Source organism: Physeter macrocephalus, chromosome 10 (assembly GCF_002837175.3).
Source record: "Physeter macrocephalus isolate SW-GA chromosome 10, ASM283717v5, whole genome shotgun sequence".
NCBI lineage: Eukaryota > Metazoa > Chordata > Mammalia > Artiodactyla > Physeteridae > Physeter > Physeter macrocephalus.
In genome coordinates this window covers 86,904,039-86,976,127 of record NC_041223.1, presented here as the reverse complement: position 1 = coordinate 86,976,127, position 72,089 = coordinate 86,904,039, and the positions used below count along the sequence as shown (strand labels likewise).

The 72,089-nt window shown below is 39.0% G+C and overlaps 1 protein-coding gene and 1 pseudogene across 1 annotated transcript; one reads left to right on the top strand and one right to left on the bottom strand.

Annotated features, from left to right (window-relative positions):
- The first annotated feature begins 32,626 nt into the window (after positions 1-32,626).
- HTR1B (5-hydroxytryptamine receptor 1B) lies at positions 32,627-36,925 on the top strand. The gene has a single exon (XM_007127223.4). The coding sequence runs from the start codon at positions 32,757-32,759 to the stop codon at positions 33,927-33,929; it is 1,173 nt and encodes a 390-aa protein (XP_007127285.1). The 5' UTR covers positions 32,627-32,756; the 3' UTR covers positions 33,930-36,925.
- A 12,662-nt stretch (positions 36,926-49,587) lies between these two features.
- On the bottom strand, positions 49,588-56,429 carry LOC102986449 (p53 apoptosis effector related to PMP-22-like; annotated as a pseudogene).
- Positions 56,430-72,089: the final 15,660 nt, after the last annotated feature.

Below are 72,089 nucleotides of genomic sequence, written 5' to 3'. Positions count from 1 at the left end.
TGTTTCCAAGCCTCTTAACTGCATACTTCCTGACCTTTTAATAAAAAAGTGGATTGATACAGCCACTACGGAGAACAGTATGGAGGTTCCTTAAAAAACTACAAATAGAACTACCATACGACCCAGCAATCCCACTAGTGGGCATATACCCTGAGAAAACCATAATTCAAAAAGAGTCAGGTACCAAAATGTTCGTTGCAGCTCTCTTTACAATAGCCAGGGCATGGAAGCAACCTAAGTGTCCATCAACAGATGAAAGGATAAAGAAGATGTGGCACATACATACAATGGAATATTAGCCATAAAAAGAAACGAAACAGAGTTATTTGTAGTGAGGTGGATGGACCTGGAGTCTGTCATACAGAGTGAAGTAAGTCAGAAGGAGAAAAACAAATACCGTATGCTAACACATATATATGGAATCTAAGAAAAAAAAATGTCATGAAGGAGACTAGGGGTAGGACGGGAATAAAACACAGACCTAATAGAGCATGGCCTTGAGGATATGGGGAGGGGGAAGTGTAAGCTGTGACGAAGTGAGAGAGTGGCATGGACATATATACACTACCAAACGTAGGGTGGATAGCTAATGGGAAGCAGCCGCAGAGCACAGGGAGATCAGCTCGGTGCTTTGTGACCACCTAGAGGGGTGGGAGGGAGGGAGACGCAAGAGGGAAGAGATATGGGGACATATGTATATGTATAACTGATTCACTTTGTTATAAAGCAGAAACTAACACACCATTGTACAGCAATTATACTCCAATAAAGATGGTAAAAAAAAAAGTGGATTGAAAGCACATCTGATGTAAATAAATTAAAATTTCATTTGCCCAGAACTTTGTGTATTACATTAATAGGATTTACCCAAAACACTCTTGTTGGTTTAATAAATATTAAAGAGAAAAACAAACAACAAACACACACAACTATTTAGACATTTATAAGATCATTTTATTGGGACTGTTGCATAATTCTTAATTTTGTTTACGACCATATATTTTTCTCATTTTGACAGTGAGGTATTTCACAATATTTTCAAAATAATAATTTCTTTGGATCCCTGAATGTTAAAATTTGCTGGTGGACTAAGGAGATACTAAGTTAGATGTAACTCAAAATTCCATTGAAGACAAATTATCTTGTAGAATTACTTTTGAAGCTTTTATGTTTGAGGAAAAAGACATAGTTCAACCTGAAACATTTGTGTAGAAGAGTAAAAAGATGAGTGGAGACTTTGGAAGGATTCTTTTTTTTTTAAATTAATTAATTCATTTATTTATTTATTTTTGGCTGTGTTGGGTCTTCGTTGCTGCGCGTGGGCTTTCTCTAATTGCGGCGAGAGGGGGCTCGTCTTTATTGCAGTGCTCAGGCTTCTCATTACGATGGTTTCTCTTGTTGTGGAGCGTGGGCTCTAGGCGGGCAGACTTCAGTCGTTGTGGTGCTCGGGCTTAGTAGTTGTGGCTCGCGGGCTCTAGAGTGCAGTCTCAGTACTTGTGGCGCATGAGCTTAGTTGCTCTGTGGGATCTTCCCGGACCAGGGCTCGAACCCATGTCCTCTGTATTGGCAGGTAGATTCTTAACCACTGTGCCACCAGGGAAGCCCCCTATGGAAGGATTCTATGTTGTGTTTGGTAGAGAAGAATGATATAATACGTGGTACAAAGAAGGCAGACTTAGTTGGCTAGATTTTGAGATAAAACAATTTTTTAAAGATTTAACAACAATAAAAAGTAGCTTGGAAGTGCAGATAAACTCATTTGTTAGCAGCAGTAGGGAAAAGCCCCCAAGAAGGTGAGACCACATGCTATAGAAGAATACAAATAGTATTAATATAAAAAGTCATTATCTAGTGATTTTTCAGGAGTAGGGGAGGATATACTGTGTTGTACTTTTTGTTTGTTTGTTTTCTTTTTGTTTTGTGTTGTTTTGTTTTGCGGTACATGGGCCTCTCACTGTTGTGGCCTCTCCCGTTGCAGAGCACAGGCTCCGGACGCGCCGGCTCAGCGGCCATGGCTCACGGGCCCAGCCGCTCCACGGCACGTGGGACCCTCCCGGACCGGGGCACGAACCCGTGTCCCCTGCATCGGCAGGTGGACTCTCAACCACTGCGCCACCAGGGAAGCCCTGTGTTGTAGTTTTATATACAAAGAACCAGATATAAATTTGGAGTTAGGTTGATATTTCTGATTTTTATCAGAAAACAACACTTATAATTTTAGTAATTCTGTGTTAGATATGTAGTATATAATATAATATATAGTATTAGATACTGTATATAATGTTATATCTGTCTATAATTCATGATTGTCTATAAAAGACTGATTTTACAAAATAATTTTGACATCTTCAAAGATTTTGGAGATATTGCCTTCAGGTATTAGGAAACTTAAAATAGTATACTCTGAAAATGATGCCTATTTTTTCTTGATTTTGTGAAGTATATCAAAAACCCTAATAGTTGTCAGTTTGCGTACTTTATTGATGTGTCTTGAAATGTACCAGATGAAGACATTAGCTTGAGAAAAAGGAACAAAATCTTTTATAGGACTATAATTATGCTAGTAAGCTTTTTGCTAAATGTAATAGTTTAGCGTAGAGAAGCATGAGAAAAAGTGCAATTAAATAGGTGTAACTACAGTCTAGATTTAAGAAGTCCTTGTTTTCAGTGTCTTTCACTTAAATTGCCAGTTCCTGGGAGCCGTAACAACTGGCAGCTTTCCATTTTTAAGCTAAATTCAAAGAAAGATTAAATATTAGATCTAGCAGAGCCTCTCCTACCCAAGTCTCAAATATTCAATCTGTACATAAAAAAGGAAATAAAGAGCAAATCATGGGAGTGACTTGCATCACAGTTACTGACTCTTCTTTCTGATTAGAAGACTTGTTATCTTCTTTAGATGGAATTATTTTGTGCATCATCCTTTATACCAAATCTTAGTTCATCCAAAGAATTGATTAAAGCTTACTTCTGAATATCTAAAATTCCCATTACCTACCATACTCTTAGTCCTTTTACTTTAGATACAAAGGCCCTCCTCTCTTCCACAGATGGAGAGGAGCTGTAATATATTTACGTGGTAGATACAAAATCCTAGCTGCATGAGTACACTTGTGAAAGTTACACTGGCTTTACATTCTGAGTAGCTCATTTGGGGACTGCCAAGGGCAAGGGTTTGGTGTTGCAGGTCTGGGTGTGGTCCACCTCTTTTTCGCAGGTACCTGGTAGGTGTCTCTGCTCTGTTTGGATGTCAACATTTTGAATAATTAAATACGGAGATGTGTCCAAAGATATATCTGTTGCCTGTAAGAGAAAAGATTAAATTTGGTTGGCATCAAAATAAAAAAATATATATCTACAGTCATGATATTTATCTTTGCCTTTAACAGTCTGTTGGTATTAAAAAGTTAAATTTGCTCCAGCCTACTCCTAATTGAACCCCTAATAACTGATTCAAGTTAATTTCTATTTCAATAGGGCTGGATTTTTGTTGGTTTTGATTTGTAGTTGAGTCACAAATACCATTGTTGTCATTCTTGCCTCGAGCAGTTCCTCTCAGTTAAAACATTCTCCATTCTTTTTGCACTTAAGTTTTCAAAGCACTCACTTCTTCTGTGAGGCCCCCCGCTGAATACATTAGCCACCATTGACTTCTCTTCCCTCCCAAGTTTTATGGTGCACACCATGACATTTGGCTTTGGGTCACATTTACATATCTTCTTTTAGCTTCTGGTTGTCACTGACCATGCTTTCTCCCCTATGATTCTTGGCAACCCCTCAGAAGTGCTCTATAAATACAGCTGGTTAAGTGCTAGAAGTGCAAGGGCAGATGGCTTCCCCTCATTGATGAGCACAATAACACCGGAATCATTATCACCTCAATGTTCCAGGAAGATCAAAGAACGAAGAGGAGAACATCCTCAGATTCACTACCCAAAGAATCTACCCTTGTATCTCTAGAAAACAGAAGTACAGTATTCCACAGGTTTAATTAATTTTAGGTATAATTAATGTAAATATTTAAACCTTTGAAATAAATCAACATAAATATATTTTTTAATGACATCCAGTGCTAAAGTCATTGTTTCTTCTTTGATTCTTCTGTTCATGGCTTTAGCTCCCATTTTAAAATTATGTTTAGGACTTCCCTGGTGGCACAGTGGTTAAGAATCCACCTGCCAATGCAGGGCACACGGGTTTTTGCCCTGGTCTGGGAAGATCCCACATGCCGCAGAGCAACTAAGCCCATGTGCCACACTGAGCCTGAACTCTAGAGCCCGCGAGCCACAACTACTGAGCCCGTGTGCCTCAACTACTGAAGCCTGCGCACCTCGAGCCCATGCTCCACAACAAGAAAAGCCAGTGCAACGAGAAGCTCACGCACCGCAACAGAGTAGACCCCTCTTGCTGCAGCCCGCACGCAGCAATGCAGACCCAACGCAGCCAAAAGATAAATAAATTTATTTTTAAAAACCAAAACTATGTTTAGCATGTTGTTTTTATTAAGCCTGAAGTTATTGCTTTTTCCCTTTTGTTCAATGAATAGTCAAAAGAAAACATCAGAAAATTATAAAAATCTCACTATTTATGCAACACTTTTTTTTAGGTCTTGTTGTTTGATTAATTATTAGATAACTATTACCTCCTTCCTAAGAGTCCATACTTCCTACTCTATCAGAAATTCTGAGACTTTTGACACAAATTTATTTGCAGAGAAAAAAGTTGTCTTTATTTTGGGAACGTGCGTGCATATTTTTTTTTAGGATAGAATTTGATAGATGAGTTGAACTTTGGACTTGGGGAGCAGAGACTTAAAACCACCTATTACCTACTATTTATAATTGAACATACTTCCTTTTTTTTTTTTCTTTTTTTAAATCCTTAGCACATTTTTTGACTCTTTTGGGGTTTGTTTCCCCTGTTTTATTTAATAGAGCCGATTAGAATCACACTTTCTTTTTATAGTGGGGATATCAATTTTGAACCTTTAACTTGGGAATCCTGGTGACCCAGAATAGGCTACAGACCTTGTCACTGCACAAGGACAAGGACATAAAATAGGCCATGATGCTCACTTTCAAAAACCCCGGGATTAAAAATCTCAAACCTTGAGACAAAAGAAAACACTCTCATTACCACAGAGGTGAGGAATCTGGGTGGGTCGACAGCTTACCTTGAAGTTAGAGATGTTGCTATTTCTATTGATACGTTCTGCGACGGACCACTGGCTGATGTTTAATACAGAGGAAGACATTTGGTCTTATTTTTATTTGAATCAGCCCAAAGGAAACTTGTGTAATGTAGATGAGTTGGGGCTCAGTTCTGCACTATTTCCCCATTGTAGACTCTTCCTCCCAGCACTCTCACTTATACGCATAGTTTCATATAGAATCCACAAGCAGGGGTCTCATTCATTTATATTTCTAGCTCAGATTTCTTCCCTTAGCATCCATCCATTACACTGGCCCAGCTACTTAATACGTATCTTCTTGAATATCTCAAAGGCATTTCAAACTCAACATGTCAAAATCAACTTAGGATCTTACAATAAGATCTTCCTCTAGCATTCTCTCACTCAGAAAATGCCACTATCCAGTTGCATAAGTTTCATAAGAAACCCAAGGGCTACCTCTCCTTCAACCCAATATCCAAATTTTAAATCAAATTCATTAATTTTTATCTTATAAATATCTGTGAAGCCATATCCTTATCTCTGTCTCATCCTCACCACCCTATCCCAAACTACTATCATCCACAAACCTAAAATTATTTTGTAATATTCTATGTGGTCTTTTGGCCTCCACTTTGTATCTCTCCAACCCTTCCACTACAGAGCACACAGAGTGGTTTATTTTGTTTGGAAAAATCTGATCATAGTACCATCCACATTTAAAAATCATTTGTAACAGGATAATATTTTCATAGTCTGCATTCTACCCCTTGGTCCTTGGCCTTTTGATCATTTGGGACATTCATAACTTGATGTCTCTAGTCTGGGTACACAGGTGATGATGGCATGTGTGGGTTAATGATGAAAAACAGAGCAGGGTTCATTTCCCTGGATGCAGTTGACGAGAGAGGACCCCTGAGAAACAGATGCAGCTCTCAGGATGGGTTGTAAGAAAGTGTTATATTGACTGAGGAACCTTAAATTGATAAAATTTACCGTGAATGGATAGTGATTAACTATTTTCCCTCTGGGGGATCGAGATCAAGATGGTGGCGTAGGAGGATGCAGAACTCACCACCCCCCCACAAACACATAAAAATGCATCTACATGTGGAACAATCCTCACTAACTGGAAACTGGCAGAAAGACTCTAGTACAACCAACAAAGATCCACACGGAATCAAGTAGGAAGGGAAGAGGAGTGTGTATTTACTATCCGGTGGAATGGGCTTGAAACAGAAATTAAGGTGAAATGTTGAAAACTATGGTAATAACATGTTTCTTTACAACTCGGTTTTGCACCTGAATTCATGTTTGCTCTACCTTTTAGTGGTTCCCCATTGTTAGGGAAAAAAGAGGAAATTCCTAAGCAGGGCCAATGAAGAGCCCTTTCTGGATCTGGCTTCCCTCCAGCTTCACCTTCCCCCAGCATCCCATTACTTCTCTGCTCCAAACACATTGGACTTCTTTTAGTTAATCACCCTGGTCCAGCTTTCACCACCGAAGGACACATGCATTTGTCTTCTCTGCCCTAAATTAATCCTTATCCTTTTGGCACATCTTTGCTAAAGCTACCATTCCCCAGGGGCGCCTCCTCTGTCTTCTTTAACAAGATCAAATCCCCTGATGATATTATATTATAACAGAGAATGGCTCTTATGTTATGATGTACCTCTTATTGGCAGCAGTGGTTCCAGTGGTTGCATTTTACATTTTTGTTCACTTGAATTTTTAAATAATATCTGACCCCCACAAAGATTCAGAGCTCCATGGCTGCATGGATCATGTCCGTTTCCCTTGCACTTTTGCCTTCAGCTCAAGCATTGGCCTGGCTCCTAGGGGATCCTCACCAAACGTCTGTTGACTGGATTAGTGAAAGGGGTCATAGGAACTTATGAAAAGAAAACCATAGTCTTAAGGGCATAATGAAAGCTCTTCCACTAGTGGGGAGTGTCAGCTGCTGGACTGCAGTGGATCAAGCATGTAAAGGGAGGATGAACGCAACCCTGGTGTGTGAGTATGTGAGATACCTTTGTTCTTCAAAGGTAGCCCGGTCATTTATACCAGTTTTCCAGAAGATTCCAACTCTATCCTCACCTTCATGATACCTTGGCTCTTGGATTTTGCTTTCAAACTGCTCTGAGACTCTTATCCTGCTCAGATCTGGGTGACAGACATTGCACCTGGGATCTGGCTCTGGCTCTGTGGGCTTCCCAGGTTAAGCTTTGAAGGCCCCCTGTACTCTGGCTCTCCCTGGCTCTGGTTTCATCTTCCCACTTCCATCCCAGTGCTGCTGGCACTTCTTTCCTGAGATAAGTTAGGACCACAGATGTCTGTGAAGTCTTACGGCAATTTTTCTAGGGAGAAAGTAAGAATGGGTTTGAGTTCCATTGTAACACTTGTGGGACAAGGCAGCGATGGCGGTCAGCACTGTGTTTTCACATGGAGACTTTCCAGGTGAGGTTCATGCAAATTTCAAGTCAGACTGACAAGTGCAGAGAGCTTTGAAGTTTGTCCAAAATCCTCAACAGAAATAACCACACTAAAAGGAACTGTCCATATCAGATAGAATAAAATGGCTTATTATTGTAATATTCAATGGTTAATGATGTTTCTGATGCCTTTGTTATGAAATATTTTGAAATATTAAGCATAAACTGGAAATAAAGCGTAAGTAATAAGTCGATGACGGATGTCATTGGAGAGAAGAAGGGAAACGATTATGGGAAAAATGGACAAGGGCGATGATGTGAACACATGACTAATTAGTACATGGCCTCTAATTAGCAGGATATTGTGACAATTAAGACTTTCTAAATTTGATTTAAGCTCAAATTTCGAAAAATACTCTGGTAATTTGGAGAGAGACCTCTGAAGAAAAACCAAGTGGAGCAGGAAGTAGGACACTTCTGTTATCTAATTTCTTCTGATAAGGATCCTCTGAATGACAGCTGCAGTGTCATGGAATTCCCCAGCCCCCCCTCCCCTCAATACAACCTGAAGTTTCAGGTTTATTTCAAAGGCAAATGAAGAGATCCAGATCATCTTCGGTTGGTCAGAAACAATAGATGAGGGAAATACAGCCTCAAACAGGGAAGCAAATGAGACCAGCAGAGGCTCAATTGGATCTCATTTATCATTCACTGATGAGGTTCCAGAGGAAAGTGGAACCACTTGCTGCCACTTCTTTTCTGAGGGTACATTGTGCTTCTTTGCAAGAGTAGCTGTCACAAGAGTCCGGCAACTGGGCCAATACAAACCCTCTGTCAAAATTTTATTTTCACTCTCTTCAGCTAATCCCTCATTTCAGAAGTCCTGTTGTTTAGGAAGTAAGTGAGGTCTTGGGGATCAACAAAACCAATCCTGCAGTTACTGATGTCGTTAAAGTACTTTCCTATATATAAAATAGATAACTAATAAGGCCCTACTGTATAGCACAGGGAACTCTACTCGGTACTCTGTAATGGCCTATATAGGAAAAGAATCTAAAAAAGAGTGGATATATGTATAGGTATAACTGATTCACTTTGCTGTACACCAGAAACTAACACAACATTGTAAACCAACTATACTCCAATAAAAATTTTTTTTAAAAGTACTCTCCTGATAGTTCTAAGTACTTGAATTAAAAGCCCTATGCCTTTTAACACGTGCTCAGTATTGCAAATAATATAGTTTAGCTTGTTTTAGGCCAGTTTCTTGGCCTGGAAACCACCTAGGACTCTTCCTGCCTCCATTTTCTTTTCCTGCCCAAAATTTTCATTCTCTGTGTAGAGGCCGGTAGCTCAGCACACTGTCAGTGTACATCTCGTTGAATCTGGGCCTGATGGAGAGAAAGGCAGCCTCTACCAGAGTGTTATCTAAGAAAATTTCAAAGACTTTCTTACCTGTTTGGGGCCTTCAGAGTCATTGACTTTCTCCTCTTGGTCAGAGAAGAGGAGCTTTGTGGACAGGCGGCTAAAGAATGAGTGTGGGCAAGTCATAGCCCTACGTAGAGCTTTTCATACCACTACCACTGCTTTCTGCTAAATGGCCTCATACCCACATTTCTGCATCTCACTCTCATCATTGGTTTCCCTTTCTTAGCTTCCCTATTTCTTACACCCTCATTTCTCCATTTAACTTATACCAGATCTGTGATAGCAAAGAAAAGTTAGAAATAAAAAATGCGAATTATAAGAGAAATGTTGAAGGCAATATCAAGGACATGGGATTAAGAGAAATATGCTGTTGTCACCACTGCCATGACCTTGTGTTTGCAGGGTTTTTTCACTTTTAAAAAGACCTTAATAGATCTCATCACGTTAAACTTCCAGATCAGCTCTAAAAGCCTATAGCCCACTAAGAATTGTATTTTACTTACACTGTGCACTTTCTCTCTTAGTGGTCTTACTACTTTATTCCTTGCATATATGCAAGCACATCATAATCTAGCAGATTGCTTCGTAGTTTAAAAATTATGCAAATGAATGGGTCGTTTTTAAAAGAAGATTATAATCTCACGTCTCCCCAGAGGCTGTGGTCCAGAGCTGAGCACTAAGTTACTATCCATACGTATATGATGACCTTCACCAGAGCGCCAAGCTAGGGATGTGTGCATTAACTCACGCTAGTTATGACATAATGGGAACCAAATTCTCCACTGAGTGCAAACTACAGAAGCTATTTTGAGACATTTCATGGTGATGTTGATGAGTCTGCAAAGCCGTCTGTGAGAAAGCTATACACTTTGCAACATTTTCAGCCCCTAGGCACCCAGCAATAGGTTGAATCTGCTCGCTGAGATGGTCAAAGGCTTTGACTCTTTGTCTTAGCTCCTCCTCCCATCCACCTTGATTGATGGCATGCTCTTGTTCTTCTCATCCCCAAGGCACCTTGTATATCTCTTTTGTTTTACGAAGTTGTTCAAGCACAGGTGTGGTGTGGTGGCGAAAGCCTCCTGGAGATGTTTCCTCTATGGAAAATGCTGAAAAATATCTCCATGCACTGAGTTTTCTTGGCCCGCTTTATAGAACTGGGCAGACCAGGTACATCTGAAAGGACAATACTTTAGCTATTCCTCTTCTGCACACAGGATTACTTATTTTTCTTTATTTAAGCCATGATTTACATCATTTTGGTTGCAATAGTCATTTCCTATTTGTTAATCCCCCCAGACCACGTGCCTTGTTGTGGGTTTGTATATTTAATGCTTAGAATAGTTCCTGGACGATCAGTACCCAAGAACTATTTGTACACTTCCGGACTGAATCGGACTAAGCTGGAGGATTGATGGTGGCGTCGACAGGGGAAAGCAGATTGCGCTGGTGGTGAGAGAGAGAGTGTGTGGTGAAGTGGATTGGGACATGATCATTCTCATGCTCGTATAGGACATCCTTGTGGAAAGATTTAGCAGGCAGTTTGTGATGTGAGCCTAGAGCTTGAAAGGTCCGTGTCACTGACACAGGGACCATCGTCTGAGAGCCACACGGAAGTGTGTAAACCCACTCCGGGACGGGGAAGGATGTGGACCGCTGGCTCTTTTCAGGAGCTTTGCAGGGAGACCACACACCTGGCTCTAGAAACGGTTTCCAGAGTCTACAGTTACCACTGCAATCAAACAGGTGTGGAAGTAAGGAGAATTTTCCAGTGACGTGTGGGGTTTGAGCTGTTTTCCTGGTTAAAGCAATAACTAATTCTATCTGTAGTAGCTGTACGCTCATTTCCTGGTTCAAAGCCTAGATGAAAGGGCTTGAGGAAACCAGCAAGAAAAATATCGAGGAGGGAGAGGGACATTAAGTTCAGTGTCGAGAGTTTGGCCGGAAAATTCTGCGTCAGAATCTTAGCAATGTTGTTGACAAGATCTCTCCTGACAACCAAAAAAAAAAAAAAAAAAATACAAATTATAATATTAAAACTTCTTTGATTCGTAATAGAATGACTGCACCGAAAAGACTGATGTCAAAGAGTGGTTCTTAGTAGACTGCCACAGAGCTCTATTTTCAGCTATCCTGCTCAATGATTTCTATCCGGAATTCAAAGGAAGAAGTTGGACGCTTAACCCACTCATTGGTGACATCAACCTTAGTAGCAGAGATAGTACAGTGAATGACAAAATGAAAACTCAAAATTTTCTTTTTCCTTTTTAGAAACCAACATTATGTGTGTTGCATATTGAAAGCACTTAAGAAGTGGGTTGTTTTGGGTTTTTTTTTGAAGTATAGTTGGTTTACAATGTTGTGTTAGTTTCTGGTGTACAGCAAAGTGACTCAGTTATTAGAATTCTCCTCCATTATAGGTTATTACAAGGTACTGTGCAATACAATAGGACCTTTTTGTTTATCTATTTTATATATAGTAGTGTGCATCTGTTAATTCCAAACTCCTAATTTATCCCTCCCCCACTCCTCTTTTCCCTTTGGTAACCATAAGTTTGTTTTCTATGTCTGTGAGTCTGTTTCTGTTTTGTAAATAAGTTCATTTGTATCATTTCTTTTAGATTCCACATATAAGTGATATCATATGATATTTGTGTTTCTCTGTCTGACTGACTTCACTTAGTATGATCATCTCTAGGTCCATCCATGTTGCTGCAAATGGCATTATTTCATTATTTTAAATGGCTGAGTAATATTCCAGTGTGTGTGTGTGTGTGTGTGTGTGTGTGTGTGTGTATACACACACACACCACAACTTCTTTATCCATTCATCTGTTGATGTACAGTTAGGTTACTTCCATGTCTTGGCTATAGTAAATACTGCTGCTATGAATATTCGGGTGCATGTATCTTTTCGAATTAGGCTTTTCATCTTTTCTAGATATATGCCTAGAAGTGGGATTGCTGGATCATTTGGTAACTTTATTTTGTTTTCTAAGGATCCTCCACACTGCACCAATTTACATTCCCACCAACTGTGTAGGATGGTTGCCTTTTCTCCACACTCTCTCCAGCATTTGTTATTTGTAGACTTTTTGATTGTGGTCATTTTGACTGGTATGAGGTGATCCCTCATAGTAGTTTTGATTGGCGTTTCTCTAATTAATAGTTACGAAGGAAGAGTCAAATTAAGAAGAAAACCAAACATTACTCCCTTTTCACATTAACTGAAATCTTTTTTTTTTTCCCCAAAGAGCACAAATATTGCTTTTTATTCAATAATCACATCGATAATAACTCATGATCATTATTAAATAGACATACTAGATAAACACTTGAAGAGACACTGCTGAAATCTTTTTTAAATTTTTTAATTTATTTATTTTTTGCCATTTGTATATAAGCAGACCTGTATTTTGGTTTGTTTTATGTTTTACGTTAATGCAAGTCTTTGGATCCATATTAAGTTTTGGTTCCTCAAGCAACTTTACCAGTCCTAGAAAGCTTATTTCCAAACCCCTTGTTAAAAGAAAAATAAACTCTTTTTTTCAAACTCCTGTGATTAGATTTTATGTCATATGTGCCAATTCCTAATTGAGAGATAAGATCTAGGTCTTTTAATCTTTATAACAATCCAAAGAGGTAGGTTTTATTACAAATCTCATTTTTAAGCTAAGAAAATTAAATTTTAGAGGTTAAGTATGTAACATGCCTTAAGTCATATAGAAAGTAAGTGGAAAAAACTGCATTTCGACTCAGCTCTGCCTGTTTCCAGAGCTCATGCCTGCCCCTCACTGCCAGGGAGTGGTGTCTGCAGGAGCTGTGGAGTCAGGACATAACCAGCTCTACCACCGACTAGTTGTTTGACCTGTTCCCTCCATTCTACAGTGCAGCTCCTAATAATGCAGCTGCTAAACATGCATGAATCAGTCATTTAATGAGTGCCCACTGTGTATTCGGCACCAAGCTAGGCAAAGGGAAGACAGGAGCAAACAAAGTATTAGAGTTCTGCTTTCATAGAACTTCATAGAACATATATTCACTGGAAAGTGATGAGTAAACAGTATATCAGATAATGAGAAGCATCATGGAGAACATTGAAGCTGGGAAAGGTAGGAGAGTGCTAAGCAGTGCAGGTGTGATCTCCACTTTAAAATATCGTCGTCAGGAAATTCCTCTCCAAGAAAGAGACATTTGAGCAAAGACCAGATAGGGATTGGAGAGTGAGCCTGGCAGATATTTGAAGGAAGGGGTATCCAAGCAGAGACCTTAGAAAGGACAAAGCCTTAAGGCAGGCATGTCCCAAGAACAAGTAGGGTGCTATGGCTGCAGTGCTGTAGGCAAGAGAGAAAGAAGTAGGGAATGAGGCAGAGAGGGCATGAGAGACCTTATCAGTCTTGTAGACCATTTCCCAAACTCAGTTAGACTGTGAGTGAGGACACTGGAGTGTTCTGAGCAGAGGAGCTAGGTGATCTTTCCTATCTAAGAGAAGAACAGGCTACTCTGTTGGGATAAACTGTAGGGTTAACAAAGACAGAAAAAGGAACAAGGCTAAGAGGTCGTTGTAATCATCTAGTTGAGAGAAGGTAGCGGCATGGCCCAGCGTGGTGGCAACAGAGGTGGAAAGTGATAAATTCTGCATGTATTTCCAAGGTAGCATCAACAGGATACACTGATATATTGGATGAGGGGTATGAGAGAAAGAAAGGAGTCAGTGATGGCTCCAAGGTTCCTGGGCTTAAGCGTTTAAAAGGATGAGTTGCTATCAACTGAGTTGGGGGAGGCTAACGTTTGGGGGCATCATGGGCTCGGTTTTGGACAAGCTGAGATTGAGATGCTCATCAAGCATTTAGGAGAAAACATTAAGTGAGGGTTGGATATAGGAATCTGGAGGTCACAGTTGAGGTCTGTGCTGCAGGTATGAAAAATTGGGGGTCCTCAGTGTATGGATGGTGTTTACAGATAGGAGACTAGCTGAAATCACCAAAAGAGTGAGTGTAGACAGGAAAGAGAGAATGCTCTGGAACCAAGTGAGCTGAGTGTTTCAAGGAGGGAGGGATCCTCAGTATGAAGTGTTGGTAAGACAAGTGAGATGATCATTGAGAATCGACTGAAGGGTTTTGGCCACTAGAAGGCACTGGTGACTTGACAAGAGGGTTTGGGTGGAGTTGTAGAGGTGAAAGACTTTGTCAAATGTGTTACCCCTCCCCCCATCCCTCAGAGAAAGAGAGAACCAAAGTGCTGGAATCAACAAGTAGCTATAAATAATTTTCTAGAAATTTGATATCAGGGAAAGCTGAGACATAAAGCAGTAGCTAGAGGGATCTATGGTCAAAAGAGGTTCTTTTGTTTGTTTTTAAATAAGAGAAATTAAAGAATATTAGTATGCTGCTGAGAATAATTTAGAAGGGGGAAATGGGCTTCCCTGGTGGTGCAGTGGTTAAGAATCCCCCTGCCAATGCAGGGGACACGGGTTGGAGTCCTGGTCCGGGAAGATCCCACATGCCGCGGAGCAACTAAGCCCGTGCGCCACAACTACTGAGCCTGTGTGCTACGACTACTGAAGTCTGCGCGCCTAGAGCCTGTGCTCTGCAACAAGAGAAGCTACCACAATGAGAAGCCTGCGCACTGCAACTAGAGAAAGCCTGCACGCAGCAATGAAGACCCAACACAGCCAAAAATAAATAAATTAAATAAATAAATTTATATATAAAAAAAAGAAGTGGGGGGAAAATTTAAGATTTAGTTCTGAGAGTTCACTCTGTTAATATATGTAAATCACTTAACACAACACATAAAATACTCCATAGATACTAGGTATTAGTATTATTCTCTATTGTTATCTTTCCTAAACTGTTATAGCATAGTTGTTTATGGTGTTGCATTGAAACTATCTTTATGGATTCCTTTGCTTCTTATTTATTATAGACAATTTATTTTTCATTCAGTGTTCTTAAAATTGCTTATTAAAAATGCTTTATCTATTGCTTAACTTACTTTGCATTTTTTCATTTAGATCCATCCCTTCCACAAAATATAATAATTCCCAGTCCCCAACCCAGTCGTTTCATGGTATATACTATAGCTATACATCTGCAGGTGAATTATTTCAGATTGTTAAATCTCATGATTTTGATTAGCTGATGGTCACCTTGAAACTGTGTCAGCTGAAAGCCTGGGACCCACAGATTCAGATTGAAATGCTCTGTATGAGCTGGGGTGATATGGGGAGCGAAGGAAATATAGATCATTGGAACACTGTGCTAACACTATTTGTTATAGGGTAGAACTTTCTAGATTGGGGCTTGTATAAAGCAGATTCATTTTGTACTACAGGAAAGGTGTGTTAATTATTATAGTATCCCATGTACTTTCTTATTAGGAAGCTTCATCTGAAAGAATTTCACAGTATGTACCTTAGAAAATGGAATGTATTATGAATCTAATTTTGTTTGTCAGATATAAGAATGCGGCACAGTTGGGTATTCTCAAAGTAATAAAAACCAGTGAAGAACTAGTATTTCCAGATTCTTCCCTGATTTAGTTATTCATTGTTGCATTACAAATTTCCTCAAAACTTAGCAGCGTAAAAGAATAACAAGTATTGATTATCCCACACGGTTTCTGTGGGTCAGAATCCAGGAGTGGCTTTGCTCGGTGGTTCTGGTTTTGATCCCTCATGAAGTTGCAGTGGTCTGAAGGCTTGACTGGGCCTGGAGGGCTTTGTTTCCAAGCTGGCTCACTCATATTCCTGTCAACTGAGTGCTGGTTATTGGCCAGAGGCCTCAGTTCCTTGCCATGAGAATTTATCTATAGGGCTGCATGAACATCTCACCACATGGCATGTGACAGGCTATAGAGTAAGTAGTCTAAGGACGAGCAATGACTCAGCCTCAGAGGTCACACTCTGCCACTTCTATCTGTTAAACAGATCAGGCTGCTCAGTTAAGGAGGGGAGCATTAAATACCAGGGCACAAAAATCTTGGAGGCCTGTCTTGGAGGCTGGCTACCAAGTTGCTCCTCAGAGGGCTGTAAGGACCATGGCGATTCAAATCAGTTGAAGTTTAGTCATGGTTGAAGTTTCTTTGCTCATGAATATTTTATCTGCCTCTATTTTTATTATTACAGTTAATGCCCAGAAATTGACATAGCCTTACAGTTAATCCGTTTTTTTGAGTATGCAGACAGTATGCATATAGATGTTGGAAGTATCAAGCAAGGGTGGATGTATTATGATTATATGTCTTCCTTTTAAAGAAGAAATAACAAATAATGTAAGAGAGAGCACTACACACGGGTTTAAGTCTTTGCTCTGCAGACTGTTAGTTGTGTTGATTTAGGGCAAGCAGTCCTAATGTCTAAAACAGGAATGATGATAATGATAATAATAAAAATATCAATGCCATAGTATTATCGTGAGAATTAAATGTATGTGTTGGGCTGACCAAAAAGTTCATTCCAGTTTTCCATAAGATGTTATGGAAAAACTGAATGAACTTTTTGGCCAACCCAGTATATGTAAGAAAGCACTATAAAACCATAAGGCATGGTGAATATTGTCAAATCAGAGTCCTTTTTGATAAGTGTTGCTTTATATCACATCTCCTTAGCCCAAGTCTGCTTTTAGCTGCATGGACAACAATGGCAGCTATTAACTATTACTACTACTGCTACTGCTACTACAAATAATACATTTTTAAAAAGAGAAGAAAAAAAAAAAAGAAATGCATCAGATGAAGCAGAGGGTAGGAGTGAAACGGTGAGAGGAGTCTACCCAGGACGCAGGCGATCATGGGCTGCAGGACCTGCAGAGACTATAGAAACAGTGATAAGTCAGACGAAAAGTCAGTGTTTTTCAAGACTACTATGCACCAGCAAGTCTCAGTAACATCGATGGTAAAATGCTCTTCCCTACAGAGCAGGTTGATCCTACCACCCTCTTCTCCTTCCTGTGCTTCCAATTGTCAATGCTACTTTTCATATCCAATCACAATCTGCAAGCTGGATGTGTCGTGTTGGTAGTTTGAGCATTTAAATGTGGGTGGATGTTGGGCAGGCAGCTGTGTCAGGTCTCAGTTTCAATAGACAGGACGTAAGAGACATAAGTGACTTTGAGAAATAAATGATCACTCTTTACATCAAGCATGCTAGAGGTTCTCTGTGTACTCCCAAACAGAGCAGCTTTGAGAGGGAGAGAAGCAAATTCTTGGGGGCCACTAAGATCCTAAATATTCCTTTAAAGTTTTTAGGTATTTCAGAATCCTTGTGGTAAATAATGTGCAAGTCAATGCATTTATATCCAAGAGTGTAACTGACTTGCCCAAAAAGCAGAGCTGTAGTTGATACAAGGGAATCTCAGAGCAATTATCTGTGGTATGGAGTTTCACTGGGCATTATCAGTTTCTCATCTGACTAAAACTAGCTATAGCATTATATACGTTCTGTTGTCTTCTCTATTTTAGCCTAATTCATTGTGGTTTTGAGGGGAATCAATAGCTTTACTCACCTCTTTCACACAGCATTCTTTCCTGGATATTGAGTACTTTTAAAATGGACATTGATTCATATTCTTTTCAATATTCACTTTGATACAAACGAAAGCATTGAAGTGTTTGGCCATTTGTTCTCAAATGTAATTAATCATTGACCTCAGCATAAGTCTCCCAGGAAAGTATGGTAGTCCTAATTAGTGTTTTTCTCCTCTGTGCCAAGGAAAAAAGAAAGTACATATATGAACTGATTATATACAACGTGTCTTCACAACTCTTCCTGTCAAAGAAGGCATGACTAAGTCTGGTTGATTTTTCCCCCACTCTAGTCTATGTTGAAAGTGTCATCGCCAATAAATTTAGGTGTATTTATTATAATGTATTTCAAGCTCACAAAGCAGTTAATGTGCTGGATCTTTTTCCAAACATTAGTGCTTTTTTTTTTTTTGCTTTGTTACATATATATATATATATATATATATATATATATATATATATATATATATACGCACACACACACACACCTACATATATATATTTTTGTATGGCCTAGGCCTAATCTTATAATAATTTATTTGCCGTTGTTGAAGTCCCTTATTTTCTTTAAAGTACTTTTTTTTGTATTACTATACCAAATATGTAATTGACTTATTAAATTTGTGGTTATATATGCCATCTAAGAGAATCAGCCTCATTACCAATCGAGATAACCTTTTGCTTAATAAAATATTTGAAAATAAAGAGACTATAAAATTCATTTTAATAGAAGAATAATGTCTTCACAATAGTAATTTTCGTAGTTGTGTGTGTTGGGTTTGGATGGGTGGGTGAGAAGGATAAGGCCTAAAGAGGTCCACAGAGTGAGAAGAGTTATTCTTACAGGTTATTGGAAAACAATTTAGAGGTATAAACTTTGGGAGTATATCAGAATACATGCTAGGATGACAACTTATAACATGAAAATTAAAGTGTAATTGGTATCTGTCCTTGGGATGCAGAGAGAACTATGAAAAAACATTTCACCTGAGAATCTGAGATGTGAATGTGTTTTGAGATTATCAGGTCCTTTCAGACTTGTTGAATGTTTGCTGTAGGGTCACATTTGAAGGCCATACCCCATACCGTGTAAACAGTTCTCCACTCTAGGCCACATTTTCTAGTGACAGGCTTAGGCATAAACTCATAGACGCAGGTTGGAATGGCATTCTTTTAGGTCTGTTTAAAGGGAAAAACATTTCTGTGTTTCTCCTTTGCTCTCACACTATGCGAACAGCGTGATTTCACTTCTGGTCACTGAACGTGTGGGCTTTTTCCTACACCAAGTATTTCTGTGACACCAGCTCAGGGTTCCACGAGTTCATCTCAGTTTGGACACTGTCCACCTGGAGAGAGCGTGGGATCCCCCAGGGCAAGGGCTCAGTGCTACAAGACTACCTTCCTCCACTCAGATGCCAGTCACAGGTTCGGGTTGTTACCTGTGCTTCTGACTGAAAAGCTGTGGAGGTTCCCATGACTCCCTCCTTGGATTTAATTTGCTAGAGCACCTCATAAAGCTCAGAAAAACATTTTGCTTATTAGATAACTTGTAAAATTATCATTAACATTTACTTACTTTATCAAGGAAATGTAATGTGCCTGAACCATCCCGAAAATATCCCCAACCCTCTGGTCCATGGAAAAATTGTCTTCCACGAAACCGGTCCCTGGTGCCATAAAGGTTGGGGACCGCTGCTCTAAAGCCTCCAGAAGGAATACAGTCCTGCCCGCACCTGGATTTTAGTCCATGAGATCCATTTTGGACTTCTGACCTCCAACATCATAAAAGTATAAATTTGTAACGTTTAAAGCCACCAAGTGGCAGGAATTTAGCAGAGCAGTGACAGGAAACTAACACAAGTGCCCATTTTATAGGAAGTGCCCAACATGAGCAAAACTCTATCTTTCTTCTTACTAATCAGTTTAACTTCTGATCAAAGCTCCTAATCAGTCTGATAAAGAAAAGATAATCTAGTTATTTATTTTTGTAATGGTAGATGAGAAATATTAAATTTTAAAACACCTTCATAAAGATCTCCATACTAGCAACTATAAACTTTATGCCCCCGGCTCCATTTTGGAATAGCTATTATTGTTTCATGATACAAATATTTACTGAATTTCCTACTGCGATCCCAGCATCCTACTCGGTTCTGAATCCATGTGGACAATCATGACCCCTATCCTTACACAGCCATAGAGCATTAGAATTTCTGCTCTATTTTGTTAGTAAATATTAACATTTGACTATCAATGAAGTTTTGCTGATGTTTAAACTACTTTATAAAGACAGTAAATTGTCAAGAACCTATTAAGTGCTCCCTGGAGGAAAAGGCTGTATGTAAAAATGATCTGAGACTGAACAGATATAAAATATTTTTATTGAGATGTGGCATTCAAAGTCAGATAAAATGTTGTTATGAGTTTGAATACAGTATTTAGAAAATTAGAAATTCATGATAAGCTGACATCTTATTCCTGAGACTCATTCACCTTTAACGTGAGAAGTAAAACATTTTTCTCAAATTTGTAGTAATATGAACATGAAATTACAGGGAAATTTTGTAGTGCTTAAATCAGTCCATTCTTTCTGGAAACGTATTCTAGGCTGCAAATTTTCTAGCTTGTAATATATCGGTGATAGGTCACAATTACTAAATATAATTTTTAAAGGTATCACAAAGCAATAAATGCACATATGTTTACAAATCAGGTACTTGCACATAATCTATACATAAGCTCTCTTTACTTAAAAAGGGTTTTAGTTATGTTTCCTGCAGATTTTACCTTGGGTAGATTTTATTTTTAAGAGATAGCGTGTAATTTCAATACGTGTTAAAATTGAACTAATTTGTTTCACTTGTGTATAATATGCATATTACATAATATTAAATAAATTCTGAGGGTTAGGATGGTGTAGCAATATAATTTCTACATTGCTATGAGGTGCTTAATGAATATTTTCTAAAAATAAAATTAGTTTTATTTTTGGAAATAATAGCAATTCATACTTAATTTCGAATGCAAATAACAATTCAAAAGAGAATAAGGAAGTGAAAATCATTTGTAATCCTTCTACCTACCCAAAGAATATCAATGGTTAACATTTTGGTACATAACATTCCAAACTTTTCAGTTAAATATAGCTTTGATTTTTTTTAAGTATATAATTTCTTGCATATCTTAAGTCTGTCTTCATGTTCCTTTTGTTTTTTTTATTATTGGAGTATAGTTGCTTTACAATGTTGTGTTAGTTGCTGCTGTACAACAAAGTGAATCAGCTATACGTATACATGTATCCCCTTCCCTCTTGGACCTCCCTCCCACCCCACCCCCCACCCCACCCATCTAGGTCATCACAGAGCACTGAGCTGAACTCCCTGTGCTATACCGCAGTTCCCACTAGCTGTCTCTTTTACACATGGTAGTGTATTTATGTCAAGCCTAATCTCCCAATTCATCCCACCCTCCCCTCCCCCTCTGTGTCCACACATCCATTCTCTATGTCTGCATCTCTATTCCTGCCCTGCAAATAGGTTCATCTGTACCATTTTTCTAGATCCCACATATATGTGTTAATATACGATATTTGTTTTTCTCTTTCTGACTTACTTCACTCTGTGTGAGACTCTAGGTCCATCCACATCTCTACAAATGACCCAATTTTGTTCCTTTTTATGGCTGAGTAATATTTCATTGTATATATGTACTGCATCTTCTTTATCCATTCACCTGTCAGTATAGGAATATTGAAAAGCAATTTGGCTGGATATAGAGATCTGTTTTTGCAAAATTTATTCTCTCAGAACTCTGCAGACATTTCATCATCACCAGAAGGTGATGAAGTACTGATGAAAGAAACATCCCCTACTGATCCCCTTGTTGAAGGTAATCTGTTTTATTTTTCTCTGCATCAGTTCTTTCAGGATTTAAAAAAGTAGTATATCCTGGAAATAAAACAAACAAACAAACATGAGGGGCTATATTTATATGTATGTCTTTTCTCATTACTTGGCCTACAATTTCTAAGTGCTTTCAATAAGTAGACTTTTCAATGAGTAAACATTTTCTTCAGTGCAGTAAAGTTTTCTTCATTTGTATCATTGATTATTTCATGTCTTCTGGTTTCTTTCTCCAGAATCCCCATAGATCTCTCTCATCTTTCTTTCCTTTTCATCTCTTGCTTCTCTTTCTCTATATTCTAAGATATTCTTAATTCTGTGCTTTCTATTACTGATTCAGTATTCTGTGGCATTACTGCTTTTTCTTAATTCTAGAATGGACTTGCGTATTGATATTTTAAGGCTTTCTTGCATTCTTGTCCCATTTAAAAGTCTCTTGGAACTCTGGCTTCACATTAAACAATCACTTCCATCGATCTCCCTTAGTTTCATGCTCTTACACATCTTTTTGGATGTATCTAGCAATTCTCAAATTTCCTTTTCCTTTTAAAAAATCCTTCTCTGTGCTATTTTGTTAGTCTTTAGATGGACAGTATTTTTTTCTCATCATAGTTTTAAAAATTGTATTCAATTTGGATTTTTCCCAGTTTACTCATGAAAATTCAGATTACCAAAGTTAGACTCACAAAGTTAATTCACAAATTATACCTAACTTCTCTTGATTTGTAATATTCATTCTAGCTCTTGGCAGATAAACAATGAAATTTTTAATTTTTGTCAAACTTCTGAGTTGGACATAATATCACTTATAGGTTTTAAATATTTATAATTAGAATATGTGCTATTAATACTTGAGAAATATTTTGATTTTCTCACGCAAAACAGACTATGTAAATACCAATTATAATGAATATACAGGAAAGGCTGATAATCATCAGACCAGTATAGTCATGCAAGCTGTTAAACATATTGAATTTACTGTATTTTATCAAGTCTAAGAAGAACATTTTTTTCCATATTTGAGCATCTCTGAAATAGGTTGTATTGTATATTTACTGGGGAGAGTCGTGATGTGGTTGTCACTCACTACTTGTTTTTACACATCTTGAAAAAAAGCTAGCAGAATATTGCGTTGCAGAAAAATAGCAGAGTTAACAGTGTGGTACTCTCATAAAAATGTTGTATTACTTATGCTCTGGTTGACACAGATGATGATGTGTGAGAAAATATGAAAATTGATGGCATGTTGAAAGTGATTCAGAAGACTGACATTCTTAATATAAATTCATGAGTATGCCTCAACCAATTAATTTCATTTTTTTATGTATGCAAACAAGTGACATATAAGTTAAAAAATCTAAATTTCCACATGTCTAGAGATCTCTTTCAATGGGGTAACATAAAATTCTAAATAATAAGGAAGTTCTGTGAATTTAATTGGTGGCATTTTTCTTTTTTTTTTAGTGATACATAACATAATGGTTCTTTTTATCATTGATGACTTCTTAGATTGGATGAAATGTAGTATACTTCCACATTGGTTGGTAGTTCTCATCTAAGCCCACTTAGCGAGGTCTTCTTTCCTACCACAGCTACTCAGACCTCTCAGCTCAGATCTTTCCACAGTGCAGCAGTGGGCCCCCAAAACCCTGTTCTAGCATGATTGCCTTTTCTGACTAGTTGAAGCCATTTGCTCCTGTGAATGAACCTGAGACTTTTGACAAGGAACACTGAAATGTCTAACATCCGTGATGTTTGAAAAGTAACTACTAGGTGGGGATACAAAATCAGAGCTTTCCAAAAAGCGTGCTGTGAAAGGGTTTTAGCTGTATGAAGGAGTGATTCTTCAGCCTTCAGGTGGCTCTGTGGCAGCAGAGACCCTGAAACTTATTAAGCACTGAAACTAGGTACAAAAATAATAACACATTGTTCTCCCCCAAATATTTCAAATGAAATGAAAATTCATTTAGGTATTCTGTTTTAAACTCACTAGCTTAAACGTAACATAAGTTCAATGAAACATCCCTTCAAAAAGAAGTTTGCATAAGGGATTTGAGATACTAAGGAATTCTTAATCTGTAAGTCCTTATTCAGTGAAACAAAAAATTTAATACACACCTTTGCACACAAAGGCAAATACTACAACAACAATAACAAAAACACCCTGCAAAAACATCCAGGAAAAACATGTCCTTCCATTGGGACACAAAGAGACCGAGACATGATGAAAGTATAGTCTAATAAGAATAGGAAATTGAGTATAGAACACAAATTTGATAGGAAAGTAAAATTTTCCAGTAAGAGAAATCAACACTTTAATCTAGAATTTCCCATTCAAAATTGAGAAAAGGAACATTTCAGAGGGACTGATCCAATCAAATAATCTTTACTATGTAGGAAGTACTGATAAAAAAAAAATTGTTTAGCTGTTTCCATAACCCTGGTGTCAGAAATCAGCCTTTATAAATCCACAGAAGGAATCTGGAAAAGTTGTATGAAAAGCTGATAAAACCCAGCTTTATCCTCAGACTCGATGAGGAGAGCAAAGTTAATTTGGGCATTGGCAAATCCATGAAGCAAATCATGGCTGTAAGGTACCTGGCATTAAAGAAAATATGACTTAGCTTTTCTTATGACTATTGTGTTTTCCCTAAGCACATGGAGTAATTGCATAAAAAAGGAATACGTGTCCCAGTTCATTTTTTGGCATTGGCAGCCAAATTGATTTTAAATTCATGTAAATTGAGATATGAAGAATAATAACAAAGAATATAATATAAAGAAACCATTGCCTATTGGATGGCATGGCCATAGAGCAGCTGCCTCTTATCACAGAAGAGATACAGGAGCACAATCACGTTAGTATCTCTGTCAACAGCTAAACCTCACTAGCAAATATGGTCAGGGCTTCCCTGGTGGCACAGTGGTTGGGAGTCCGTCTGCCGATGCAGGGGACGCGGGTTCGTGCCCCTGTCCGGGAGGATCCCACAGGCCACGGAGCGGCTGGGCCCGTGAGCCATGGCCGCTGAGCCTGCGCGTCTGGAGCCTGTGCTCCGCAACGGGAGAGGCCACGACAGATATATGGTCAAATTTTAAAATCTGACCTTTAGGTACACAGTAGTGTGCAATTGGCATGCAGTGGCACATGCAAATAAGAGAAAATATTTAATTATTCTGTACAATTAAATAATTGCAAATCTGCAGACCCAAACCCTGTACCTACAATTGGATTCTCAGTTAAACATGGAAATACAATTTTAGGGAAAAAACACATGAAAAGGTTTTTATGATCATTATTCCCCTCTAATCAATTTTCTTTCTGTTCATTACTTCATGTACTCAAAGTATATTTCAGTCTACGGAGAGGCTGCCATAAAACCATGATCCATCCTGTTTCTTTTCTGCTGGCAAAGGCCATCTGAGGTCTGTAGAGGAGAGGTAGAGAAAAGCAACACTGAGTCATTCATTGAACATTTACTAGGAGTCTGATTAAGGCAAAGCATTTACATTTTCCCTAAATTATTGTTGGCAAAGCTGGTGATGTAATTTTGTACTTTATAAGCAATAGCAATGGAAACTTCATTTTGATATTAAATTAGAATATGAGATCCTAAGGACTGAATACTTTCTGCAATAAACTCTACATAAATCCTTTTAATTTATTTTACTTTATTCATGATATCTATCTATTTCTTCCTTCTAATAGTGTATATTATTGCATCATATGTCACATGAACAGCCTTGTATATACATCTTCAGACAAAATCTAAAGAGTAGCTAAAGAATAAATTCCTTAAAAAAATCTTTCCTCTAATTTGTATTTCTTTTAAAATATTAAATTTATTTCTTAATGGTTCATACTTACACATGGTTCAAAAATCATAATTACACAAAACGTATTCATTAAGAAGTCTCGTGCTTACCCCTGACTCATTATCCTAAATCTTTCAGCCCTCTCGTAGGTAAAAACTTAAAAAATTTTTGGAAATAATTTCAGAATTATAAAAGAGTTGTAAAAATATTACATTGAATACCTACATCCCCTCACCCAGTTTCCCTTATGTTAACATCTAACATAATCATGGAACATTTACCAAAACTGAGAAATTATGTGACATGTCTCATTTGTCTCCTACACTCTATGACACTTATTTTATTTTATTTTTAATTTATTTATTGAAGTATCCTTGATTTACAATGTTGTGTTAATTTCTGCTGAACAGAAAAGTAATTCAGTTATACATATATGTACATACCTTTCCATATTCTTTTCCACTATGGTTTATCACAGGATAATAAATATAGTTCTCTGTGCTATACAGTAGGACCTTGTTGTTTATCCATTCTATATATAATAGTTTGCATCTGCTAATCCCAAACTCCCAATCCATCTCTTGGAAGAGAGAGTCATTATTTTAGGTTTTTATTTTTTAAAGTTTACCCTGGATTCCCCCAACTATTTTGCAATAATGATAACAGCTGTGACATTGTAATGCATTCAATATGTTTACCTGACATAATTTCTCATCTGTTTCTAATGTGATGCTTCTAATCTTCAGGGGTCTTGGAAATCACATAGCCAAACATGTTAGAAGTGTATGTAAAGCAAGAAGATGTAAGATCTGATGTAGAAAACAAACTTATGGTTACCAGGGGGGAAGGCAGGGAGGGATAATTTGGGAGATTGGGATTGACATATACACACACTACTATATACAAAATAGATAACTAATAAGGACCTACTGTAGAGCACCGGGAACTCTACTCAATATTCTGTAATAACCTATATGGGAAGAGAATCTGGAAAAGAATGGATATATGTATAACTGATTCATTTTGCTGTACACATTGTATATTACTAACACAACATTGTAAATCAACTATATTCCAATAAAAATTTTTAAAATAAAAAAATTTAAAAAAAGAAATAAGATCTGAGTGGGGCTGAGAGGAACTCTTTCATGCATAAAGGGCAAAAATTTTAGTACATAGGAATCTAGATTCATTTTGTTTACATTCCTGGTTTTGGCAAGTTCTTAGTAGATGAACTTGCCACACTGCTGATATCTGGTTGATAAGATGTCCTTAAAAGAACTTTTACCTGAATAATTTTCTTTCAAGGAAAAGCCCTCTTTTTTTTTTTTTTTTTTTTTTGGTTAAGTCACTGACTGACCCACTGGTGGGAAAAAAGTCAATTACATTCAACAGACTTAGCAATTCAATTTTTTAAGTTTTTTTTTAACTGATATTAACATGGTTAAAAATGGAGAACAGGCAATGTCACTGTATTTAACCTATTTCTTCCAAACAAATTTTAAAAGCTTTAATTTATTGTTTTGTTTTTTATTTAATGCATATGTGTGTCAGGCTTAGGGGGAAGTGATTAAGGATGAGAAGACAGGGAAGGATAATGAAGAGGAGAAAAAAAAAAGGTAGATGAGATAGAAAAGAAAAAAAGTGAACCCTGAAGGTCACTGAATGGGACCAGGAAAGGAAGTCAAACTGTTTAGGCTGTGGACTTCAGAATATGTGGTATATGGTGTGTGATCACCTAACAGTGCTACTTAGGAAGTGATGATTAACTGGCTAAACATAATCATGGTGCCCAATTCTCTACCTGATTTTTACCGTTACCACCACCCCCCCAGAAAAAATGTATAGGCATCTAACCAAAGACTATTCTGGAGATTTACATAGCTATCAACATTGATGCCACTTCACAAGTGAGATGAAATAAAGCCACAGGAAGGATGGTTGAAAGGGCTGCCAGTGCTGAGTTGCCTGGCTGACTGGGTGTAGACTATTGGTAAAGAGGAGGACCTTGAAATCAGAGAGGCTAGTTCTATCATTCTCCAGCTGTCTGGCGTTGGCAGACTTACTTAAATTCTCTAAGCATCAGCTTCCTCATCCAGAAAATGAAGATGATAATGACAACTGCTAGTGCTGTTATAGGAATCAAGTGAGAGAATGTATGTGGAACATGCAGTATAAGGTTTAGTTAGCACACAGCCCTCAATAAAAGACAATGCTTATTATTCGTTATTTACAGATGAGGAAGCAATAAAATAACTTGGCTTGTTTTTTTGCAAAACTGGAAAGAATCACACAGTGATGCAATTTTTCCTCGTCTGAAAATAAGGCAAGACCCAATTTCGATTGCTTCTTTCCTTAAGCCAGTGGACAGTTTCACTATTAAATTCTTGGATTTCATTTTTTAGGAGAGACTTCATCCTGCACAGAACTGCCTACTGGTGGCAGCAAGCTGTTCTCAAATTTGGTGGATTCACTGGCATTGTTTTCCTATTCAATGATTTCTTATTATTGCCAAAACCTGCTCTTTGTCAAAAAAAAAAAATCAGCGCTCTTCTCCCCCATGCAACCTTGCTTATGTTACTATAAGCTTTAGGTTAGAAATTATCTTCTAAGACCTAGGTCTTCAGTCAGGTAATACGTGACTGAGATCTAAGTTGGGAGCTGACTCTTTTACTAGTTGGAACTGGGCTAGCTTTGAACCAGCAGTAACCTACCTGTTGTGGGTATCTGTTGGAAGTAGCAAAGTGGCTGTTACTACAGACACAGGCATTAGAACATGTCTAAGTTATATATACGTGCTCTAATTTTTGTCTGCATTCTTCTTTAAATGCAGATATAGCTTATACAATATTTGTATTCATACACAAACACATAGCAGAGTTACTAATTCTCAGGCATTAATTTCTGCCAGCCTGGCCTTTAGAGAATAAAGCACCCATTTTTATTATTTGGCTTAAAGACCCCTTAAGGAGCACACAACACATAAGTACAATGACACGGGTACCAAGTCGAAAGCCCAATGTTGGGTCAATAATATGGAGAGGGGTCTGAGCCTCAGAAGGTCTGGTAAACCCCAGAGGTTGTCTGCAAAAATTGTATGTATACATCTGTATGTGTGTAAGTGTTCATTTATCAGAACATCTCCATAGTTTCAAGCAAGACATAAGTAAGAGGTAACTTTCATTACTACCAGTATTTTTCTTAAGGAATCGTTACTGGAAGAAATATAAGAGAAACGTAGAAACAGGCTACCACCATGCATGAGGATGTACAGAGCTCATGGTCATCTCCTGCTGCCCATTTCCTGGGTGGAAGTTAAAAAAAAAAAAAGAAAAGAAAAGAAAGGCAAGCAAACAAAAAAGAACATGGCCATAGATAGAGGAAGCAGGATTTGCAAGAAGTAGCTTGCCAGGTCCTCACACTTTGTGATTAGGGACCGCTTGTGGATTTTTCAACTGGTGGGGATGGAGCGTGTGAAGTTGCACTTTGCTTTATCAAAGGAGCAGAGCGACGAGAGCGTGAGTGTTCCAGGTTTTGTTTTGTTTTGTTTTTTTTCTGCAAAGCAAAGATAAAATTCACAAGGAAGTTCTTTGCTCCTGTGCCCTGGAGTGAAAGTCCCTTTCTGGGAAATGCAGGAAAGAGTCTAGGGATGTTGCAAGCGCACAGACCAGAGGGCTGGCTGGCTTCCAGCCAAGCCGGAGTTGAGCTGCAGCAAGTTCTCCCGGGTGTCTGTTGGGGCTGCGTGGAGGTTGAGGGGGCTTGTCTTCACTGCGTCGGGTCTCGTTAGCGCGGCGCTGCAACCCCGGAGGACCGCGCCTCGTGTTTCGCGGCAGCAGCCGCAGCATTTCCTTCTAGCATAGACTCGGTCTCTTGGAGGGGCGATTCTTCTGTGGTCCCTCCGCAGCTCACCTTCTCAGGCTTCGTGTCTAATCACAGGCGTCGCTGCGGTTGCAGCGTTATCCTCCACCTCCCCAGCTTCTGCTGAAAGGCCACCCCGCTTGCTTGGAGTTGATGAGGGGAGCACATTAATTCGCAGTTTCAGTGCCCGGTAGTCAAGCAGAAGCTCAGTACCCCACCTCGGTTCCCTCTTTGCCCCTCCAGCTGAGTCTGTGTCGGCTGAATTTCCTGCAGACTTGAAGGGACGTTGCCCAGCGCGGCTGCGGACTACAGAGGGCCAAGGGACCCTCCTCCGCAGGGGCGACCCTGGCAGAAGCAACTTAAAAGATTTCCTGGTCTCTGGAGTGTTTCACAAACATGCACTCATGTGCATATATCTATACTTTATATGCTTTTAAGTGCAAAAATAAAAATAAGTGAGTGAAACAAGGGAGCCAAGTTAATGAAGGACGGTGCTCCACTAAATTCTGCCAAAATCCCATCCGTGTGATGGCTGGGTGTGTTCACGCAAATTCTTAACCAAGGGAGGAAAAATCAAACTCCTCCCAGTGGTGGCAGATTGCACTCAGGGTCCGGGGCTCGCGAAGCAGCGAAGGCGTGGCTGGAGAAAGCCACAGGTCCCCCCACTTCGCTAAAGCCAAGCCCGAGGAGGAGCAATAAAATTGCAAAAGGAAAGGCTGCTTGCAGCCTCTAACGTTCCTCTTTGCCTTCCTCCTCCCCGAATCCCTTAAGCAGTTCTCTCTAACCTTGCCCCGCTCCCCTAAGGTAGCAGGAAAACAGTTTCCTGCCCGTCCCCCTCACGCCGCCTGCCCCCAGCAACCACACACACTTTTGCTCCGTCCTGACCGACGCCTCCACCTAGTGGTTTAGGTTCGCCTGCTTCGCTTTCCTTTGCTGCGGTTTCTAAGAGAGCTCAGCAGTTTGCAAAATAAGTAACTCGCTAGGGGGCTGATGTAGGTGGGTGGGGTGGAAGGATGGGCAGGACCCCTTAAAATGCGGTGCAGATGACGCTTAAATTTACCCGAGCGATGCTGGGCGCTAGGGAAGGCAGGAGAGGCCAGAGAAGGTGGTGCCTTTATACCCAGCTTGGCTGCTGCAGCCCAGACTGCAGCCAGAGGACGTCTTTGGAGAGTTTCCACCTAAAGAAGTACCCTCACTCTCAAGACATGAATGTGTTTTATTTTCTTCATAACACTTAACGCTATATGAAAGTATGCTAATTATTTACTTGTTCATGTTATTATTGCATGCCTGCCTCTTCTAGAATGTAAACTGCTTGAAAACTGGGTCTGGGTCTACCCCATTGGCCTTTACAACCCAGATGCCTAGAAGAATTCCCAGCATAGAGCAGGCACTAGATTTTTTTGCCCGTCTGGTTGGCTTAGAGACGCGGGAATCAAGGCAACTGGGGTTAGGGTTATGTCCCCTTGGGTAAAAAGCTCTTCTTTCAAAGGATCTCAATGACTCTTCTAAACTGAACGGGCCAGATAGTCTCCGGCCCCAAACTGAATAATTCTCTTTAAAATGTGCTTACACTTATGCTGATAAGTGCAATTACAAGGTCGTTTTTATTGAAGGCACTCTAGCTGCCAAACACGGAGCTAGACGCTTGGAACTCGCAGTTGGGATCGCTTAGCTCTCACGGCTGGAAATACGGTGTCCTTTCCTGGTACTTTTCTTTAAATGTTCTCTGACTTGTACTTCTCCTCTACATGTGTTTCCGTTAGGGATGGAGGAGGAACGGCGGGGCGTACAGAGCACCTGCCCCGGGGTCTTGGGACCTAGGTACTGGTATTGCTTGGAGCCGCGTATGGGTGACACCCCGACGTATTGGTTGAAGCCGAAGGAGACGCACGGATGGTGCTGGTGGTCGTGGTCCCAGAGGCCGTTTGTTTCTTGAATTCTGATGACCTCCTTTCCAGACGGGCTGTAGGAGCGAGCGTGCTCACTGCGAACTGTTTTCCTGAGACACTGAACTGCTGAGCGGCTGGAGTGGGAGGGTGGAGCGGACGGTTTAATTTCACAGTGTGCTTGTGTTTGTGATACTTGTACATGTTTGCAGTTTTTTTCTTCTCTTCTTTCCTGTTGACTCGAGGGATTAAATGGAGAGCACAGATTCCTAAAATCAGATATGAAAAATTAGTTTGTATCGTACCGAGAGTTTATGACTTGAATCCCGAAGTATAAAATGCAGTAGTGGCCATTTCCTTCTAAGGCGATATTACTGGCGCCTCCTTCTAACTTGGGTGTGGCCCGCAGGGCTGGATAACATTCCAGAGTGGAGAGGTCAGAGACTGCGGCTGGCTCCACCTAGCGCTGGCCGGGCCTGCTGGGGTCGGGGCGCGGCGGGGCGGGTGGGGGGGGCGGTATTTAGGAGCCTAGTAAGGCTGTGCGCGTGCCCGCGGCTGAGGGTGCGAGTCTAACTGGAGGGGCGTGCAGCAAGCTCGGAAGAAGACGGAAGCATGGACACGACGCCCTCGTCCCCATTCCGGCCAGAACCGCGGCTCCCGGGGCTTCGGATTGGGAGAGGGGCCAGGGCATGGGACCTGGAGGAGACGGCGATAGGACCCGGCGGGAGCTTCCCTGGCGGGGAAGGGAGCCGGGCGGGAGGACAGGAGGGAGGGAGAGGGAAAAAGGGAAGGTGATGGGGAGCGGGCGTTGGCCCTCGCCGCGCGGCAGGAGTTGCACGGCTCCGGCGGACGGGACGCGGACACTATAAAAGCAGCCCGACCGCCCCGCCACTCACACGCTCCTGCCGGACCGGCGTGTGCCGCGTGCCTCCAGCTCCCCCAGACACCTGCCCCTTCCCCGCCCGCCGCGCCAGGTCCCCCAGACCCGTGCGCCCAGCGGCATGGCTCCGAGCGGCGCCCGTGGGAGCGAGGTGGCGGCGGCGGCGCGGCGCGAGCAGCCGCAGCCCCAGCCCCCGAGTCCCACCTCTCGCGGCCCCTGCTCCGCGGGGCAGCTCGCCGGAGTGGCCAGCGCGTGAAGAGAAGGGCGGGCAGAGCGGCGGCGCCCAGGTCTCACCCCGCCCGGCGGCTCTGGCGACCGCGGCCGCCGCAGGAAAACTGCCCCAGCCTGGGGAGGAGGGCGGGAATGCAAGATCAGGACCCCTCGCTGGCCTGCAGGATTTGGTCTCGACAGCTAGGAAAGTCGTGCGGGCCGAGTCTGCAGATCCCGGAGCGCCCGGGTGAGGAGACGCTTAGCCCCGAGCAACTGGGGTAGGACCTCGCACCTGGCCGGTGCACCCTCCGCAAACAGAACCACAGCCTCCTCCTCTAGACGGCCCGGTGGGAGCCGGAGCGCAGCGGGGCTCTGTGGAGCGGCCCTCTGCAAGCCGGGGCCAAGACGGGGCGTAGAGACGGGCAGCCAGAGACGCGGCGGCAGCGACGGGCGCACCGAGGTGCAGGGGACGCGCCCGCCGGCCTCGTCTGCCTCGCCCTTGACCTCTAGGTTCACCTGGGAACCTGGGCGGAGGAGTCGTTGCGGAACCCAGGGAACCGACTAGCCACCGGGGGACAAGACTCTGGCCCCTGGAGCGGTCCTTTGCTCCTCCTCGTCCGCTCCGTGCCCGAGAGCTGCGCCCGGAGCGACATGGAGGAGGCGGGCGCTCGGTGTGCCCCGCCGCTGCCCGCGAGCTCCCAGACAGGGCTTGCTGCAGCCAACCTCTCCGCCGCTCCCCCGCGCAACTGCAGCGCCGAGGGCTACATTTACCAGGACTCCATAGGCCTGCCCTGGAAAGTCGTCCTGGCCGCGCTGCTGGCGCTCTTCACCTTGGCCACCGCGCTCTCCAACGCGTTTGTGATCGCCACAGTGTACCGGGCGCGGAAGCTGCACACCCCCGCCAACTACCTGATCGCCTCCCTGGCGGTCACCGACCTGCTGGTGTCCCTCCTGGTGATGCCCGTTAGCACCGTGTACACGGTCACGGGCCGCTGGACGCTGGGCCAGGTGGTGTGCGACTTCTGGCTGTCTTCGGACATCACCTGTTGCACCGCTTCCATCTTGCACCTCTGTGTCATCGCCCTGGACCGCTACTGGGCGATCACGGACGCCGTGGAGTACTCGGCCAAGAGGACTCCCACGAGGGCGGCGCTCATGATCGCGCTCGTGTGGGTCTTCTCCATCTCCATCTCGCTGCCGCCCTTCTTCTGGCGTCAGGCCAAGGCCGAGGAGGAGGTGTCGGACTGCGTGGTGAACACGGATCACATCCTCTACACGGTCTACTCCACGGTGGGCGCTTTCTACTTCCCCACCCTGCTCCTTATCGCCCTCTATGGCCGCATCTACGTGGAAGCCCGCTCCCGGATTCTGAAACAGACGCCCAGCAGGTCCGGCAAGCGTCTGACCCGAGCCCAGCTGGTTACTGACTCCCCCGGGTCCACGTCTTCGGTCACCTCCGTTAATTCGCGCGCTCCAGACTTAGCCAGCGAATCGGGGTCTCCTGTGTACGTGAACCAGGTCAAAGTGCGAGTCTCCGACGCCCTGCTGGAGAAGAAGAAGCTCATGGCCGCCAGGGAGCGCAAAGCCACCAAGACCCTGGGCATCATTTTGGGAGCGTTCATTGTGTGTTGGCTGCCCTTCTTCATCATCTCCCTGGTGATACCTATCTGCAAGGGCGCCTGCTGGTTCCACCTGGCCATCTTTGACTTCTTCACGTGGCTGGGCTACCTCAACTCCCTCATCAACCCCATCGTCTACACCATGTCCAACGAGGACTTCAAACAAGCCTTCCATAAACTGATACGCCTTAAGTGCACAAGTTGACTTGCCAACTGCAGTGGGGTCGCCTAAGCGGCCTCTGGGGGACCATGTTGTGTCTGGTTCCACAGGTAGGTCGACTCTTTGACTGTTTCTGGGTCGGAGTGAGGCTCTGAGGCTCTCTCTTCTGAGCGAGGGTCATGGATCCTGAGAAGCCGGGACAGCCCTGCGAGAGCTCTAAAGGAGAACTGTTCAAACAGCTGAGGAGGGCGCTCACTTTCTCCCCTCAAACCCCGGTTTCAGCACCGACCCTGCCGCGGCCCATCGCAAGGAGGGGTTGCAACTTTCAGAAAACCGATGGTAGAAGAAGGATCCCTGCCCTGCTTTCGTATCGTGGATGATGCCCTCCAGAACCAGAAGTACTTGTAGTTCTTGTCTGGAGCCTGTCTGAGACACGATCTACATACAGCCTGGTAGTACTTGAACTAGACGCTAATACCCTGTGTTTGGGGGAGAACTTTGTGTTACAGCTTCGTTTAAGAACAGTTACTTTGGCACCCTTCGGTCTTCATTCAGTTTTTGTTCATTTAAACTTGGTTGGAGAAACTTGTGGATTTGGTGCTTCAAACCCTGTGTGTGGCTTGAAGAGTTAACAGCAAAATTCTGATGTTAAGATCTCTATTTTTATTATAATTGAAACTATATGGGGTGGGGGGGTGGATGGGGAGCATTAAGCTGAAAACCAACGCCTACGATTGTTTGTCTTCTGCAGATCTGTAATTTTTTAATTCCTATGTAGTGATTGTCAGACCTCATTCCTTAACAACTCAAACAAAATGTTACGTGTGCTAGTGCCAAAGTCTGCAGATTGCTCTTCCCCCCTAACTTCATGTACCTGTCATTTTACACAATTAAATCCCCAGAAGTGGGGGATATGATGGGTGACTCAACCCAAGCTGCTGCTGTATTTCTTATTCACGCCACTGATGAAACTGATGGGTAGAAGATATATAAGTTCCTTTGCAAGACAAGTATTTTTAATCCCAATTGAGTGAGCTGTGAAGGAGACAGATGAGATAGGGACGGTTCTTATACAATTAAGGAATGGGTGGCAATAGGAGAATGTATATTTTGACTTGTAAAAAATCTTAAATGCATGAGACTTTTTTCTGACAGTCATTTGCACTCTCCTTCCCATCTGTAATTCCTTTGTGTGCTAACATATAACGTAACCAAGAGAACGAGCTCCTTTCTCCAAAAATCTTCAAAATAGTAAAACCCCTAAAAACCAAGTTAAAGGATAAAAACCTGTTTCTTTTCCCTTGCTATTGAAGTTTGAGTAGGAGCAAAGATTATTAGAAAATGACATGCAAGGACTTTCAAAAAGCTTAGAGAAGCTAAAATTGAGCCTGTTCTCCTGTAACTCATGGAACCAACCCTCAGACTTACTGGGCAACCAGGGAACTAACAAAGCTTTTGAACCTTGGAAATTTGTCATTGACCTGGCACTTCAATGAATATACATACTATCAGTAATACTTCAAATTTATCTCTTTTTTTTTTTCAAATTCCAAAAATACTTAGTTGTTATCTCAAATTCACTCTGAGGACTCCCCGACACAGGGCAAGATCACACACTAATAGATGAAATATGCATGATCTAAATAAAATGGAGTAGCCCCTAAGGATTACCTGCATGGAAAATGAATGTGTCTGTGGAACATTTATTATGCCAAAGAAGATTCACACTCCGTTCTTTAGAGAGCTTTCTGCAGGTGATACCTTTTGTCTGCAGAAACAAGTTGTCTTTGTAAAATGGATTCACTCCCTGCTTGAAGCTCCCCAGTCCAGACTGTCAGACAATAGATGTATTGAGCTGAAGTACACTGCTTCCCTGCTGTGCAGCCCTTTACTCTGGCATAATGACTCTTGAAAATATCCTATTCAAGGAGTCACACGTAAACTGAGTACAAAAGAAAATTTTGATCAACATTGACACCTGTCACTGGAGTAAGAGAAAATTGTAGGCATTAGATAATCCTATATTTCTGCTGTATTCCCCGCGTCTCTCTGTTCATTTTTTTGGTGACATCTCTCCTATGGAGAGACCTAGCTAACTACCGAGAGGACTGTGCACAGAGCATGATATTTATTTTTATGTTATTAATATGTTTGTCTTTTGGTTAAGGCTTTTTCTTGGCCCTGAGAAGCAATTAAGGCAACTTCTAGGAGCCTAAGAGGGCAAAATTCATTGAAACCAATAGCCATTTACAAGTGATTTCTTTATAGGGCACCTGCAATGATTGTGTCCTCATATTAACAAGACATGGTCAATTTAGTCAAACGGGTTGTTTGCCACTTATGTAGATGACCTACCTGAATTTTTGCTTGACTGTTTGGCTGAATTGACTGGATTGGGGGCCTACTGTATGAAGTAGAAGCTTGTAAACCCTTGTAGTTATAAGAGATCCAGACTTCTCATCCACCACTGCACATGATTATGCAAAGTGTATTTTTCATGCTAGGGGTATGTAGTTAAGACTGTTAAGCGCCTTTTCAGTTACTGCTGCCTATAGCATAGTATGGCTTTTTTGCAGAACATTATATGGGAGACGGAAATATTTCACCGGCATAGAAATGAAGATATATTTTCATTGGCTGTGGTAACAAATAACATTTTCCATACTGTTGAACTGCACAAAATTTCACACAAATATATGAATGTATATTCATCCCCAAATACCAATATTGTCTGGTGTTTCTAGGAATTTTAGAGTTTCCTTTTTAAGAATGGACACTGCACCTATGAATGAACAGTTATTGACTTCAACAAATTTTCTACTGACCAACCTTCTTCATTCTTCCTCTCTGTTATCTTAGTATTATCTTCTTGCGTCAGGAGACCCTGAGTAGACTGTAATTCACTCCAGCAGCAAAAGCTCAGATTATGTGTATTTGATGGAGTTAATGTGACTGCAAATTGCCTTTTCCACCTTTCAAAAAATGTGTAATTGAAAATGAAGTTTAGGAAAATAATGAAATAAAAGCCCTTTTTTGTGTTCTAAAAAGCATTGGGTGGTAATTCTCTTATTATGGAAAGACTGGTTCACTGGATTCTGGGTTGCAGTTAGGAGTTTGAGCCTTCAAGAGAGAAAAGTTGATGGTAAATGTTACCGTGGTACAAGTACTGCCACAATTGGGGGGATTTAGTTTATATCCGGAGGAAGAATTTAAAAGGAATTAGACACAGTCTGCAAAGAGGGCAAGTCAGTTCCACTATCCCAGGGGTTTTCCAGATCAGCATTCTTAGAAGGAATGTCTAGTCTCTAGGCTGGGGAATACGATTCCAAGGCACTACATGGTGCTTGAAATACAGAAAAAGGAAAAGGAGGAGCGGAGTTAGAAGCAGGCCTGGGGGAGACCAAAGAGGAGGAGACCAACCTCTCTGAACACTGGAGGAGGAGACAGAAAAAATAGCTTTTGGAATCGGAAAGTTCTAGGTTTGAACTGCACATAGAGCTTGTTTTCGCTGTGTGGTTCGCGATTTGTTGCAAAGGCTTAGAGCCTCTACACGTAAAGCGCTTATCAAGATTCCTAACACTTTTTGATCTCTCAGCAGATGATACTTCCTCTTTAGCCATGATTTTGTCACGGCCTTCTTTGTGGATGCAGGGCACCCGTAGCCGAGAAAACCTTGAGGGCTATTTGAGAAAGGTTGCACTGGGGAAGACCAGACTAGCCCACATGGGAGAAACACGGCTAAGCTAGAAGCAACTGAGGCTTGGAGCCTTTCAGACTTACCCCCTGGGCCGGCGACACACAGCCAAGAGGCCAAAAGGGAGCAGGAGAGACGGTTTGCTGTGGCTCTGGGGGCCCAGAGGAAACTGCCGAAGATTCCATTTCCTGTAGCATCCTCTCAGTCACTTTGAAACTCTCTTTCCTCTTTATTGTCTAGAGATTTCCAGTTGTTTCCCAGACTCCAAAGGCCCTCACCACTTCCACGTCTATCCTCAGTGTCTCATTTTCCACTTCTCTGCTTTTTTCTTACCTATGGAAAGCCATGATAATCAACGATAACGTGTTGATCTCATATGGTTCTTATTTTAGCCGTGCAAGGCTGATTAGGTAGCCGAGGGTTTTTATATTATATCAAAGGAAATTTTTGACCCAAACGAATGGGCAAAAGCTTTCAACTTGGGGCTTCTACTGGAGTTTTCAGATGAGGAGAGGCCAGTAGGAGAAGGGGGCGGGAAATGAGGCTTCCAAGCCCTTTCTCAAAGCCTATGCTTGAACAGTCCACCAGGGGGCAGAGCGCCTCTGAATTGCGCAGAGGACGCAGGTCCTCACCGCTCACAATCTGACTCTTCTCTTCCCGGACCCTGCAAATGGTATCAACTTCTCTGGACTCAGTGAACATGAAACTCCATGAGCCAAGGGATAAGGGGTTTATCATTTATTTAAAATAGCAGCTTTTTCAGAACTGCAAATTCAGGCAGAGGATCCCTAAAATAAAACTAAAGTTTTTCTTCATATTTGCAAACTTAGTTATTTTCTTATTCTTCTCTTATCCTGAAGTAATGCTAAAATCTTAGTGCTTTAAAACATTGTGAGCTTTGATTAATGTGACATTGGGTGAAGTCAAAGATTAGAATACACAGAATTTATCTGCAAAATAGAGAGAACAAATTATTTACTTAAACTCTTTCATCATTATGATTTTTCTCATCACTGTGTTTTCTTTTCAGAATTTCATTGGCTTGAAGTTAATATATCCATAGTTCAAAGGTAGAACACTGCCATCTACCATTTAAAGAGAGGGTTGCTTTTTTTTTTTTCTTCCCCACAGAAGTAATGTGTGTTATATATCAGTTTTTCCCAGAAGGCAGACTTTCCAATCTGTGTAATTTTGGCATTTACTTTAAAAACAGGTGTTTATAAATGTGAGTGCAATCTTATGTATCACAAAAATAAATTTCTGTGTTAGAAAAGGATCATATATAATGAGAAAATAAGTGAGCTCATATCATTACCATTCTTCTTAACTGTTACTCCCTAGCATTTTTACTGTCCCCAGTGGGGAGTCTTCTGTGTGCCATTTCAGTTAAATTAGACTTTCAAAGTCAACATCCACATCTTAGGATTATACTAGGATTTCCAGTGGTCCCTGAGACAGACCCAGTCCCTGGAGTTGGGCCAGCTGACAGAGAGATTGTCTGAACACCATTGCAAGTATAGTTTGTAAGAGAAAATGCCCATTTCTTCTTACTTATTTGCACATTTTTCAAAAGGTAGGAGAAACGCTTTTCAAAACTGCAAACTGGAAATCTATATAACAAGAATGATCTTATAATATTTCTTGTACCTAAAGTGAACAGATGGTGATATAAGGAGCCATTTATGGCAGATGCTTAAAAGAATCTACACATGGCTTGTTTAAATGATGCATGAAGTCATGACTCACATCCTCCCTGACTCTGTAGGAACAGTCCACACATTAGCCTCTGACTGGTCATCCCATGTTGGTATAATCAGTTGGAATTTCAGGCTATCTTTTGCTCACAAGTGTGGTGATGGGACTGCAGTGATAGAGCAGCCCACAAAGGGTAGGTTACTTGGTCCGGAGGCTGTGCCCAGGGTACTTTTTTTTTAAACATCTTTATTGGAGTATAACTGTTTTACAATGGTGTGTTAGTCTCTGCTTTACAACAAAGTGAATCAGCTATACATATACATATGTTCCCATATCTCTTCCCTCTTGCGTCTCCCTCCCCCCCCCACCCTCCCTATCCCACCCCTCTAGGTGGTCACAAAGCACCTAGCTGATCTCCCTGTGCCATGTGGCTGCTTCCCACTAGCTATCCACCCTACATTTGGTAGTGTATATATGTCCATGCCACTCTCTCACTTCGTCACAGCTTACCCTTCCCCCTCCCCATACCCTCAAGTCCATGCTCTAGTAGGTCTCCGTCTTTATTCCTTTATAAAAAAAGGTTCTTCGTGACCATTTTTTTTTTTAGATACCATATATATGTGTTAGCAAGCGGTATTTGTTTTTCTCTTTCTGACTTACTTCACTCGGTATGACAGACTCTAGGTCCATCCACCTCACTACAAATAACTCAGTTTTGTTTCCTTTTATGGCTGAGTAATATCCCATTGTATATATGTGCCACATCTTCTTTATCCATTCATCCGATGATGGACACTTAGGTTGCTTCCATGTCCTGGCTATTGTAAATAGAGCTGCGATGAACATTGTGGCACATGACTCTTTTTGAATTATGGTTTTCTCAGGGTATATGCCCAGTAGTGGGATTGCTGGGTCGTATGGTAGTTCTATTTTTAGTTTTTTTAAGGAACCTCCATACTGTTCTCCATAGTGGCTGTATCAGTGTACATTCCCACCAACAGTGCAAGAGGGTTCCCTTTTCTCCACACCCTCTCCAGCATTTATTGTTTCTAGATTTTTTGATGATGGCCATTCTGACGGGTGTGAGATGATATCTCATTGTAGTTTTGATTTGCATTTCTCTAATGATTAATGATGTTGAGCATTCTTTCATGTGTTTGCCAGGGTACTTTTGTAAACACACCTGGTTGTCTCTTGTAAACTCATGTGCTAATCGAATTTGGGATAGTGTGTGTAGATCCACACCTCCCCACTGTGATTCACCAGCCCATCCTTGGTTTGTTGAATGCTCTCAATGGGTTCAGCACTGGGCTGGTCTGTTTTTGTGGAGGAGCAGTTGTGTGGTTCTTCATCTTTCTATCCTAGTCTTGCCCAACCTTAAGGCCCCAGAGTCCACTCTTTTCCCCTTTCTCTCAGAGGCTTTCCAACAGAGCATAGCATGTTGGGATAATCACACATGGGGAGCTTGGAATCGGATGGCATGAAGGTCCCCAACACTTTGGTAGGTTTAAAATGCAAGAGTGAGTGTTCGAAATCATAAAGACGAGTTTAAATGCATGTTTTGCAACCACGAGCGAGCTCCTCTGCAAATGTAATCATACGCACCTTTATGTTTGCAGGTAAAAATTAAATGGGATAATGCAATTGGTTTCAACCTTGACTGCATATTTGATTTATCAGGAGAGCTTTAAAAAGGCCTTTGCTCAGACCCTGTCTCAGACTAATTAAATTATGTTATCTGGAGTAGGGCCTGATAATCTTGTTTCAAAAATTCTCTCTGGGTAATTCTAATGTGTGACCAGGGTGAGATACACTGAGAATAATTATACAAAACTCTTAGAACAATGCTTGGCACATGTAGGATCCCTGGGTGTGAAAGGGGTCCCTGAATGATATAGAAAGTCAAGTGCAGGGCTTCCCTGGTGGCGCAGTGGTTGAGAGTCCGCCCGCCGATGCAGGGGACACGGGTTCGTGCCCCGGTCCGGGAAGATCCCACATGCCGCGGAGCGGCTGGGCCCGTGGGCCATGGCCGCTGAGCCTGCGCGTCCGGAGCCTGTGCTCCGCGACGGGAGAGGCCACCGCGGTGAGAGGCCGGCGTACCGCAAAAAAAAAAAAAAAAAAGCAAAAAGGAAAGTCAAGTGGAATTGGTTTTTCACAGTTGCGCTTCTTGAAATTTAATGATCATGAGTCACCTGGGTTAAAATGCAGATTCTGATTCAGTAGGTCTATGGTGGGGCCTGAGATTATGCATTTCTGACAGGCTCTCAGGAAACAACAATGATGCTGATCCGTGGACCACACTTGGAGTATAACAGCTTAGTTATAGAGTATCTGTCATTTCCTAAGGAGATAGATAGATATATATATATATCTATATATCTCCAAAACAAAAGCAACATAAAGCTTGCAGATGAGAAAATGTGCTTTTTAATGTTCAATGCATTGTTTTCCTGACTTGTTTACATGGTATTCATGTCTCAGCTTCAGAAGTTGTTGAATGCTTCCCCTTACATGCTCTCCCCCGGGTGCTTCAAATCCTGTCTACCCTAAAACAAACAGCTTACTTCTGGATCTTGATCAGCAAAGCATGACTCTCAGATTCAGTCCTTTGTTTTTACATCACTTCCAAATAAGGGCTTTGTCTTCTGTTAAAAAAAAAAAAAATGAATTAATTAAAAATACAAAACAAATGATAAAACAACAAATAAAGGAAAGAAATAACAATTATGAGCATATGGCAAACGGCATGATTTCCTTGTAATCTGTTTCACTTAGTAAGCCCAGTTGGATTCCGTCTGTTAACACACAGAGACACGTACACACTTACATATTATATAGAGTTCATCTTTTGTAAACACAAGTAACTATATAGTCAAAGGTGAAAGCTCTGTGCTTTCCATCTATTATATTTTATTCTTATTATAGTTTAGAGACAATATCCTAGAGCAGTGATCTAGCAGCCTTTTGATTCCAGGGAAAACCCTTCCCCATTTTTTATTTCCAAAATATTTTGTGATTTTTTTGTTTTTTTCAGTGACAGTAATTTAAACTATTTGTGAGAAATGTTTGTCAATTTCTTAGTACCCACCCATTCAACTGGAGACACTGTTGAGTTTCCTAAGCCTAGGCTGGGAACAAGAATCAAAGGATACTCCACAAAGGATCCTGTCTTCTATTTATTTATTTATTTATTTATTTATTTATTGCTTGAGTGTTTAAAATGAAACGAGTAGTGTCAGTATCCAACTAGGTTTTCATTCTACATTACAAGACATAGTTCAAAGTCTTCCATCTCTTCCATGTGTAACCCTGATGCTTAGAGTTGGATTCCAGACATGTTGCTGGGAATTTAACTGCTTCACTTGAAAAGAGATTGGGGAGGAAGTAGCATTATTGAGGCCTTACTCTGTGCCACATACTTTAAATAACCACCCTCCCCCATTAGACCTTATAACACTATCGTGAATTGGGTATTATTTTTTTATGTTCTCATCATCACAATCATTATCATGAACAAGGTATTACAACAATTTCATCCAGTTCTGTGATTTAGAGAATTATGGCAGCAGCCCCAGTTGAATAATTTGTATCAGTATACTTGGAAAGGAGATGTATTATCAGGTCTGTTTCAGTTAGTCTTTGAGAAGAGCATTTTCTAAATGCTAATCTGAAACAGTAAAGTAGAATAGAACTTTAAGGGTTTATTTGTAAGTTGAGTGTTGTGTCTAGGGAACCCAGGTTTCCTTCTTGGTCTCCTCCCAAACTCTTGTCTCTCCCTGTCTGACTACAACCTTGACCAGCCAGGGAACACATCCTGGCCCCTGACCTCTTCCAAGGGAGCTGGTATGGATAAAAAGGTACATTTAAACTGCTGGATTTGGCAGTATTAAATATAAATGCTTTGGCTGTGATGAGTAATGCATGGCAGGAGGTATTTCCCTTTTATGGAAAGTTACTGAGCTATATACATATGTCAAAAACTTGGGTACTTGAGACATATGCCTATTTTTACATGGAGTCAAATTTCTGAGTGAAAAGTAAATTCAGGCAAGTAACAGGATATTTTCAGGTATTAGGGTTGTTTTCTCATTATATAGATAAAACTTTTAAATTAATGCTATTTTTTCTCTGTTTTTAAATTGTGTGTGTTATTATCACAGCCCCTCTTTGCCAAGAGCTTTACCTTTCATTGTTTTCCTCTCCCCTCTGTATCTGTCCCCAGAATTCTAAAACACTACCGCTAACAACAAAAGCAGTAAATCCTGGAGACAAAAACTTATCAGTATTCACAAAACTGACATAAAACCAAAACACTTAGACTAGACTTAAAAGAAAAAATTTGCTTCCTTGAGACCAGACATAAAAGAAAAAATTTGCTTCCATCAAGGAGCAAACATTACAATAGTGAGTATGGGCTGTGGAATCTCCTCTGTTTTGGATAAAAAAGATATGTAAATTGGAGAAAATTCTGCCCCAAATACTTTTTGCCCTATGTCTTTGAGTATCATCCCCCATTTTTGGTTGAAACAAAAAATACACAGCATAGAAACTTTGGTAAATTTGGAATTAGAATCTAGACCCAGGGTGACCTTGGCTCAAATTCCAGATTTACCACTTGCCAGTTCTGTGACCTTTAGCACACTGAGCATTCATTTCTTCATGTGTTAATGTGGGCCAAATAGTGTCTTGTCCACAGATTCGTGATGAGGATTAAACAAGCTGCCATGTGGCAGTGCTCAGTCCAGAGAGTGCTTAAAACATGGTAGTTGTTGACTGGATTCCCTCTGTTCAGACAGAATAAGCGAGGTGTCTATCCAGAGACCATGGAATTTTGAGTCAGAAAAACTGTTTAAACTTCTGCTTTTTTCTCCTTATTAGTATGCAATTTGGAACATGCTATTTAATCTCTGTAAATGTCAGTTTTCCTATACCTAAAATAGGGCTAATATGTCCCTCTTGAAAAGATTTTAAGATTGCATTATATAATAAGTGCAGACATCTGAGACAGTTCTTGGAGCAATGTGATAGCTCAGTAGAACTTAGTATTCTATTCTGTCAGCTTCCTTTCCTGTCTTTAGGAGCGAGGGTCTGATATTATATGCTATGCTTCCGTGTTGGTAAAATCCCTTTTGTTGTTTTTCTTTTTCCTGAGGAGGAAAAAATATTTTACTGCAAGTTCTTCAAATGGAAGACTCTTTAAGCCTGATGCAATCAGTCTAATAGACACTAGGCATACAACAGCACGTATAAGTTACATGTAAGATCTCGGGTCACTCAGACATCCAAGGAAGGAAGTTGCCAACATCTGTAGTTCTGCTGGAAACCGTGAATGTTTTGGACCATTCATTATTGTGATCCCTTTTATTGTTGAAAGTGAGAACTGTACAGACTTATGATTTGGAACCAGTTTTATTGTTGCTATCGCAAATCAATTTTATGCTGGGATTTAAGAGATTCTAGAAAACTTACCCTGTTTCCTGCCTGATGTTTATTAATTAAGGAGTCATTTCCTTTGTTTTAAAATATAAATACTTCTTGAAGTTTTATCACATTCCATTAGCCATCAGTCCTTTACACCTTAATGTAAATGAGTTTCTGAGTGCTGTAGATTGTTGGAGCCCAGAACATTAAAATAATCTGATTTTTGAATATTAGGGGATAAGAAAGGACTAGTTTTGAGCTATAACTCAAATACTTCTCGATAGACAAAAAAGAATAGCAGCATGTCACAAGCAGTCATGTGAGGGCCCCAGGGGAAGAGTGAAATTTAAGAGATTATTGAAAACAAAACTTACCTTCTTCATAGTTTTAGTTAACAGTATGGTTGCATTTTGTACTGTGTATTTCTGTAAGATTTTTGATTATTTTAGATACCATGAACATTCAAGTTTGCCGGAAGAAAAAATAATTTGGGATGGTAAATATATCACTGTATTCAGCTAGAAAAATAGAACTGAGCACATATAAGCTGTCTTGCTGTGCTTCTTAATGCTCACTGTGGGTTTCTCCATATTAAAGGTGGCTAGCTGGTGTGTATTTCTAAGAGGAAAGACTCTGGCAGACACATGGAGGGGGCTTTCCTGGCCTCATGTAGATGCAGCCTTAAGTACCACAAGTATCTACTGAGTAGCTATTTGTCCACAATAACCCAAACCACTGTCCAGAAGCAATGAAATAATTTTAAAGGTCACTTAGTCTGCATGTAATCAAGTCTGTTTTCATCTTTGATTCCTTGTGTTACTTGGTGATATTCATTAAACACAGATATTTGCTATAGCAACTGCCGCAGTCTAACGCAGCAGGGAGGATGGACTGGCCAGATTGTTTTCATTCACGAAGGAGTTCCCTCCCCTACCTTTAAGAAATGATACCTATGACCTATTTTAGATCAAAAGAAGGAACCGAAACAAGACAGGTAAGAGGGGCAAAGACAAGGTATAACCAAGATTCACACTTCCACAAACAAGAGGATAATCACAATTGCAGAGATTCTCCCCAAAGAGTGAGGGGTATGAGCCCCACATCAGGGTCCCCAGCCCAGGGGTCCTGCACCAGGAAGACAAAACCCCAGAATGTCTGGCTTTGAAAGCCAGCAGGGCTTGCATATAGGAGACCCAGAAGTCTGTAGGACACAGAGACTCCACTTTTAAAGGGCAAACACAAAATCTCACATGTTCTGAGTTCCAGTGCAGAGGCAGCAATTTGAAAGAAGCCTGGGTCAGATACATCTGTTGATCTTGGAGAGGAAGGAAGCCACTGGGATACCCCCTGGAGACAAAGATACTGACAGCAGCATTTTTTAGGGTGTTCATTCTACCACAAGGACACTCCATTTCAGTGTCCTTTCTCGATCTGGTTAGTACCAGGGGGTTACCTTCCTACCAGCAAGCCAGCAACAGTCCTGGGACCCCTGGGCCAAGAAGCCAGTCATGCCAGAACCTGGACCCATCCTCTGGCAGGCTGGCACCAGCTCCAGGACCCACCAGTCCCTCAGGAAGCTGCCTCAGGACACAGTCCTGCCTGCCAGTGGGCTGACAGCAGCCCCAGCCCTTGCCCTCCACCCCCAGGCCCTTTACCAGCCATGCCAGGACACAGACCCACCTACTAGTGGGTCAGCAGCCACTGAATGAGGCGGGGCCTGGCAGCCAACTAGCCAAGGGCCAGCCCCACCTACCAGCACATGCATAGTAGTTGGCTCTTCCACTATAGAAAGGTGCATACAGCCCACATAGAGGGCACCCCTAGAGCATATATCTCTAGTGGCCAGAAGGAAGTGAGCTGCTGGGCCCATAGGACATCTCCTACATAAGGTCACTTCTCCAAGATTAGGAAATGTAACCTATCTACCAAATACATAGAAACAAACACAGAGAATTACACAAAATGAGGTGGGAGAAGAATATGTTCCAAACAAAAGAACAAGACAAAACTTCAGAAGAACTAAGCAAAGTGGAGATAAGCAATCTATCCAATAAAGAGTTCAAGGTAATGATCATAAAGATGCACAATGAACTCAAGGAAGAATTGATGAACACAGTGAAAAGTTTAACAAAGATTTAGAAACTATAAAGAATAACTATACAGAGCTGAGGACTACATTAACTGAAATAAAAAATACACTAGAAGGCATCAACAGTAAATTAGATGATGCAGAGGAATGGATCAGTAAACTAGAAGACAGAGTAGTGGAAACCACCCAAGCAGAAAAGAAAAAAGACTTTTTAAAAAATGAAGATAATTTTAGAGACTTTTGGGACAATATCAAGTGTACTAACATTCACATTCTAGAGGTCCCAGTAGAAGAGAGAGAGAAAGAGGTGGAGAACTTATTGGAAGAAATAATAGTTGAAAACATCCATAATCTGAGAAAAGAAACAGACATCCAGGTCTGAGAAAAACAGAGAGTTCAAAGCAAGATGAACCCAAAGAGTCCACACCAAGATACATTATAATTAAAACGGCAAAAATTAAAGATAAAGGGAGAATCTTAAAGACAAAGGGAGAATTCTCAAAGGGTTGAGAGAAAAGCAGCTAGTTAAGTACAAGGGAATTCCCATAAGACAATCAGCCAACTCTTAAGGAGAAATTCTGCATGCCAGAATGGTGTGGCACAAAATATTCAAAGTGGTAAAAGAAAAAAAAAACCCTACAAACAAGAATATTCTATCCAGCAAGGCTGTCATTCAGATTGGAAATACAGATAAATAATTTTACACATAAGCAAAATATACAAGAGCTCAGCACCACTAAGCTGGCATTATAAGAAATGTTCAAAGAATTTCTCTAAGCTGAAAAGAAAAGACCACAACTAGAAATACAAAAATTACAAAAACAAAATCTCATAGGTAAAGACAAGCACACAGTAAATGTAGTAGATCAACAACTCATAAAGCTAATAGGGAGGTTATAAGACAAAAATAGTAAAATCATCTCTATCCACAATAAGTAAAGGGATACACCAAACAAAAAATGTAAAATATGTTGAAAACATTGAACATGGGGAGAGTAAGTATGAAGGGTAGTTAGAATGTTTTTGAACTTAAGGGACCATTAACTTAAAATAATCACATATATACACAGGTTATTATATATGAACCTCATGGTAATCACCAACCAAAGCTATATAACAAAACTATATAACAACAACACAACAAAAGGAAAGGAATCCAAACGTAAGACTAACTATAGTCATCAAATCACAAGGGGAGCGAGCAGGGGAGAGAGCAGAAGAAGAAGAAGGGAACAAAAAATAACTACAAAATCAAGCAGAAAACAGTGAGCAAAATGGCAATAAGTACATGCCTATCAATAATTACCTTAAATGTAAATGAACTAATGCTCCAATCAAAAGACATGGAGTGGCTGAGTGGATAAAAAATCAAGACTGATATATATGCTGCCTACAAGATGCTCACTGCAGATCTAAAGACACACACAGACTGAAAGTGAGAGGATGGAAAAGGTATTCCATGCAAATAGAAAGGAAAAGAAATCTGGGGTAATGATACTTATATCAGATAAAATAGACTTTATTTATTTATGTTCAAGATTAGAACACTTGTTTTATTGGGGAAAGTTCATATTGAAAACTACAACTGCTCACTCTTACAACTTATAAAATAATAATTTGATATATAAAATGAATTGTTTTCATTATGTAAGTACAAACGGTAAAAAAAATCCATATGGTGTATCATATATTTGCCATTCAGATAAATCTCACATCCCTGAATTCTCCTGTTGTATGTTTTGCATCAGATTTTAAAAATCTCTTTGTCAAGGAAAACCAGGTTTTTAACTAGATTAAGTTTTTGCTTATAGTTGCAATCTATTAGAAGCTGTGTCTATACGATTAGAGCCCAGTCAAAACTAAGATAAAAAATTCAAGCCATTTCTTCTCTTTAGCCTTTTTTAATGTTACTTTTGTTATAGGAACCGACCCCTGATGCTTTACTGAACAGCCTAATCCTATCCATCAGTCATGACCAGTCCATCTTTCAATCTCATCTATTCTTGTACTAAATACACACACACACACACACACACACACACACACACAAAACAGTACAGATTTATTGGTATAGCATTTTCCCACACTCCAACCCTATAAACCACTTTAAATGAGAAAGTTTTATCTTAAAATTTTACTACTGAAGGAGGCCTTGCTACTGCAACAGGCTATGGCCATGAAAAAAATACTTTCCTCAATGCAATATCAAGTTAACATGAAGCTTAGAAAGAAGTCAATTGTTAAGGTTATTAATTAGAAATTCTCACAAATAATACACATTTAAGAAATATTTTTGCTTCTTTAAATAGCTGGAGGCTTGAAAAATATTTATTTATTGTACTTCTTTTAGAATATTGGGTCACTAACAATTTTTACTAATATCTCCCTCTTTTCCTTAGTGCTTAATAGACCTAGTCCATTCCATCCGGGAAAAACAAAAACTTGATTAGTTTACTCAAATTTCTGAAGCCTTCTTATTTTTACCTTATAAATTGGTATGTTTAATATTCACATTCTTTTACAAATGCAGTATAAATGGTATAGATAGTTATAAGAAAATATTGGCATATTATAGATAATTAGTTAAAAGAGTAAGTCTTGTTTAACTCTACAAGACACATGTAAAATATGAATATAAAACTATAACACCATTTAAGAAACATTTTCTCCCAAATTATTTTAGCACTTTGCCTAGTTTAACTCTATGAGCATTGCCATAAAAATAAGTTCAAATTATTCTGAGGAAAACAGTTTCTTTGTAGTCCATCTCAGTAGCAGTGATTTTCTTCTGCTCATTTCCCAACTTAGGTGGATGTGTACAAATACCTGGGCTTGGCATTTCCCTGGAGGCCACCTTCATAATTGGGAAGGAAACAGAAGAAAGCACAGCCATCAGGATAATTGTGGCTGCCCATCTGAAGACTTAGGCCCAGTTATAGATGTAGTGACAGGAGGGTTGGTATGAGGTTGAAAGTCTAGGTGTACGTCACATGGTAAATTACAAGGGAGATGATCTGGAATACAGCAGCCAGGGCCAGGAGGCCACTATTCAGTCTCAGACGGACAAAGCATTTGGGATCCACAGAGGGCAAAGAAGGAGAGGATGAAACAGATGACCAGGATGATAAAGCTGCAGAAAGGCTTGGTGGCAGCTCCCCTTCCCCACACGTACATCATGACGATCTGGCAGCCATCCTTGTAAGACCTGCTGTAGCCACCCTTGTGAAAATATCACCATCACAGTGAGAACATGCGGATATTGTCACCCGACGTAAGCCAGCTGTGGCTGGCCATCACGATAGTGTCAAAGGCAATGGTGCTGAGCAGAAGCAGGTGCAGGCCAGGCTGCAGGACAGCATCATGTCAGTGGCAGTGTGGGGGAGAGGAGTACATGGGGATCAGACACCACTGGAGAGTGGCCCATGACTGTGGGCAGCACAACTAAAAGGCCAGAATAGACTTTAAAACAAAGTCTGGGGCTTCCCTGGTGGCGCAGTGGTTGGGGGTCTGCCTGCTGATGCAGGGGACGTGGGTTTGTGCCCCGGTCCGGGAGGATCCCACATGCCGCAGAGCGGCTGGGCCCGTGAGCCATGGCCGCTGAGCCTGCGCGTCTGGAGCCTGTGCTCTGCAATGGGAGAGGCCACAGCAGTGAGAGGCCCATGTACCGCAAAAAAAAAAAAAAAAAAAAAAAAGTCTGTAACAAGAGACAAAGAAGGACATCACATGATGATAAAGGGATCAATCCAACAAGAAAATATAACATTGTAAATATATATGTATCCAACGTAGAAGCACATAAATACATAAAGCAAATATTAACAAACATAAAGGGAGAAATTGAAAGTAACAGAATAATTGGAAGAGACTTTAACGCTCACATATATCAATGGACAGATCATCCACATAAAAATACAATAAGGAAATACTGGCCTTAAATGACACATTAGATCAGATGGAATATATATATATAAAAAATTCCATTCCAAAGCAGAATACACATTCTTTTCAAATGTACATAGGGCATTCTCTGGGATAGATCACATGTTAGGCCACAAAACATGTCTCAGTAAATTTAAGAAGACTGAAATCATAGCAAGCATCCTTTCTGACTGCAAGTGCATAAGACCAGATATCAACTACAAAAAAAAGTGGAAAAAACAAACATGTGGAATCAAAACAATCTGCCACTAAGCAACCAGTGGGGTCATTGAAAAGTCAAAGAGAAAATAAAGAAATACCTTGAGTTAAATAAAAATGGAAATACAACATTCCAAAATGTATGGGATTTAGCAAAAGCAGTTCAAAGAGGAAAATTAGAGCAAAACAAGCCTACCTCAGGAAATAAGAAAAATCTTAAATAAGTGACTTAACCTTACACATAAAAAAACAAGAAAAGGAAGAACAAAAAAAAACCCCAAAGTTAGTAGAAGGAAGGAAATTATATTGATCGGAATAGAAATAAAGAGACTAAATTAACAGGAGAAAGGATCAATGAAACTAAGAGGTGGTTCTTTGAAAAGATGAACAAAGTTAAAAAAGCTTTAGACCAACTAATAAAAAAAAAAGAGAGGACTCAAATAAATAAAGTCAGAAATGAGAGAGAAGTTACAACTGACACCACAGAAATGCAAAGGATCAAAGATACTACTACAAACAATTCTATGCCTACAAATTGGAACAACTAGAAAAATGGATGAATTCCTGGAAACATACAATCTCCCAAGACTGAATTAAGAAGAAATAAAGAATATGAATAGAATGATTACCAGTAGTGACATTGAATCAGTAATCAAAAAACTCCTAACAAACAAAAGTCCAGGAACAGAGGGCTTCACAGGTAAATTCTACCAAACATTTAAAGAAGAGTTAACACTTATCCTTATCAAACTTTTCCAGAAAATTGAAGAGGAAAATCACCTCCAAACTCATTCTATAAGACCAGCATCACCCTGATAATGAAACCAGATAAAGACACCACAATAAAAAAAAATACAGGCCAATATCACTGATGAATATAAATGCAAAAATCCTCAACAAAATATTAGCAAACCAAATTTAACAACACATGAAAAAGCTCATACACCATGATCAAGTGGGATTTATCTCAGAGATCCAAGGATAATTCAATATCCACAAATCAATCAGTTCAGTACACCACATTAACAAACGGAAGGATAAAAATCACATGATCATCTCAATAGATGCAGAAAAAGCTTTTGGCAGAATTCAACATCCATTTATAATAAAAATCTCAAAAAAGTGGGTAATAAGGGAACATACCTCAATATAGTAAAGGCCACATATGACTAACCCACAGCCAACATCATGCTCAATAGTGAAAATCTGAAAGCATTTTCTCTAAGATCAGGAATAAGAAAAGGCTGCCCATTCTCACCACTTGTTTTCAACATAGTACTGGATATTCTAGCCACAGTAATCAAACAAGAAAAAAAATTGTAAGAAATACAAATTGGAAAGGAATACATAAAATGTCACTGTTTGCAGATGACATGATACTATATATAGAAGATCTTAGACACCAACAAAAAACTATTAGAAACAATAAATATTTCAGTAAAGTTTCAGGATACAAAATTAATATACAGAAATTGGTTATATTTCTTTCTTTCTTTTTTTTTTTTTTGGTTATATTTCTTTACACTAACAATGAATTAGCAGAAAGAGAAATTAAGAAAACAATCCCATTTATAATTGCATCAAAAGAATAAAATACCTAAGAGTAAATTTAACCAAGGAGGTGAGAGACCTGTGCTTTGCAAACCATAAGATATTATCAAAACAAATTGAAATTAACACAAACATATGGAAACATATACCATGCTCATGAATTGGAAGAATTAATATTATTAAATGGAGCATAGGCAATCTACAGATTCAATACAATCCCTATCATAACACCAATGACTTTTTTCAAAGAACTAGAACAAATAATTCTAAAATTTGTATGGGAACACAAAAGATCCTGAATGGCCAAAACAATATTGAGAAAGAAGAACAAAGCTAGAGGTATACCCTGCCCCCTGATTTCAAACAATTCTCCGAAGCTACAGTAATTAAAACAGTATGGTGCTGGCACAAAAGAAACACATAAATCAATGGAACATATTAAAGAGACCAGAAATGAACCCACACATATATGGACAGTTAATCTATGGCAAAGAATGCAAGAATACACAATGGGGAAAAGACAGGCTCTTATATAAATGGTGTTGGGAAAACTAGGCAGCTACATGCAAATGAATCAAACTGGACTACTTTCTCACACTATATGCAAAAATAAACTCTAAATGGACTAACAACTAAAATGTAAGACCTAAATCCATAAAACTCCTAGAAGAAAACATTGGCAGTATGCTCTTTGATATTTATCTTAGCAATAGTTTTTTGGATATGTCTCTTCTGGTAAGGGAAACAAAACCAAAAATACATAAATAATTTTCACCAAACTAAAAAACATTTGCACAGCAAAGGAAATTATCAACAAAACAACAAGGCCACTGACAGAATGGAAGAAGATATTAACAGGTGATATATCTGATAACGAATTAATATCCAAAATATACAAAGAACACTTACAACTCAATATCAAAAAATCAAACAACCCCATTAAAAAACGGGCTGAGGACCTGAAGAGACATTCTTACTAAGAAGACATACAGATGGCCAACAGGCACATGAAAAGATGCTCAACATTACTTATCATCAGGGAAATGCAAATCAAAGTCACAATGAACTACAACCTCACAAAAAGACATCAGATGGTTAACAACAAAAAGATAAGAAATAACAAGTATTGGTAGAGGTGTGGAGAAAAGAGTACCCTTGTGCACCGTTAATCGAAATGTAAATTGGTACAGCCACAATAGAAAACAGTATGGAGGTTACTGAAAAAAGTAAAAGTAAAACTACCATACAATCCAGCAATTCCACTGTTGGGTATCTTTCTGAAGAAAACAAAAACACTAATTTGAGAAGCTATATTCACCATTATGTTCATTGCAGCATTATTTACAACAGTCAAGATATGGAAGCAACCTGTGTCCATTGATAAAGAAGAGGTTGTGTGTGTGCATGTATAGGTATATGGATATACAAATATATTAACATTTTTTATTAGCTCCTTTATGGGGCTCCCCAGAAAGTTAAGAATAATTGTTAACAGAGAGCAAGAAAATGTAGGGTTATTGAAAAATGTGGTTGAAATGCCAAACCCCTCCTCTTCTTCATCCTTTAAGTCCCGGTCACCTTTGAGAATCTTTTCGGATTCTTCCAGATGGCAGTATTTGTCTTGCATTTATGCTGTGTTTGCAGTCTTTCTACCACATGCCATGTGGATGGTAATGCTGCAGGTCTACAAATGGGTTTTCGGGAGTGTTCAACAGTATCTTAAGAGAATATAAGGTGAACTTGGCCTGCACGTTCTTCCTTTCTTAGAGGTTTTAGTGTTCTTCACCATTGCATTCCAGAGCCTAGCACAGTGCTTTGCACTTTGTAGGAACTACTTAAGTGCTCAGTAAATGAATGCATGAAGAATGAATGAATGAATGTTTCACCTTGCAGGATAATGCTTAGTAAAATATTTTTCAACCACATAGTTTCCTAAAAGTCTTTTAGTTAAAAGCATACAAGTGAAAGAAAAATGTGTTACCTTAAAAGAGAAACTGCCTATCTGTTCTTAACAAACTACTGCAAGATGCTGAATCATCAGAAAAGGCTAAGTGATATTACATACTCAGGATGAAAAGTACACTAATACATTCTAAGAAGATTTTCAACAGGAAAGTTCACAATTAAAGGTCATGGTACTTTAAGAGCCAAATACCTCTCAGCACCAGAAAGCAAAGTTAAATGGGCAACCTCATTTTCTTTGCTTTCTGCACAATTGTGCTTCCATTGTCATTAATGTTTTCAAAACAAATTTCCATACACTGGTCCTTCGTGGGATCACATTTTCCTTCTAGAAATGCCTCCTGTACTTTTGCACAGGATGGTGAAGGAAGATTTTTCTGAAGGGATGAGGTTATGATGAACTAAATGCGTCTTATGGAGGGAAACCTAAAGCAGGAAGGATGCTTGGCAGGAGTTAGGGTGGGAAGGCCACGCCCCCCAGAAGGCAGGCATTGTTCTGGCTCTTGGCTCTTCTGTCCTTCCCACCGAGTCCCTGATATTCAGTGGGAATTGTGGTGAGGGAGAGCCTGCTGGGAATCCTGGCTGCAGCCATGTGGGTTGGGAGTTCATAGGTCCAGAGGTAGAGACAGTAGACTTTTATGGGCATAAGACCTCAGTCTGGCCCCAAAGATAAAGGTTTCTGATCCTTGTTCTATGTAATAAAGCCCTTACATCCTTTCAGACAAACATAACTAGCCCAAGTATCTCCCTTTACTCATTTGCAAAACAAACAATTCTTCAGTTAGAATACAAAATCATTTTTTTGTTAGGCACATTTATGTCAACAAAGGACAAGCTTTCGTGTAAGGTTAGGATAATTTTTTTCAAATAATTTAGGCATTAATACAATAACAGTAACAACAACAGATTTTGATAGCCTGAATAATTAAATTTGCAGTTTGCATTGATTGAATTCACTGGATACGTGCACATTTCTCTTCTTTCTCCTCTCGTGGACCCACAGCAGAGTCTTTGAACAAATGTTAAATGATGGGAATTTTTTGTTTATTGTGTAATTCAATAGCCCAGCATCAGAGCTGCTCATTAGGAGATTGTAAGATGCAGTGACAAGGAAAATTACAATTTTCTTGTGCTGACTGGAACAAACAGTGGAATTAATTCCTGTTGTCCCTCAGTCATACAGAAGTATGAAGTTGCCATGCAGGGATCAAACTGAAGATTTTTTTAGGGGGAAACAATAGAAAAGGGGAAAAAGAGAAAGATTGTGACAGAAGATTACGTTTATTGTGACAAGCTTTATCGCTCCAATATCAAGTTCGCTCCTTGGGGCTGAGTGAAGAGGAGAAGAAGTACAGAGGCAAGAACCAATAAGAAAAGCAGTGTGATGGGAGCAGCAATATTTCCAATCATTTATCATTGACACTCCCAAATGAGTGTTTGAGAATTAAATTATCTTGTCATTTCCCTAAGGATTGAAGTCATGAGTTATGAAAAAAGAAATCAAACTCACACCCTCTTCTCTGTAAAATCAGCCTGCTATTCAAGCAAGTGAAGTCCGTATCACGGCTGGTTCTAAATACAGGATTGCTTCATTACTTCTTAAACTCCCTGTCACGTATATCGGTTCTTGCTGAAAACATCAGATGAGATTGCTATCTGGATTCCCTGGTTTTGAATACTGCTCTGTGTAAGTAATATGCATGCCATTTCTAAACACATGGGGACCCCAATAAAGAATTTTATTTGATAAACAATGGATTTATTTTTATACCAAGAGACATTTTTTTCTTTTGGAATTGTGGATATATAAAAAATCTCGATTCCTCCATTCCATTCCAAGCGCCAGCATTTATTCAGTACATAGTGAGGCACTATGCTGATGGTTTTACATGCATCATCTCACTGAATCTTCTTAAGAACATTTAGGTGGTATTGCTATGCCCTTTGACAGTCCCATCTCCAGCTGTACCTTCTCAATGTACCTGATGCCCGACATATTAAATGTCCTAGTCCTTGAAATACACATATCATTTCCCAACTCCATATATTTGCTACTCCCTCTAGCTATTGGACCTGGGAATGTCTACTTATCTTCCAAGATGCAGCTCAAACTGCAATTCTGTTTGATGCTCCCAGGCAGAACTGGTTACTGATTCCCTTTGCTCTCCCAACAACTTACAAAAGCCTCTGATTCCATTATATTGTATTTTTACTTATATGTCTATATCTTGAAGTGGATTTAACACTTTTAAGGACGTGGATTATTATTTATTTATCTTTATAACTCCATGGCCTTAGCAGAGGTTCTGACCTATAAAAGATACTCTATAAATGTTTAGTAAATTGTTAAATAGTTGCAGTTAATTTCATTGATTTGTTAATGTCCTTGCATTAGCATCTAAATTTATCCAGAAAAGTGACACCTTTTTTTTTGTTTCCATATTATTCTTTTTTTTTTTAACATCTTTATTGGAGTATAAGTGCTTGAAAATGGTGTGTTAGTTTCTGCTTTACAACAAAGTGAATCAGTTATACATATACATATGTTCCCATATCTCTTCCCTCTTGCGTCTCCCTCCCTCCCACCCTCCCTATCCCACCCCTGTTTCCATATTATTCTTAATTATAAGTATACTTAAATATTTTTCTGTGTTTCTGGAAAAAAAAAAGGTTTTTGCTTGTGCACATGAAGGAGGAATTATATAACAAACTAATAAAAAACGTACATGCTCTTTTTAGGTGGACACTTACTTTTCACAATGCCCCATTTCCACAAAGGCTTGATGAGAATTTCCAGATTTATAGTAATTCACAGTATCAAAATGAGAAGCTGCGTGATATGCTGGAAAAAAACATAGAATTTAGAACTCAGAGATATGGCTTTCAGTCATAAAATTTCCCCCTGATCAAACGGGTAACTTTGGGGAACCCAGTTATTTTTAACATCCATTTACTTACAGAATCATTGTGAGGTTTAAGTAGAAGGACTTACCGAGTTATTGCTTTTCCAGATACTGGGTACACAGAATTGAATCAAACTGTCCAATCCCTGTCCTTATGGAGCTGACATTCCTGAGGGGATTGAGACAATAACCAAGTAAATATAAAATAGGCAGTGGTGATAGTGCTGGGAAGAAAACTGCGTGATACACAGTGGTGTGCTTTTTCAGTTAGGAGTACCAAGGAAGGCCCCTTTAATAAGGGGACATTTGAGCAGAAAGGGAAGAGGAATGAGAGCATGGGCCAAACTGGTATGGGTGACAACTGACCAGGCCAGAGAGGTCAGCTATTATCATTTGAATACTTGCTTTGAACGTCCCCAAACTTGGAAGACCTGCTAGTGATGACAATGGTCTCAATGGAAGCAAGTGTGTACAGAGGGAGACTCTGTTCCCAGACATGTTCCCTCTTCAGAGCACCCTTCCTGTAGACCCTCTGGCCTCACTGGGTTGCTGCCATTGAAATTCAAGACATTTGCCTTTCCCCAATAATGATAGATTGTCCAATTGCTAACACATCTGTGTGTTCCCATGTGTACTTAAAAAACAACAACATGAATTTAGAGCTCTTAAATTTGCTTTCATAGTTTCTTAAAGTCTGTTCCTTTCTCCTATAAATGTCGGCTAAACTGATCACTGCTTTGTACATATATTGAAAGAAGCAATGAGAAAAGTAAACGCATAGACAGCTAATGTTAAGATTAACTTTGGGAACTCCCTGGCTGTCCAGTGGTTAAGACTCTGCACTTTCACTGTGGAGGGCGTGGGTTCAATCCCTCGTCAGGGAGCTAAGACCCCACAAACCCTGTGGTGTGGCTAAATAAATAAAATTAGCTTTGATACATAAAGCTTAGATACCTAGAAAAATGGCCCTTTAACTTAGCAGGTAATTGCAGTTTTGAATGTGAATAACCTCAGAGTATCTTTAATATTTTATTGGCCTAAGTTACCAACTTTCCCTTTTCTCTGTTGTAGCAGATAAATAAAAAAGCAGAGATTTCCATCATAGCAGCACTATGCACATTGACATTTATTGATTTCCATCAGTATCTGAGGTGGCTGGCATTTTACTTTTATTTGCTGCATTAATAAATTGTGCTTAGAGGCTGCCTGCGCATTTTTTACTTAGGCTCCTCATTTGCTCTTGCCTGTTTCCAAAAATTCTTTTGAGTTTTGAAATTTGCTTTTCTCTTGTTCTTTGTTTTCTTTTTGGGAAATGTACAACTTGTACCACATAAGTCTATTTCCCAAGGAACACTAAAGCACAGAGGCATATTCTATTTCAATTTGTGGAGGTTATTTAAAGGATCTCTTTGTTTTTCCTGTTTCTAAAGTCCAAAAGAACAATGCTTTGCGTATGCTGAAGCTACAGTACTGCAAATCAAAAAGAGATTCATTTTGGCACCTGGGTGACATTGGTGTGAATGAATGCAGGGTTTTCTGAGTGTTATTTTCAAGACCAGCCCTGACCAGTGGTCAAGTTTCCTTAAATCCACAGAGATAAGACAAATAACAATGAAATAAAATTTTAATGAAGTAACAATAATTAAATTTGAATACCTGACCTACATCCAAGGTTATGTCATTCAAATTTTTTGGTGTTGTGTTCTTTTATGAATGATGGTCATTATAATTATTTTTATGCCTAGAATAATAATTATTTACTTTTTAAAATAAGAAATAGATTAACATGGTTCAAAATGTAAAAAAATATATATATATATGTCTTTCTACATCTGTCTCCTATTTGCCACGGTTCCCCCAACCTACAAACATTCAGGCAATCACTGTCATTAGTATGCTTTTGTAGTTACTTTATGGATACGTAAGCAAAAACAAATATATGTTATTTCCCCTCTCCCCTTTTCCACAAAAAATAGCATATTATACACATAATTCTTCACATTGCCATTTTGAAATGATTTTGATAAATATATATGAAATAATATATGAAATATATTTGTATTCATATAAAAATATATAAATGATTATCGATGCACTGAAAGTAGCAAAAAATGTATAGGATGGTCCCTCGTACCATTCTTCCAGTTTACCCAGTGGTAACATGTTGCATAGCTTTAACACAATATTGAAGCCAGGAAATTGACATTGGTGCAATCTACAGGGCATATTTAGATTTCACCAGTTTTACATGTATTTGGGTAAAATTAGTGAAATCTGGCAATCATTAATCTGTTCTCTATCTTTAAAATTTCATTTTGAAAATGTTATATACGTAGAAACTTACATATATACCTTTTGAGATAGGCTTTTTCACTCAGCATTATCACCTTCAGATTCATCCAAGTGGCTGCATGTATCAGCCGTTAGTTTCTTCTGACTGCTTTGGTTTTCACAATAAACATGTCCCTTGGTTTGTTTAGCCATTCTTCTATTGAAGGACATTGGGTTGTTTCTAACTTTTGGCTATTACAAATGTAAAGCTGCTATGAACATTTAAGAACATTATGAACACTTATGTTAACGTAAGTTTTCATTTCTCTGGGATAATACCCAAGAGTAAAAGTGCTAGGTGAAGTGACATATGCATGTTTAGGTTTATGAGAAACTGCCAAACTATTTTCCAGAATGGATGTACCATTTCACATCCCCACCACAACATACGAGTGCGAGCATTTGGTGTTACCACTGTGTCTTTTAGCTACTCTGATAGATGTGTAGTAATATCTCATTGTGGTTTTAATTTGAATTTTCTTTATGTCTAGTGATGTTAGCATGTAATTATTTGCCATGTGTATGTTATTTCTGAAGACATGTCTGTTCATGTCTTTGCCCATTTAATATTTGGACTTGGGGGGTTTACTATCAAATATTAAGAATTTTTTACATGTTCTAGATATAAGACATCTGTCTGATGTATATAGCTTGCAAATATTTTCTCCCAATCTGCAGTGGGTCTTTTGACCCTCTTCACATGGGCTTTCAAAAAGTTTTAAATTCTGATTAGATCTAATTTATCAATTTTTTCTTTCATGGATTGAGTTTTTTGTGTCAAGGCTAAAATCTTTTATTGCTAGGTCTTAAATATTTTCTTCTGATCATTTTTTTCTAAAAGTTTTATAGTTTTGTTTCATATTTAATCCCATGTCCCAAATTAATTTTTGCTTAAAGTGTGAGTTTGAGGTTGAGATTTTTTTTTTTTTGTCTATGGGTGCCTAATTGTTCAAACACCATTAGTTGAAAATACTATCTTTCCTCCATTGAATCACTGTGTACCTTTATAAAAAATCAGTTGACTATATTTCTATCTGGGTTCTCTAGTCTGTTTGTTGATATATGTGTTGACCCCTTTGCCAATACTGTAGCTGGAATACTGTAGCTTTATAGTTCTGTACCTTTATAGTAAGCCTTGAATACTGAATACTTTATAGTAAAAATTGAATACTGTAGCTTTATAGTAAGACTTAACTTTGGGTATAGTAAAATTTCTCCCACTTTATTCTGCTTTATCAAAATAGTCTTAGCTTGTTTAGGTCCCTGGCTTTTCCACATAAATTTTAGAATAAGCTTGTGTATGTCTATAAAATACCTTCCAATTTTGATAGCAATTGCATTAAATCTACAGATCAATGTGGGGAGAATTGTATCTTTACTATGTTGAATGTCCAAACCATAAACATGGTATGTCTCTTAATTTATTTAGATCCTCTTTCTATCACCAGCATTTTGTAAGTTAGAACATATAAATTCTGTATGTTTTGTTAGCTTTATACCTAAGTATTTCATTTTCTTTGGAGTGAGTATTGCACATACTTTTTTTCTTTTGTCTTAGTAAGATATCATTAAAAACATCACAGTTTATTGAGAGATTCCACATTTCTTTTTACAGTTTCACTATATGGCATAATGGAGTACCATACTTTAATTAAGTAATGGTCTACAGATGGATACTTGGATCACTTCTAATTTATGGCTGTATTAAAAATAATTATACATATTTGTGGTAAATTTATGTGTATCTGCGTGACACATCCCCAGGAGTGAGATGATCAAGTTGAAGAGTATGTGGTTTGTAATTTTGGTATTTGATTATTGCCTTCCACAGAAACTCTGCCAGTTTGTACTCCTACCAACAATGTATGAGAGCAACTGTTTCCGCACAGCCTCCTCAACAGTTTGAGGTCAAACTTTCTGACACTTTTACATAGTATAGTTTTAATTTAATTTTATCTTACATGTGAGTCAGTTTAAGCAAGCTTTCATTTGCTTAGGGGCTGTTTGTGTTTATTTGTTTGCGTTTGGTTGGTGTGGAGATGGGCTGCCATTTCATGTTTTTATCCATTTTCCTATTGTGTTATGAGGATTTTTCTTGACAATTTACAGAAATCTCACTATGTGTAAGGGAGGTCAACCCTTTCTCCGTGCCAGGAGTCAACACTTTTCCCGTTGTGTCATTTTCCTTTTGACTTTGATTATGATGTGTTCGGCATGGTATAACAAACAATGTCACAATGAATAGTCATGTACTTAAAGCATTTCATACATGTGCACCACATCTGCAGGATAAATTCTTAGCAGTTCAAAATTTATACACATTTGCAACAATATTCTGAAGACAGAGCTTTCAGAATATGTTGTTTTTTCTAAGTTATTTTGTAACTTACCACAATGGCAATAAAATCCCCAGGAAGCATGTTTTTTAACTGGACAAACTGAAGTTTAAATGGAAAAATAAACAAATGAAGTTTTGGAAAATTCCCCAAAATATAAAGAGTCTGAGAAGACTAGTTCTACCAGACATGAAAACATAGTAAAAGTCCTGTGTAATTATAATAAGATGATGTTGGCAAATGAATAGACAAAACAATGAAATGAAATGGGAAGTTCAATAATAGATACAGCGACATGTAGAAATTTGGTATATGATATACCTTGTATCTTAAACTACTGAAGAGAAAATGGGCTCGGCTACATTAGGATACCATTTTTTACTTTTCAGCTCAGCAAATTTCAAAAGTTTTATAGCTCTGTAAGGCTGTGGGAAAATGGGTCCTAATATATTGCTGGTAGGTGTCTAGGTGGCTACAACACCTGTGAAAGACCATTTGGCAATACTTTTTCTTGCTTGGCAGTGTGTATTTCTGATCTTTGACAAGGATTTTGTTCTTGTTTCAGTGATTATCTTTATAAGGTTGCAGAATTGTCCTCACCTTGTACTGTGTACTTTGTACACAGATCTATAAATTTGCTGCTCTGTACCATGATCTATCTCATGTGTCTTATTCTTCCTCTTCACTCACCCTTTCTTTTCCTCTATACCCCAGTGTTATTCACTGTAAGTACTTTTTGAGTATCTGTCTTTGTACCTCTGTGTCATAGCTTTTCCTTGACCTCCCCATACGTACTTTCCATCTTATTCCACCCTGATCTGTGTCCCAGAGGCTACTGACAGGTACGGACCAACAGGTAGGTCCTTTGCCACGTGGTCTCCAGTTAGGTTCAAGAGACCCGAAGGAGGGAGGAGAATGAAGTCAGGGACCTTCTGAGAGGTTACCTCAGACTGTTGTGCTCTTTGATTTTTCAAGGTAGCCTTCTTTATAGAACTTTCTCCTTCAGGTTCTAAGACCTGCTCCTTATCCTCATATTTTTGCGTCCTAGAGTGGTAACAGCTCTGCTGTTAATATCGTCACAGTGCCCACACCTTTGAAAATATTCTCTTTATTAGCCTTCCTTGAAAGACCCTAATTTGATTGTGAAGCTTGTTTCATGCCGAGTACCTGAATAATTCAACTGTTACATATGTGTATTTAGATCCACCATATCTTATCTGCAATTCTGATATATAAGAAGTTCTAAAAAGTAAATTTTGGGGGATAAATTTGTTACAGATTTTCTTCTTGGCAAAATCTGAGCAAAACTCTTTACAGTCTTTTTTTCTATGATGTAGAATGAATAGTCATATGTTCCATTGCAGACATATTTTTTAAAGCTGGTTTAGCTGTCTTCTTACTATGGAGAATTCTGTATATACACAAGAGTAGAAGAGTATAATAAACCCCCATGCATCTATTTAACCAGTCCCAGGAACTATCTATTCATGACCAATCTGGTCCCATTTATACGAACATTCATTCTTTCCCAGGGCCCAATCAGGCAACAGAAAACACACAGTAATTAAGACAGGAGCATTTTAGTATAAAGAATTACTTATTATAATAAGACACTGGAATAATCAGGGATTGGATAGTGAAAAGTAAACATTTTGTAGTATTAAAGGGAAGGGAAGGGTTAGAGCACTTTTTAAGATTTTACACTCTAGAGAATACATTTTTTGTTATAACAGAGACAACAAACATGGCCCTGAAAATACAGCCCTGGCCAAACTATGCAATTTTTATGCATCTCCCCAGTTTTTGTTTCTGTGAATTAATTAGTGTGGAGAAAGGTTTCTGCAAACAGTTCTGGTAACCCCAATTCCTATATCTGCTGTTAAGTAGGCAATGTATTATTTCAGGGTGAGCCTCTCACCAACAGGAAGTGAATTTTTGCGGTGTTTCTGAGTTTTCTTGGTACTTCATCCTCATGTGTTTCTATTCTTCTTTTCACTTCTGCTTAACATCAGCAGTTATATTTAATTTGGCATCTGCAGATTATAGAAAATTACATTTATCTCTTTATTTTGCAGAAAATGAAGTTTGGGTTTGTACTCTTTCCTCCCTGCTGCTTTTCTATAATTTTTCAGCATAAGCAGAGAAGAAAATTGCTCATTTGATTTTTAATGTCCACACTCAGTAAAGGAAAAATTTGGCAATCTTGTATTTCTAATTCTTTCTCTCTTTCTCTTTTGAAACTTGAGTAATAGAAATGTGAAGACTGGAGAACCAGTAACACTGTGAATAAATACATATTTTGGAGATACAGAAATCTGAATTACTATCTTGCTTTACTACTTACTGTTTGTGCAACTTACTGTGTTGAGCAATTTATTATTACTGAGCCACAGCTTCCTCAGATATAAATTATGGATAATAATAACCATTTTATAGGATAGTTGTAAAGACTATATGAGGAAAGCTATGCCCAGCATATGCCCTCTTAGGTGGTCAACATTTATTAGTGTTCCCCTGCTGTCAAGGACCCTACTGAACTTTTTAGCAAGTGCTTAAGTAGTATAAAAAACCTTTTTTAAAACGATTTATTTATTAGTTTGTTTATTGGCTGCGTGGCATGTGGGATCTTAGCTCCCCAACCAGGGATTGAACCCGCATTCCCTACATTGGAAGCGTGGAGTCTTAACCACTGGACTGCCAGGGAAGTCCATAAAAAATCTTTTTCTAAAAAAAAAAAAACTAAATTCATCTAAGTAATTCATTTTAATATCTTAAACAGTTGTGCCTCTTGGTAATTGTTATAATCTTTGGAAAAGTAGAAAGTCTGATTTTTAAGGGAAACATAGGCATGAAACAGAAGTTTATTCTTGTGTCAAAAATCGCACCAAAATGCAAATTTATGATTAAAAAGATAGATTGCCTAGGTGCCTTCAAAAACATGATTGGATTGCATTGCCTTCACTTAAGAGTTCTATAAACATCATGAGATCAGGTAAAAAAATATATCACTATCTTCTTTCCTTCTTTTATTTGTGAAAAATACAAGTCATCTCCACAGATTGCTGAGAAATTTTTCTGCTGCTTCTAGATGATTATAACTTTATGTTTTGTATTTATGTAGTGCTCAATGGCTTCTGAGAATGTAAAGTATAATATAGAAATTTTTCTGACAGTTTATTTTATGAAATTATAGTTTTCATATTTCAAGGAAGGAATGACAGGAAATGAATGAGACAAGAAACAAGAATGTTTAAAGGAAGGATGGTTGATAATAAGGTCAGCAGTTTCCTGGAAGCTTGCACAGAATATATTTCTGTCTCATTTCCCTTTTCACCACACACATATACACATACATTCGACACTGTGCACTAACATAGATGCAAGAAAGGACAACAGCGGTGTATTTTCCCATTTTTGAAATATTAAATATTAAATACATATACATACAAATAGTACTGTTCTCGTTTTCCTTGTGCTCTAAATACATACATTGCCTGTCTACTGATAATCCAGTGCAGGGTGAAGCAAACATTTTTATTTACTTTTAGGATACACAAGTCTCTTCTACATAAGTCTCATTTATATTTTAATTATAAAAAGGCATTTGAAAGATAATGTGGTTTTTCTGAAGGAACTCTGGGTAGTTCCTCACAAATAACTGGAAAAAATGTCCAGCTACAATACTTTATTAACTTCAGAGAACAACCTTCTTTCACGTCAAACGGTGTGTATTTTCACTTTGCTACGACTTAAAAAATTCACAGATCACATTATTTCTCTTGAAAATTAAAATATATCTCTACTTAGAACCCATAAGTAAGTATCAAAACATGAAAACATGAGAACCTTAATCCTATGGATAGATTTGAGCTATGAATCATTGTGACAATGATGTTTGGTTTTTGTAAGAGTATATTTTCGAAAGTGTTTTATGAAAGTGTCACTTTTCTTCTGTAAAAATCTCATTTATCATGTAGAAAGAAAACATGGTAATTAAAATGAAAGTGTCTTGCATATAAAGACTCATTAAACGATAATTCCAGAAAAGGAATTTTGAAAATAATTTTAGTTCAAAGTGGAATTTAGTAATTTACACATATAAGTTAAATTCAAATTATATACTTATTTTTGAAAATTAACATTTGAAGTCTAGTGATACATTTTACATTATATATCTTTAAAGTATCCTTTGTGGGCTTCCCTGGTGGTGCAGTGGTTAAGAATCTGCCTGCCAATGCAGGGGACACGGGTTCGAGCCCTAGTCTGGGAAGATCCCACATGCCGTGGAGCAACTAAGCCCGCGAGCCACAACTGTTGAGCCCGTGTGCCACAACTACTGAAGCCCGCATGCCTAGAGCCTGTGCTCCACAAAAAGAGAAGCCACTGCAATGAGAAGCCTGCACACAGCAATGGTCCCCACTGGCCACAACTAGAGAAAAACCTGCCTGCAGCAACAAAGACCCAACACAGACAAAAATGAAATAAATAAAATAAAGTATCCCTTGCTTTTCTGAAAGAAAACACTTGGGGTTTTTTTGGAACAACATTGAATATTCAAATAGAAAAATTTTTCCCAACTCTGATGTTAAATCACTTTAAACTTCAGTTGTCTACTATGCATTCTACAGATGTTACTGCCATAGTATAGAGGTTGATTTCCTGCTTTTACTTTGTTGACTGAAAAAAAATGCACAACGTGAGAGTTGTGAGTTAAGTTTTATTTGGGGCAAAATGAGGACTATAGCCCAGGAGACAGCATCTCAGAGAGCTCTGAGGAACTGTCCTGAAGAGGTAGCAGGGGAAGTCAGTATATATGTGACTGGTGAAGGGGGGTACATGCAATCAAGCACATATTTTTTGCAGAAGGTTTCTAGTCACGAGGAGCAGATGTTTCTGTTAATAATTTTAGTGCTTTTCTAGGTATGAGAAGATGCAAAAATTTGGGCTCATAAAAATTCCAGAAAGTATCGAGCTATCCAAAGACCTGTTCTGTCACTTTTTCACAGAGCACAGAGTATGTCATTCCTGATCTCCACCCTGAACTCCTTTCAAAGTGTGTTGAAAGTCAGTGGCTGCAGTGGCTAGTGACTAAATAAGACCCCAGAAGAATAGTGATTGCCCTGAATTCTCCAGCTATTAGTACTGTGATTTCTCTATGGGATAACTCATAATAAAACTTCAGAATAATAGAACTAGTAGTTTCCCCACTGATCGAGACTCTCATTCTTGCTAAGTCAAATGGGAAGGAAGCTGATGAGTTGGCATAATTTTATTTCAACCTTTGGTCTTCTCAAAGCAATTTTGGCCTTTTTCCATATTTCTTACATTGAGTGAAAAGAAAGGAGGAGTTATATTTATTCTTGAAATCCCATTTATCCAGAAGAAAGTTTTGCACTGCATACATTCTAAGACTAGAATTCTTTGTCCTTTTCTTCTGTAGTACACTTTCCAAACTTTTGAAGCTTTTCCTGCCATGTTGTATTTCACCTTAGGGACCTGCTGCCTCTTGAAAATATTTGAATACCACTTGACCATATACAATGTTCTTTCACAGTCGTCTTACTTGATATCTGAAACAACGCTGTGAAATAGATACTACTGAACTGTAGAAAAACCCGACTTACCCCGATTATAAAATTAATAGAACTTAATTACAAATCCTGTGGACTTCAGACATTACACTCAATTCCAACACACTCTACAGACTCTTAGAGAAAAATTTCTGTGTAACTTATGCCAAAGAAACCACCTACAGTTTCTTAGTTGGAGATGAGAAAGGGAGGAAAAGGACATAAGGGACAATAAATGTTAGATTTGTTTAAGGAATTAAGAGCTCTTTCCTTAATTGACAAACTTACACAAAGACTAAAAAATATGGAAGGCTGCTAAGGTAATTTGAAGCCACTAAAAATCGCTAAGCAGAGAATGAAGAAAACCAGTATTTACTGAATACTTTCATGTGTTGGTCTCTTTGAAAAGTGCTTGTAAATACTAATGCATCGAAGATCTATTGCTTTCTCTGTCTGAACTTTCTCCTTTGGAAATGATCCTTCCCTTCCTTTCAGAAAATCTGTCCCCCACTCCTTTCTCCCTCTGGCAAAAACTTTATACATATTATTGCAGATGTTGCAACCATATTATCAACTGACCCAACCTCTGGTCACTCTTGATTCATTCAGGAGGTGGGCACCAATTGGGACAATGAATCTCTTCTTATTTTGAACTTGAAAGTAAGAGTCAGGTAGTAAAGCAACAATACTCAAGAAATGTACAAAACCATGTTTTCTGCCATGGGGACCAGGAAAAGTGTGTAAGACTCATATGAAGAGAGAATATGTTGATCAAGTAAAGATGGAAAGTAGAATAAATTAATATAGGTATGATATAATCACACATCTCTCTATATATAGTACGAGTCTCTTAGTCAGATCAGGTTGCTATAACAGAATACCATAGACTGGGTGGCTTAAACAACAGAAATTTATTTCTCACATACCTGGGGGGTGGAAAGTCCAAAATCAGGGTATCAGCAGACCAGTACATATAATTAAAATGGCAAAAGTTAAAGATAAGGAGAGACTTCTAAAGGCATCAAGAGAAAAAGAGAAAGTCATATCCAAAGAAATCCCATAAAGTTATCAGGTGATTTTTCTGCAGAAACTTTGCAGGCCTGAAGGGGGTGGCATTATATAATTAAAGTGATGAAACAGAAAAACCTGCATCCCAGGATACTCTACCCAACAAAATTATCATTTAGAATTGAAGGAGAGATAAAAAAACTTCTCAGACAAGCAAAAACTAAGAGTTCATCAATACTAAACCTACCATAAAAGAAATGTTAAAGGCTCTTCTCTAAATGGAAAAACAAAAGCTATAAAAAGAAGTAAAAATCTATAAGAAAGGAAAAATCCCTCTAGGGAAGACAAGTATATACTGAAGGCTGAGGAACAAACAGTTAAATAAGCTAGTACAAAGATGAAAAGGCAAAAAATTGTAAAATCCATTATAACTACAATAAACAGTGAAGGGATAAACATGAAGGTACAAAATATGACATCAAAACACGAAATGTGGGGGACAAGAGTTAAAAAAATATAGATCTTTTAGAATGTGTTTGAAGTTAAATGACTACCAGTTTAAAACAAGTAGATATAGTTATAGGTCAACATATATGAATTCCATGCTAACCACAAATCAAAAATCTGCAGCAGGTACACAAGACCTAGAGAGAAAGGAACACAAGCATACCACAAAAGAAAATCATCAAACTACAAAGGAAGAAACTGAAAGAAGAAAGAACAGAGGACAATTACAGAAACAACCAGAAAAAAAGTAATAAAATGGCAATAAGTACATAACTATTAATAATCACTTTAAATGTCAATGGACTAAGTTGTCAAATCAAAAGACACAGGGTGGCTGGGACTTCCCTGGTGGTGCAGTGGTTAAGAATCCACCTGTCCCACAAGCCACGGAGCAACTAAGCCTGTGTGCCACAACTACTGAAGCCCACGCACCTAGAGCCTGTGCTCTGCAACAAGAGAAGCCACCACAATGAGAAGCCTGCGCACTGCAATCGCAATGAAGAGTAGCCCCCACTCGCTGCAACTAGAGGACGCTCATGCACAGCAATGAAGACCCAACGCAGCCAAAAAAAAAAAAAAAAAAAAAAGAAAAGACACATGGTGGCTGATTGGATTAAAAACAAATCTATATGCTGCTTACAAGAAGACTCACTTCGGAGCTAAAGACACACAAAGACTGAAAGTGGGAGGATGGAAAAAGATATTTTATGAAAATGGAAATGACAGGAAGGATCAGCTCCTTGTGTGTACTCCTGAGAGTAGCAGTGGGAGTGAGCTCAAGTAGACAGGGAATGTGTACAGAAAACAGTCCAAGATCTGTGGGCAAGGGAGGAACTTGCCCACAATCTTGAGCTGTAGTACCATCTTTGGGAAAACAAAATAGAAATTTCCAGCAGCCAGCCAGCCAGCCTTGTGCATTGTAAGATCAAGAGGAAACATACGAGTTTAAGATTTATGCCACAAGAGGGAGAAAGAGGCATGGAGCAGGTGCATCTATACAAGGCTGAAGAAGAAGGTCACAGATTACGTAGCAGGACTAATGAAAAGTAACTCTTACCTGAAGGTAGCTGGTAAAGATTGGAAGAGGTGACTGCTACTTCAAATGTGACAACATCAATGCAAAACTCCAAGGAACATGAAAAATCAAGGAAATATGACATCACCAAAAGATCACAATATTCCTCTTAAACAAACCCAATGACATGGAGATCTGTAATTTACCCAATAAAGAATTAAAAATAGCTGTTTTGTGGAAACTCAATTATCTACAAGAAAACACAGAAAGACAACTCAGCAAAATCAGGAAAACAGTACAAGAAAAAAATGAGAAATTTAATAAAGAGATAGAAAAGATAAAAAATAACCAAATAGAAATTCTGGAGCTGAAATGAATGAAATAAAGAATACAGCAGAGAGCATCAACAGCAGAATATTTAAGTTCATGAAGGTAATGGATTACCTCATTATTTCAAACCAAAATAATCTTCTCCAAGACACATTGTAATGAAAGTGTCAAAATTCAAAGACCAAGTGAGAATCCTAAAAGCAGCAAAAGAATAACAGTTTGTAAGCTACAAAGGAACCCTCATTAGGGTATCAGCAGATTTCTCGGCAGAAGCTTTATTGGTTGAGAGAATGGGATGGTATATTCAAATCACAGGACAAAAAAAAGCCAGCCAAGGATACTCTATCTGGCAAAATTATCCTTCAGATATAAAGGAGAAATAAAGACTTTCCTAAACAAATAAAAGCTGAGGGAATTCTTTATCACTAGACCTGTCTTATGAGAAATTCTAAAAGAAGTTATTTGAGCTGATATAAAAAGATACTAATTGGTAACATTAAAACATATGAAAGTATACAATACACTGGTAAAGGTAAATATACAGTATGATATAGAAAACTCTAATCTGTAATATGATGATGTGTTAACCTCTTAACTATAGCATAAATATTAAAGGAAAAGAGTATTAAAGTTAACTATAGCTCTTATAATTTGCTAATAAATACACAATATAAAAAGAGGTAAACTGTGTCATTAAAAATATGAAAGCAGTTGTGATAGGGCTGAGTTTTTGTATATGATGAAAGTTAAGATTCTATAAGCATAAAATAGACTGTTATATCTAAAAAATTTTATGTATGCCTCATGGTAACCATAAGGCAAAAACCTACAATACATTCACAGAAGATAAAGGAATCAGAATATACTACCACAGAAAATCACCCCTCCACAAATGTAGGCAGCAGGAGAGAAAAAAATGGAACAATGGAACTATAAAACAACCAGAAAGCAATTAATAAGTTGATATTATTAAGTTTTTACATATCAATAATTACTTGAAATGTAAATGGATTGAATTCTTCAATCAAAAGACATAGAGTGGCTGGGTGGAATAAAAAAACAAGACCCAAATATATTCTACTTACAAGAGACTCCCTCCAGCTTTAAGGACACACAGGTTTAAAGTGAAGTGATGGAAAAACATATTCCAAGCAATTGGAAACCAAAAAAAAAGTGCAATAGTTACACTTATATCAAACAAAGTAGACTTTAAGCTGAAAAAGGTAACAAGTGACAAGAAGGTCATTATATAACGAAAAAGAGATCAACTCATTAAGAGGATATAACAATTCCAAATACATAAGCACCTAACATCAGAGCACCTAAATATATTAAGCAAATACTAACAGATCTGAAAGGAGATATAAACAAAAACACAGTAACATTGGACTTGAACCATACTTTAGGGCAAATGGACCTAACAGACATATATAGAACATTCCATCCAATAGCAGCAGAATACATATCTCCTCAAGTCCACAAAGAACATTCTCTAGGATAGACTATATTATGGGCCACAAAAAAAGTCTTAGTAAATTTAATAAGATTAAACATACACTAAGTATTTTTTCTGACCACAATGGTATGAAACTAGAAATCAACAAGAGAAAAGCTGGAAAACTTACAAATATGTGGGGATTAAACAACATGCTCCTG

Coding starts and splice junctions, on each gene's coding strand:
- HTR1B (XM_007127223.4), top strand. CDS start 32,757: ATGGAGGAGGCGGGCGCTCGGTGTGCCCCGCCGCTGCCCGCGAGCTCC.